At 44.6% G+C, this 72,089-nt stretch overlaps 1 long non-coding RNA gene across 1 annotated transcript; it reads left to right on the top strand.

Moving 5' to 3' along the window:
* The first annotated feature begins 48,546 nt into the window (after positions 1–48,546).
* LOC118595023 lies at positions 48,547–60,073 on the top strand. Its single transcript, XR_004946435.1, has 3 exons — positions 48,547–48,789; positions 57,820–57,924; positions 58,580–60,073. It is a non-coding gene; the product is annotated as an uncharacterized LOC118595023 (long non-coding RNA).
* Positions 60,074–72,089: the final 12,016 nt, after the last annotated feature.

The following is a 72,089-nucleotide window of genomic DNA, read 5'->3' as shown; positions in this document are numbered from 1 at the left end:
TCCGGTTTCTCCAAGGCACTTGTTACTTCACTTGGCATGCTTCTTGCCAAGGTGTTAAGGCATTTTTGAGAGTTGATTCTGTCCTTGAGATCATCTGACCTCTATGACCATTATTTCTACAGCAATTATGAGCGTGGCTAACCAGCGAAGAGACCCAAGGCTTTTAAGCTGGAAGCAAGTTTTCCCCACTCCCATCACACACACACACACACACACACACACACACACACACACACACACGAAGTTCCCCGTGGAAAGTTGAGAACCACTTAAGCCCAAATGCATAAGGCTAATTGTCACAAGCGTATGCATCAGGAACAGATGAATATGTTCACATCTTTCTAAAAGGTCAGCATTGACTGGAGAACGCAAATGTGTAAGATACAGCACTTGCATGGACAGCAGTTTGGCCGGTAATTTCACTTTGCTTGATAACCAGCCAAAGCAAACACAGGTGCCTTTATTTCCATCTTAATTACTAATGTGAACTCTCGGAGCCCGCCCCACACATCACAGAGGAAACGATTCTATGTACTTGTGTGTAGGTTGGTTGCAGAGGGTTGAGGAGGCTGCAGTGGGGTTTAAGGACTCTCAGAGAGGTCTGAGAAGCAGAACTTAAGATGGTGATGAGGATGAAGAACAAGATAACAAACCCGGAGGTCTAAGGGGATGCTGCTGCTGCTGGTGCTGCTGCTGGTGCTGGTGCTGCTGCTGCAGAATCAGGCTGCTGAATCAGAACTGAGTTGAGCCTCGGGATCAAATAGTGTGGCAGAAAGTGTAGTACCATGGAGGCTGCAGAGTGATGTAGACAAACAGACATTTGAACAGTCAAACAGGCAGAAGGTGGTGGGGATTCTAGGAGGCCACCTTAACAACAGGGAGGGTCAGGTTTCTGCCTGTCTCCATTGATGCCACACTCTGGATTGTCAAATGACATGTTTGTGTTGTCTCCTAGCTTTTGTGAGGTCCAAATAAGGGCACCACAGTCTCTCTTCAGTCTGGTGTGCCCGACAAGTCTTCAGACCCAACTTTCCTACTAGGATAATAAAATGCCATATGCTCTTATAGACTCAATACATAAAAATTTATAATGTGACCCTCTTTCTGCTCTTAGAAACAAGTTACATGCCAGTCTATGCCTCATAGGTAGTGTCAGACTGAGATGGTGGTGCTTACAGTGTCTATTAAACTACACTCATAAAATGGAGTCTATTGCAGATTGTAAAATACAGTGTCCCAGGGTAAGGCACATCCTGAAAAAAACAAAACAAAGCCATAAAATCACCGTGTTATACAACATGGACTAAGGGCCAGACATGGCTTGATCTCTATACTATTATCCATTAAAACCAGGATATCAGAATTCCTGGTTTCAAATAAATATTTAATTAAATAAAAATACTTATAGTTCATCAACGTGGGTTAAGGCACTTGCTGCCAAGCCTAACTACCTGAGTTTGAGCCCTAGGATTCATATGGTAGAAGGACAGAACTCAATCCTACAACTTGTCCTTTGACTTCAGTATGTACTCCGTGAATGTTTGCATACACACTCCCAATAAATAAATAAAATATAAAACTATACTTCCCAGCCTGAGCCCATCCTGTCCTCCTGCACAGACAGTGGAAATAGCACACATTACCCCCAATCCACTGTCCAGAGAGTACAGGTAACAAAGGCAGGCAGAAACCAATGCCGAGGACCTGGTGATTTGAATAGCTTTTCATATAATATAACGCCACTCACTCATTTTTGTAGAGGAATGAACTGATGCCTACAGAGTTGGTGATATTCACCCAGGTATACAACACGCTTTCCTCAGAGCCAACAAGTGTTTTGAGCAGATATTGTCTTAAGAGTGTTGTGTGGCTGTGTTTTTGTTTCACCAGAAAACTTACAAAATCGTTAAGGCCTAGGCAATCCACACATCATTGGGTCATTAGGACACACAATTGGATGCAGTTAGATAAGCAGAACACTTCGTCAAATTAACTTTTAATGAAATATCTATGTGTCTTTAAAGTTGAGAAAAGTCTTTTTTCAACAAGACCTTAAGAAAAATACGATATAACAAAGTTGACTGAAGTGATCAGATGACAGCGAAGAACGCCGTCCAGATGATTTAATTTGGAATCACCAGGGTGTTCTAGAGAGGTTTACGGGAAAGAAAGCATCATCACATGGCCGAGGGTCCTGTACTGAATGCACATTGGGAAAGAGAAACCAAACTGATCAAGCTGAGCATCCGCATTCATTGATTTCCGCTTCCTGACAGGGACACACTGTCACCAGCCACCCCTGGCTCCTACTACCACACCTTCCTGCTGTGACAGACTGCATCCTCAAACTGTGAGCCAAACCATCCCCCCCTTAGGAGACTGCTCTTGCTGAGTGTTCTGTTAGGGCGAGAAGGAAAGGAAGTAATAGGGTAAAGAGTAATTATTTGATGATTGAGATCAGCCTGAAGATTGTAATGGTTCATTTTAATTGCCAACTTGGCAGGATCTGGAATCGCTCAGAAAGGGAGTCTTAATGCGGGCTTATCTAGATTAGGTTGGACTGTGGGAATGTCCTTGAGGGATGTTTTTAAATTGAGATAACTGAGATTGGAAGGCCCATCCTGAAGGTGGGAGGCACCATTTCACATCCTGGGATCTGCACCGCATGAAAAAGGGAGAGGGAGCTACGTCAGTGCGCAATGCTCTCTGCACTGTTTCTGTTTGTTTGTTGCTTTGGGGGGGGGGTGTTTGTTTTTTGTTTGTTTGTTTGTTTGTTTTTGTTTTTTGCTGTGGACGAAAGTGACCCTCTGTTGTGGCATCCTTCATTGTGACTTCCCCACCATGACAGCTGTAACCTGGAACTTCGGGCCAGAATAAACCCTTTCTCCCTAAAGTTGCTTTTGTCAAAGTATTTTGTCTCAACTACTGGAAAGGAAACTAAAAGACCAAGTTTTTAATTGATTTTTATCACAATTATTTATTTCTATGTTTGTGTGCGAGCATATGCCAATATGTGTGGGTGTGTGCTCACAAGGGTAGAAGTCAGAGGACAAATTGTTAGAATGGGCATTCTCCTTTGACTCTGTGTGTCCTGGGGGTCAAAGCCAGGTGACCGGATTCAATGACAACTTCCTTTTAACCAGCTAAACCATCTTGATAGCTCGGGACCTAGGTTCTATGACCTAAATTCCTAGCTCATATATAAATTAATAGTTATTAATTTGTAAATTTTTTTAATTATTAATATTAATGAGACCTTACCTCTTCGGTCTCAGCTTGTTCATCCATAAAATAGTGTGGATTCAAGTGGTGACTATGGCTGATTTTGCCATTCTGTAAAACTTTATGGTTGCCCATTGTTATGGGCTGAACCATATCACCATCCCATCCCTTAAAATGTTGAAATCTTAACTTCAGGTATCTAAGAATGTGACAGGGTATGAAAGTTGATTGTCTGGAGTGGTAAGTAAGGTAGCATGAGGTACAGTGGACCCTAATCCAGGGTCACTGCTCTCCTTAGAAGAACAGAGTTGTATCCAGAAAGATTATAGGGCCACAGCAAAGAGGTCACTATCTACCATAGGGAAGAGAATTCTGCCGGCCCAGCCACACCTTGTGGCTACTATTGTGAAAAAGATAAACTGTTGTTGTATAAGCTCTCCCTTGGAAACCAAATGGCTACCACCACACTGTGAGAATGCTTAGCAGGCCTCCTCAACATCTTTGTTAAGTTAGTGCCATTACCACTACCATGCTGGATATTTAAGAAAATGAGGCTTAGCTACCAGAGTTCAAAATGTCACTGCTCAAAGATCCTAAAAATATACAAATAATATGTCTTTAGATGGTAAATGGATAATATCTGAAGCATAGCCTTTAATCCCCATTATTGCTTTATTGATAAGTGTAATATGAAAACAGTTCATATGAGGCTAGTCATATGCTTCTCAAATATCTCTCTTGAAACATTTAATCTACATATGTTCATATTTATTATAAATGCATCTGCATTAGAGAATTGGTGGGTGTGGTGGCACATGCCTGTATTCCCAGAATTTGGGAGGTGCAGACCAGCCTTGGCTACACAGTAAGTTCAAGGCTAGCTTGGGCTACACCAGACCCTGCCTCAAAAAATAAAGAAAAAAAAGAACAATAACAAAATATACTCAAATATGATCAGCTCTTTCCAAGAGGCTGTTATAAGACATAAAATGGCATAATCTGACATAAAACATAAAAGTAAAGACATTGCCAAGGACAGATTAAAATGTGTATGTGCCGGAAGTGCTCTTACAAAAAACCCAGGTTCATTTCCTAGCATCTGCAATGGCAACTCACAGCTGTCTGTAACTCCAGTTCCAGGGGATCTGACACCCTTTTCTGGCCTCCAAAGCCACTGCATACATGTACACATGCAGGCTAAACACTCATTATACACATAGAAATAAATAAATGTTAAAATTCATGTGTTAGTAATATTTTATAATGATTTTTCTATTTTATATAAGTGGTTTCATACTTAAATGGTATTATTGTATAATTTATCCAAGTTTATATTAAGGGCATTATATATACAATCACATTTATTTCACCAATAAATAAAATAAGTTACATTAAGACATTTTACTTCTATTTTTGTTTATATATAAAATATATTATTTTTATTTTCTCTTTTTTGAGTTTATTATGACTATCCAATATATAAATGTCAACAATGGAAAAATCTAGATATTTCAGCTTGTAACTGAATTTGTGCTGAGCTACACCATACCTAATACTAAAAGTTATTTCGGTACCAATATTTTAAAATATATCCAAAAGTCTAATACAATTCAATGCAAATTTTGCATATTTGAGTCTAAGTAAGACACAGAAGAAACCAACCAGACAAAAGACAATTTTTAGTTTAGCACGCTAAATGAGAAGATAATGAGGGTCTTTATTAGTTGATGCTAACAGGATGGTTTAACTTAAAGGGATGCTCTTCAAAAGATGGTCTGAAAAGCTGGGGATACTGCCCAAAGGAAAAGTGCTTGCCTAGAATTTTCAAGGCCATGAACCTGATACTCACCAGTGCAGTAACATATGAATGAATCAATGTTTGATTGTCATCTTAAATGAGCAGCTCTTAAGGATTAAAATTTGGCTAGATGTTCTTGGAAGAATGTATCTCTGAGCTCACATAGATGCATTTTTAGTTTTGAATGAACTCTGCTTTCAAAGCTCCACGGCTCATCTTTAATTTCTGTAATAAAGCTAACATACTTAAAAGGGTTGAAACGCTTTTGGAATGCACATAAAATGTCAGCTGTGAAACATACCCTTTATTTTCCAAATTGCCAATCTCACTGCACTTGAACAAAAATACATGCAAGAATTATTTTTCACAATACTTCAAAGTCGTTTGCAATTACTGTTTCACAAAAGGCCTCTGTTGGGGAAATCTGAAAACTACTAATCCATTTGTGGATGACAAAGCAATAGTTGCTAAATCGCTTAAGAAAAACCTTAAGAATTATCAACAAATGTACTGTAAAGTTTAATTTAATTACAGTAATGAAATTTAAAAAAATTCAAGCAATGAGCTATTACCTAAAACTAGACAGTATGCTAACTGCATATTTAGCTAGCAAACGCATGAGAAAATGAATATTAGTCATGTTTTGTCATTTTTTTTGAGATTTACTTATTTTTATTTCATGAGTGGGTGTTTTGCCCACATGTTTGTTTGTCTACTATATGCATGTAGTGCCTGTGGAGGCCAGAAGAAGGTCCATTTGGAACTGGAGTTACAGTGAGCCACCATGTGGGTGCTGGGGATTGAACCAAGGTCCTCTGGAAGAGCAGTTGGTGCTCTTAACTGCTGACCCATCCCTCTCAAGCACATGTTTTATCATGCTTTAAATGTTCAGTATTATACATAGATTGCCTAAAAGTGATGCAACTTTTAATATACATACATACATACATAATGTAGAATTACATTTGTTTAGCTGATAAAATGAAAATAAATTGCTTTCACTTCTATTTTACACATCTATGTGTTAAATATTTTGTTTTTCAAATGACAAAATGTGTAAAACTCTATAGTAGAAAATCTAGAGATTTCAGTTGATAGCTGAATTTGTGCTGAGTTACTGAATACTGGATATTAAGGGCTATTTCATGACCAATATTTTATAAGTACTCCCAAACTCTAACATCATTCAATGTAAATTTTGTACATTTGAGTCAGGTTAAGAAACAGAAGAAATCAGCCAGCTGGGAACAAATTTTAATGTGACATGAAAAATTATAAAGCAATGCTTATACTATGAAAGAAATCCGCTTTAAAGTGTTGATGTTATCATGTAATCACTGCAAAGTTAAGAATAAATAAGTGTTGCCGGGTGGTGGTGGCGGCGCACGCCTGTAATCCCAGCACTCAGGAGGCAGAAGCAGGCGGATCTTTGTGAGTTCGAGGCCAGCCTGGTCTACCAAGTGAGTCCCAGGAAAGGCGCAAAGCTATGCAGAGAAACCCTGTCTAGAAAAACCAAAAAAAAAAAAAAGAATAAATAAGTGAAGAATGTAATTTTTGGATATCATTCAAATCACCTTTGCCTGCTTTACTCAAACAAGGAACAGGAGTAAGTCTACCCTTTTGTTGTTTTACTGGGCAGGAGAGTCAGCTGTGGCTTCACCACACCTACACAGTCAAAGCCAGAGACAGGCACAGGTCTAAATGGCAATCCTACTACAGAGTGTCCTACTGGGTTAGAAGTGAGAGGTGAAAAGTCATCTTTGGAAGCACACTGTACCTATTCTTCTGGTTTCTAGAACATACTATTGCATATTGCATGAGGTTGATTTTCATTTATTTCTTCACCTGCAGGATGCCATGACTGGTCAATTGTGAGGATCTATTGGTGAAATTATTAAGGCCACTCCATGTAGTTAAAAGGGAAGTTTATTTTGTGGGGTAACTTACAAATGAAGGGATAGGTTGTAGGGTCTGGCAAAGGTATGGCACAGTCCAGAGGTGTTCTCTGGAGAACTCTGCTCGGTCTACCTCCATCGTCCAGGGTCCCAGAAGCAAGAGAGAGACCTCCTCTCGATCCTGGGTCTTTGGCTTCCTCCTCCACCCCACCTTGTGGGCGTGACCATTACCGAAGCCTCAATGAGGGTTGGAACTTCCAGGCCAATGCTGGGATGGCTACCCACTATATCTCCCCCTTTTGTCTAAATAACAAGGTTCTAACCTAATACAAGAGTATATACAAAGAGATGGTTATCAAATATTGTCCAGGAGTAATGAGGGATAATGACCTAGATAAGTTGGAATTACAGTAAGTGCAAACAATATCAAGCAAAAAACACATAATATAATCCAGGGAAGTCTAGGGCATGGGTAGGTGGCATGTTACAAAGATCATTCCAAAAGGTGTCCTATCCTAAAGAACCTGAGTCTAATACTTAATATATTCTATCTAAGATATTATATATGTATATATACTAAGTTGTAACTATAACTGCTAGTCTTCAACCTCATCAAAGACCTGAGAAGGAATATAATAATACCTGAGAAATGGGAGAAGGACGCAAGCAACTTTTGGGAGTCTTGCAAGAGTAGACAGAGACAGCTGGCAGCCTGGACAGTCACCTAATGTTTCTCAGCATCGTTAGTGCATTCAAATTGGCTACAGGCCTAGAGTATCTGACAGACCATTTTCAGAAGCAGGAATTCTGAAAGACAATCTTACCCTGTCTTGGCAAAGTATAGTGGTCGCTTTCCTTGTGTCCCGCTTGTCCAGAAAGGACAGCATTTGTACTGTCAGTAGTTGAGGCAAGGGCAGTTCTTTGCCCAGTAGGCCATTTTGTGCCAAGAAGACAAACTTCCAAATGGAAATGTCTTAGAAGCCCAACATCCTCTCGGGATCACATTGGTGCTGCCAGGAGCAATTGTGTCTCACGTCAACAGAATTCTAAGTTATTTAAATGCCATATTCTCTAGGTCCATGAAGTGTTTGAAGATTACCTGTCCATCTGACCTATGTATTTATAAATCTGGATAACCTAATTAACATAATTATAGAGATGACAAGCATAGGTGACAATAAATCTATAAGTCTTATCTACCTAAACAACCTAAGGACTAAGGCTTCCTATAAATAAGGCAAACAGTCTGTAAGCAAATGTACAGTAAAAGGACAATGACTTAAATTGTGACAATACACAAAATATCTTTAACAAAGGTAGGAATGTATAGTGCAATATGCAATATGATAATAATCCTAAATATATATCAGTATACAGAATATTTTGAACAGAAGTAGAACATACATACAGTATGACAGATATAAATTCACATTTGTATCAATATACAAATATTTCAAATAATAGTAAAAATATGTGTACAATATAACATAGTTCTGTATTTGTATCAATATACAAATTATCTTAAATAGGAATATAAAAAGTTTATATTTGTATCAACATATAAGAATCACAACAGTGCAAAGGCTGCTATATTACTAAATTTGTTTACTAATGTATATGATAGTCTACCATAATATCTTATACCTATCCATTCCATTTCTTCTTTTCCCTTTTTTTTTAGACATATTTTCTTTCCTTAAGGAGAGTACTGAGTTTAACAGTTTCTTCCACCCCCAAACCTAGAACCATTATCCATAACCCTGAGAAATATGAAACCTTAGGGATGAATTGGCTGCTGGAAAAGCATTAAAAGTATTCCCACCGGGCAGTGGTGGCGCGCCTCTAATCCCAGCACTCGGGAGGCAGAGCCAGGCGGATCTCTGTGAGTTCAAGGCCAGCCTAGGGTACAGAGCGAGATCCGGGACAGGAACCAAAACTACACGGAGAAACTCTGTCTTGGAAAAAAAAAAGTATTCCCATGTTTCTGTGATGGTCCTTCCATCCTTTACTGACTGTTTTTGTCCCTGGATTCCTTGAGTATGCGACATTAGGGCAGGTAAACGTACCAAATGAAAGATGTCTTTCCTTTAAATGAGTAAAATTCAATGATTTAAATATAATATTTATTTAAAAATTAACCTCCTGAAGTATTTACTTGTCATATCCCAATTTCACAATCTTCAATAATAATTATTTTTTGCGTAAGAAGCTAAGGTGTATACAAAACACATTCTTGTACCATTTCAGTTTCTTCTCCAGTCCTGGGAGGAAGGATGTATTATCATTCTCACACACAAGCAAATAGTGATGAACCAAAATGCAATGGCAGAATCTACATGCCAGGAAGATGTGACTATTCATAAAACTTAGGACTAGGAGGAGAGTCCATCTACTTGACCCATGTTCTTTATTTCACAGCCGAGAAAAGAGAGCTTCGCTTGAGGAGATGAAGGTGACCTGTTTAAGCTCATGTCCAGGGAAGCCTTCTCCAAACTAGCAGTTAACATTCTTTAACTTGGATGTACTGCCTATAAACATGATCTGGGGAGCAGATGTTCAGGTCTCCCCCAAAATGTATTAGTTTAATGTCATTTGGATGGGGTTTAAGAATCTGCAGTTTAAAAACACCTTCACCGACTTGCAGCTTCTGATCACAGTTGGGGAAAAGGCAATCTCTTCTCCTATGTGGAAGAAATTGGTGCTGATGACTGAAGCCATACCATTAGGAACAAAGGAAGGAGTGGGTAGAGACTCGGCAAGGCTTTAAAGAAAAAGGAAATGCCTGTCTGTTGTATGGTGACTCTCTGCAGAACCCCCAGGAGCCACTGCATGTGACTCTGCTTGTGACCCAGAGCTGAAAAAAAAGGTTGATGGGCCAAGTTCAAAGCATTGCCTTCCCTTTCAGGAGGCTGCAAAAATACGTGGGCATTTGTTGAGAGGTTTTTTTTTTTTTTTTTTGGAGTGACCCATGTCTGTTGTTGCAGAATGAAACATTGTTCCCCAGAAAGCCTCCTATTTATTGTGCCTTGATACTAAAACATGTAGCAGGGATAGAATGGGGAAAAAAGCTTCAAAGTGATTCATTTTTCCTTTGCAAAGACAAAAAGAAATGTTCCTTTAGAATTGCTGGAGTTCAGAAGCCCTTGGGGTGGCATATGGACTCTGAAAGTCATCTGGTGGAAACATTTTCTTGATTGTAATGTTCTATCTAAATAATTTAGTTTGTATTGTTTTTCCTTTCTGTGTCTAAGTCTCTGCAGAACAAGCAGGTTCACTAGGAGCCATGGGAGGCATGATTCCTGGGCCAAGTATACCATATGCTGTGGGGTAATGCCCGTGTACATTGATTTAATAAAACACTGATTGGCCAGTGGCCAGGCAGGAAGTATAGGTGGGGCAAGCAGAGAGGAGAATTCTGGGAAGAGGAGGGCTGAGTCAGGAGTCACCAGCCAGACACAAAGGAAGCAAGATGTCAAGACAGAACTGAGAAAAGGTACCAAGCCATGTGCCTAAACATAGACAAGAATTATGGGTTAAATTAAGTGTAAGAGCTAGTCAGTAGTAAGCCTGAGCTAATGGCCAAGCAGTTATAATTAATATAAGCCTCTGTGTGTTTACTTGGAATCAAGCGGCTGCAGGACGTGGGAGGGACCGCAGGGCCAGGCAGAATCAAAGAAATCTTCTGACTACAACCATATTTGCATTTGTGAATACATTCATGGGTCTATCTTAGTGGGTTGAATTTCTCCTTGTTTGGGGCTAGTGGTGCTTCTGCTGACATATAGATGTGATGATGGAAACAAAGGGTTTAGTAAAAGGTTACTGAGCCCAAGGCTCTCGACATCATTCCTGACTCTCACTGTGCACACCCAAACCATCAGCTACACCTACAGCTCTCCCTGAATTTCTGACTCTCTGTTCCTCCTGCTCACATCACCGACACCTGACCAAAGACCCTCATTTCTCACCCGGACAATTGCAGTGGCATTTTAACTGGCCTCCCTGATCGATAGTTTGGCGTTGCTTTGTCTCTGCCAAAACTTGTTTTAAAATTTGATTTGCAGTGGAATGCTCCGGAGAGGTGATGGGAGCTTGTATTAATTGTGAATAGAACAGAGTTGAGGCACGTGCATAAGCTGGATCCAACCAGACCCTTACCATGACTCTGAGAAAGCGCTGTTATTTTCTTCAGCAATTTACTCAGTGGTTATTTCTCAAACCATGGCGAATCCTGAGGATTTGGTGGGATATTTTGAGGCCCTATGTGGTGCTGAATATAAAAAACATCCGCTTCTTTGGTGGATCCAAGAATCCAGAGGGCTAGAGACTAACCATAGAGCTAGAGACTCCCCCGCTTCTACTGCTGAAGAGGCTTTCCTTTTTGGGACATTGAAGGGGTGGGGTCAATGGTGTGAGCCGTGAATTCATGCAGCTGCTTACAACTTTTTTGATAAATGAAGAGGTGCATATGAATGCAGAAAAGTGATACCTGTGATGTTCACCATCACTAGAGAATAAGAGCTTTAACATCATAGTGTTTGAGCTCTTAGCTCCTGAGAAGGAACATCTTAGTTAGGACCATTTAAACTAGAAGATAAATAGAGTCCTATTACTGACGATATCACCAAGTACGCGTAGGAGCTAGATACGTTACATGCATTAGGTCTATCCCTTACAAAAGAGCTTTTTGTAGCTAGTTTTCTCTTCAAGCCCTCTCATGTTACCTAATCATTGCCTCTAGGGGATCAGAAGCAAGTAATAGTCTCCTTGATTCTGCAGACGAGGAGGGGTGAGGATGGTTAGCTCATCAGAAGCAAGCAATAGTCTCCTTGATTCTGCAGAAGAGGAGGGGATGGGGATGGTTAGCTCTTGTAATTGTCCCTTCATTTGTTCAACAAAATCATGCTGCATTTCCTGAGTCACAGCCCACCCCCTCCACTCAAGGCACTCTGTAGCCAGAAAGGGTGTATTCATACAGTCAGAAAGAAGAGACTCCCTACCCCTGGAAAGACCACCTGTCTCCTACCAGTTGTGTTCCTTGATTCATGCAAGAATTAGTTATTTCTTTGTATTTAGTACCATGTAAGGCTTTGGGGTATCCCACAAAACAGTTAGATTTTATTCATGTGAGAAGAGGGAATCTCAATTGAAAACATTTTTCCCTGCCAGATTTGCCTGTGATCAAGCCTGTGGGACATTTTCTTGATTAATGGTTGATGTGAGAGGGCCCAGCTCACTATGGGACATGTCACCCTTCGGCAGGTTGTATAGGAAAGCAGGCTAAATGAGCCACAGGGATCAGGCCAGTAAGCAGTATTTCCCCATGGCCTGTGTTTCAGCTCCTGCCTCCAGGTCCTATTCTGCTGAGTTTCTGCCCTGACTTCCCTCAGTGATGGACTGTTACCTGAAATAAGCCCTTTCCTCCTGAAGTTGCTTTTGGTCATGATGTTTTGTCAGAACAATAAAAACCCTAAGAAAGATGCCTCCTAAGGATTCATGAGTTATAAGTAGTTACAGCGTAACAGAATTAAGACAGGTAGATCTTTAGAAATGGGGATCTAGGGGAAGGAATTGTATCCCCATTGCCTAAAAGGATTAATTCATGTAATTCTTCAAGGACAGATTTAGTCTTCAGAGAGTGGGTTGTTATAAACTGAGGCCACCTTGTCCCTTTGGTCCTTTCTGCCCTTTCTTTCTGCTCATGTGCTTTGTTGTAAGAGCTAGGAATTCATGTTTGGAGGCTAGTGCCTAGCTTTTTGTAAACTGTAGCTACCAGAGTTATTATTAAATAAATTTCTTTGGTTTATAAACTAACAAGCTTCAGCCATTTTCTTATTTGCAAGATAAAACAGGCTGAATTAGAACTGCATCTAAGTATTTGTTGAGTTAAGCCAGAGCGTGGCTGTTTCTACCCTCTGCATTTCTGTCTGCAGAATCGTCCTTTGAAGGAGTTTATCCCCTGATTCCAGATTTATTGACAGTTAGCCTTGTTTGTTCTTTAAATAGAGAGAAAGAAAAGGCATGGAGTTGGGGAGGTAGGGAGGTGGGTGTTAGGTCCAAAGGCAACTCCAACTGCCCAAACCCCAAAATACAGTCCAGTGAGCTCAAACTGGACTATTGGAGAATTTCTGTGAGTTAGCTAAAAGCCAGAATTCCTCAGGAACTTGTGAAACTAGTTCCCATCTACCAAAAGAAGTCACTTCCCTTCTTTTTGGCAGAAGGGACCTATGGCTACCTGTGGTGCCTATTAGCATATCAAAGCTCATGGTGGCCTAAAGGCCCCCCATCAGAATCATAAATTCCTGTTACACATTTCACAGGCCACACTAGCATCCTAGACCCTCTCACCTCCTCCCCTACTCTAAACTCCCTCCAGCTCAGGGGCTTCCCTCACCCAGCTGTTCATTCTCTCTATATCCCTGCTAGTCTTGCTATGTTCACTCTGTGCTCTGCTCCTGCTTCGCTCCCTGCGTTCTCCATTTTCTGTCTCCTGCTATTCCCCCCTCTCTTGCAGATAACACTGCCGGCCAGGTCCAGTCTGCCGGCCATGTTCAGTCTGCTCCTTTCTCTCTCTGCTCTGGACTCTTCCAGATACCTCTGGCTGTTCTCCCTCTCACAGCTATAAGAAAAAACCTCCCCCTTTACCATACCATGTGGCAGTCATGTCATTGATGAGTTTATGCAGTGGTGAGGGTCTGGAATTAGGGAGGGAAAATGTGTGATCATATTGTATTGTAGAAAAAAAAAGATTTTTTTCTTTTAATAATAATAAAGAAGATTAGGGCTGATGGCCAGGTCAGACACTTCCCCACAAGACTGCAAAGGAGAGAAGGGAGAATTAATTCCTAGGCTGGGAGTTCTGTTTTGATGAACAGGGTCAGACAGGGCACAGCCAAAAACGAATCACTAATAACTTGTTTTCCTCCCACTTATGGCATGTAGTCCTGTGGGCAAGGAGTATGACCAGGGAAGATTGGCAGCCATGAGTTTTCGGGAAAAGAGGCTAGTGAAGCCTTCAGACACACTTGAGAATGCCCATGCAACATGAGGTTCACAGTCCACTAGAGCTTTGGTAGGTACAGTCAGGGAGGGTCCACTTTAGAGGTCTCAGTGAGTGCAGGAACAGCAGGAAAAAGACAAGGGGGAGATATATTGCTGGAAAAACTTTTACACTCATCCCCAAAACATACGGAAGAAACTGTTCTGGGAAACGTAAGAAATCTGCTTTATTGCTCCTGGCTTGGTATTATTATTATTAACTATTTTGCTTTGCTTTGGTATGGAGGTGATAGAGGAGGGGTACCATACTCTCTCCAATCCTGGTGTTTCTAGAAAGCCTTTCTATGGTCCCAGTGGCACAGAAGCAGAATCAGGTTAAGTCCGGGTCAAGAGAGCCTTTTGCTCCTGTTCCCTTGGGTTGCGGGAACACACAGACCCTGTGGACTTGTTACCAGAGTTGTCAGAGTTAAAGTCTAGACCTTTACAGCCCTAACGAGCTAGGCTCAGCCACCCATTCTCAATAGGCCAATTAAAGAGAAAAATGATGGTAAAAAGCAGATAAATGGAATTTATTTAATGACCACATTAGGGAAAGGAACAAATAAAAAGGATCCAATAGCATCCGGAGTGTGTCTTTGGGGTCTAACGTGAGTTTTAGGTTTAAACAGAAAACAAGAGGAAATGCATAACTAAGCAGGCCTGGTCCAAGTGTGGTCTGGCCTATCACTGACTAGTCATTGTCTGGGCTCCAGGCTCTGTCACACTGGGGTCTGACAAGTTGTTGGACTGTGGTAAGTCTCATCCTATTGCAAACTTCTCCTCTCCAAAGCACCAGATTCACAGCCTTTCCACTCCCTAGCAGAAGATTCCTGGGGAAATTCCAGTTCCTTGGTGTCCACTGTCTGAATAATCTCATAGCCGAGCAGGGGCACAGTGTCTCTTTTTAGAGTATCTTTGTTCCTGTCAGCTAATTGCAGGTTTCTTAAGAGGAAGAAATGAGCTCTGCTGATATCTGGGATGGATGGGAATAACACTGGACCGTGCTGTTGGGCCTCACCAGGCTGTGCTGTTCCAGTTGGGAATAGGCATGTCCAACAGCAGAGGACCAGAGGGCCATGTCTCTGGGCATAGATCTATCATTGTGTAGGAGAGCGGTGTCTCATAAGGCCTTCTGATCCACCATCCTAATTATAGCTGTGAGCTTGTTCTCTGAAAATTACCAAGAGAAGCGTCTTTAAAAATGAACACACACACACACACACACACACACACACACACACACACACACACATCTTTTTGCCAGTTCTTTGGTGTGGTACCAAAAGCCTTCTTTTGGCTGCTGGTACTGGTGAGAATTCCTCCTTGAAAAAAGAGATAATCAGAAGCCTCCACTTCAGATTTCTTATTTTGATCTCTTTAACATGTTGTGGGAAAATAGTCATTTGAGGAGCAATATGTTTCACAACTTTTTGCTGAGTATTTCATAGTATCTCAACTGCAATAATATGTTGGAGTAATTTGCCTGTATTCAGCCTTGTCTGAGCATACAACTTACCCTGACTTTTTAAACTTGCACTCCATTGGTTTTTAACTACTAATTAAACTGAGTAACTGCCGTGACAAGTCCAACTAGAATAAACCGGATTAAAGGCTACATACCTGTGTACCTGTGAAGAGGGGCTGGGGACTGAACCCAGGACCTCTTGCATGTACCTGTGAAGAGGGGCTGGGGACTGAACCCAGGACCTCTTGCATGCTAAACCAGTGCTCTTCCACTGAGCCACATGGCGGGGGTGCTCTAACAAATATCTGCTTTTCTGGGGGATGTAGAGCATGAGCAAAGCAGAGAGCAGAGGACACTTAGCTCACTCCAAGCATCCACTGCTGTGCTCCCTGCAGGTGAGGGAACGGATGAATGAGAACTATTTGTGGGTTTCTGTCTTATTATCAGCTTCACTAGATTAAGATAATGCTCAATGTACCTACCAGGAGGTGTCATCCAATAAACTCCTTGAAACTGGAAATACCACAAGCCAGTATTTCAAGGAATTCATCCAACCTACCAATCGCCCCAGCTTTGCAGAGCCTCAGGCGGCAGCGCCTCAGTTGTTTTCTCTCATAACCATGTGGTGGAAGGGCGCTGTGGCTCACTGCCGCTACTCTGCACCAAGGAAGGACTGCAGCACAGACCGCTAGCTTGTGGAAAGATCTAAATTTGAATTGAACTACAGTGTGGCTTCCACTCTTGTGCCATCACACATCTGAAGAACCATAAAATGGAACCATCCTAAGTGTGTGTGGGGTGGGGGGGGGCAAGGTCTCCCTGGTTTTGCTCCTTCCTGATAGGGGTTATCCCCAACATTGGCAGGAGCTCTGTTTCCCACACTGTGTTTGGGGCTTCAGTGGGGACCTGGCTTTAGATGTGATGTCGTGGTAGATGAAAGAAGTGGGTGAGTGGAGCTACACAGTAGCTTCTGGATTCTGCTGAAAATTGGCCCAGGCCACTCAGCTTCACATTTTCTTGACCACAGGGGATTATACAACTAGGCCTTTCATCAGGCTGGGGAAAACAACTTCACAGAGGGCCCTACAACACTTTGATAAGCTTGACTTCAATGGGAGAGTAAGTAATTCTCTTGCGAGGGGACGGCTACTTGGCATGGGATGTTCTCTCTAATCTAAGTCAGTTAACTGACCCTGGTGACTTGTGTTCCACTGAACGGCGAGGATGCAGTCTTACAAGTGCTGTGTTTGATGATTTGGACTTTGCACAAGCATTTTGGCATTATACAAACTAAGACAGCGGTGACATCACTCAGCGATGGAAACATTGAGAGCACCATTGAATATGCAGCCCAGTTGATCTAAACATCCTTGTGTGGCATATGACTGCGCTCGGTATGACCTGATACCTGTCAACAAGCCAAATGATATCACAGCATGGTTTGTGATTTAAAGGAGTATTTGTCCCGAGATTCCTATGGCTCAGCATTTCTCTGATTCCAGCCATCACTGCTAGAAATCTGAAATGGTAAACTTCATTTTCTACAGACCCTCCAAAACTGAAGCTGGACCTAGTACAGAGCATTTCCTCAATGAAAGTTTGACTGACTGAACAAATGTGCTCCTCTTCATCCTCAGTGCAGGTCCAGCTACAAATAGAAACTGCCAAGTTCTCACTAGAATGAGAGACTGTTAGAGGAAGTGACAGTAAAATGCTGAGGCTCAGGTCACAGGCGACATGTTTTGAAAAAACACAGCTGGGTCTGAAGGTCAGGTGCACAGCGCAACTTGTACCCCTCCAGCTAGGAAGCGGGAGGAAGTCCAGCATGCTAGAGAACATGGGAAGCCGAGGCAACCACTCCATTCTAGAAAAGACAACCTTGGCAGACAGAACAGAACAGAGGAGTGCAGGGTAAACCTTCAGTGGACAGAAGGTAGCTGGTGTGGCTTCTGGGGTCTGGATGATGCTCAGAGCCTGGGAACAAAGCTTGAGGGCTGAGGACATGAAGTAAGGCAGCTGATCTGCAAAGTTTGCTTCTCACTGAGTCTGGGAAAATAAGTCTGAACTGTAAACAAGGAACTGAGCAAATGCTTCTGAGCCACCTCTGCGCTGGACTCTCTGGGACATAGGTGCACTTGGAGCCCTCATGCAAATCACCGCTTCCTTCCTCTTGTGACAAGAGTCTTTTTGTTTTGTTTTGTTTTTTAACTTAACTTTCAAAACAAATCACAGGATTACTATTTTTTTTAAAAAAAAAAAAAAAGGAAAGAAAAACAGAAACAGAAACCAAGGAGCCGCCTAGGGGCTCTAGCTCCAGGCCGAAACACAGTGACAGCTCCATGTTGTGCCGTGTGGCTGGCAGGGGCAGGTCTCAACTAGGAGGGGTGAGTACAGGATGGTGATATGAGAGAGAGAGAGAGAGAGAGAGAGAGAGAGAGAGAGAGAGAGAGAGAGAGACAGAGAGAGAGACAGAGAGACAGAGAGACAGAGAGACAGAGACAGAGAGACAGAGAGAGACAAAGACGGGGGGGGGGCATGAGGGGGGAGTAGAATAAGTCACGTGCATGGGAGAGAGGCAGATTTGAAGAGGTGAAGGTGGTCAGGAAGGAATGGGCTGATGCATTTGTCCTACTACCACCCAGGGCCAAATGTCTGGGTCTGGGCTCCTGCCAAGGGCCATCACTTGATTTGTGACTCTGATGAAGGCAGAGAGCATAGGACTGTACAGAGTCGGCCCCACCCCTCGCCTAATGAAGTACTCAGGAGAGAGGGCCCTAAACCTCATCTGGGCAGCACAATAGAGCTGACCCTGTTCTTAGGGGCACAGGTGAGCTGGCCTGAGGGTGTGAGAATGGGAGAGCAGGTCAAGCTCCTCTTGTCTGCCATGTAGTAGCATGGATGAGGGAAAGATGCCCTCCTTTCCTCACCCCTTGACTCCTGCAGCAGGTGGGAGACCCAACCCCTCACCAGCTGCAGCACTTGGGAATGGGCCCTCAGCCTTTCCTGGGCAGCACAGTAGAGTTGCCCCTGTAGACAGGGGCTCAGATGAGCCCTCCCTGAGGGTGCGAGAGGGGCATAGCTAGAACTGCCTCCTTCATCGGCCATGTGGTGGTGGGGATGAGGAAAAGATGCCCCCCTCCAGCCCCTATCAACTCCAGCTGGCAGAGAGTTGACCTGTTTACCAGCTGTAACACTTGGGAAAGTGGGCCCTGTACCCCAACTGGGCAGCACAGCTGAGCTGACCCTGTTGAGAGGGCACAGGGGAGCCAACCCTGAGACCGTGAGCATGGGAGACCTAGTCCCACCCCTCATCTTCCATACGGGAAGAGACTCGCCCTCTCCCCTCACATTAAAGCCTCAGGCAGATGAAAGAGCTGGCTCTGGGGCCATAAGAGTCGAGAGTTGCTTCTGCCTCCCACGGGATACAATACTCGGGAGAGCAGGCCCTGCACCTCACCTGGGTAGCACAATAGAGCCAACCCTGTTGGCAGAGGTGTGGGTGAGCCAGCCCCGATGTTCTGAGCATGGGAGAGCTGATCCCATTACTCATCTGTCATGTGGTAGCATGGCCGGGGAGAGATGCCCCTCAATCAATGCCTGAGGCAGGTGGGAGAGCTGGTCCTGAGGTCGAAAGAGAAAGAGAGCTGCCCCTGCCCCTCATCAGCTGCAGCCCTTGGGAGAGTGACCCCTACAACTTGCCTGGATAACACAATAGAGCTGCCCCTGAAGATATAGGTATGGGAGAAGGGACCCTGACCTTTGCTCATTGCTGCAAAAGGTGAACTAGCCAGGGAAATTCTGGAAAACTCACCCTGGTGAAGAATGGAGAGCTGGCTAGCTGACCAATCCTGCAACCACCCAGACCCTGAACCAGGGTTATGTGCTGGCACAAGGGTTGCAGGGGTGTGGGGCATGGTGTGTGTGTGTGTGGGGGGGGTCCTTCTAGCTGACCCAGGGCTACAGAATCTTCACAACACAGGGCAACAACAGGATGTCCAGGAAGAGCTCCAGTGAGGTCCCACTGTTGATGGTGTAGCAGAGAACAGGGGCCTCGAACCAGACCAATGATTCTTTGTGACAAATACCTGCATATAAAAGGGTATGGGTAGAGGGTTGGGTTTTGTTTTTTTTTTTTTTTCATGATTCACTGTGTCACACTGCAGCTTCCATGATGAGATTTTTCCCTTTCTCACTCCTTTCTTTTCCTTTTTCTTCTCAAATTTTATTTTGTTTTATTATGGGGGGAGATGGGTGGGATCTGGAGGTATGATGTGAAAGACACAGAATAAAAAGAAAGTTAAAAAAACAAAAAAAAAAAAACAAAACAAAAAAAGACAAGGGCTGGAGAGGTGATTCACTGAGTGTAGCAGGAATCTTAAAAGTTCTCATTAATAAAATCAAACCTGAACCGGGTATTGGGGTGAAAGCTGGAAGATTAGAGAGACAGAACAAGCCACAGCTTCCTCACCTCACCAGTTCCTCAGCTGATCCTGTTTCCTCTGACTGGAAGTTTCTGAGTCCTCATCCAAATGAATCTCAGCTGAACTGCTCCAAAGCCTAAAAGCTTAACCAGCCAAATGCTTCTAGTTTCTGGTCCTCATGCCTTATGTACCTTTCTGTTTTCTACCATCACTCCCTGAGATTAAAGGCTCTCTTCGTGGGATTAAAGGCATATGTCACCACGCTTGGCTGTTTCCAATGTGGCCTTGAACTCACAGAGATCCAGAGGGATTTCTGCCTCTGGAATGCTAGGATTAAAGGTGTGAGTGCCACCATTTTCTAGCCTCTGTATCTAGTTAGTGGCTGTTCTGTGCCCTGACCCCAGATAAGTTTATTAGGGTGCACAATATGTTGGGGAACACAATACCACCACAAGTGAGTGTCACAGTTAGGGTTTCTATTGCTGATAAAACACTTGTGAGGAGCAAGCAGTTGATTTCACTTATAACTCTCAGGTCACAGGCCATCACTGAGGGGAGTCAGGGCAGAAACTGATGCAGAGGCCTTGGAGGAAGGCTGCTTACCACACTGCTCCTATGGCTTTTTCAGCCTGCTTTCTGATATGCCCCAGGACCGATTGCCCAGGGTGGCTCATAGTGAGCTGGGTCACCCACCAATCATTAATCAAGAAATGTCACACAGGCCAATATGAAAGGGGCATTTTCTCAGTTTCCTCTTCTCAAAGGACTCTACCTTAGGTCAAGTTGACAAAAAAAAAAAAAAAAAAAACCACCAAAACCAAAAAACAGTAACAACAACAAAACAACTAACCAAGACGGGGGTAAGAGTGTTTGCTATGTAAGCATGAGGACCTGAGTTTGGATCCCAGAACCCATAGAAAAAGCCACATGTAAACTTGACAAATGTCTATGACCCCACTGTTGTGGTGGGTCGGAGACAGGAGGATCACTGGAGCCCCATGGCTGGCAACCTAATTCCTGCCCCAGAGGAAGAAGATGGAGAGTGATAGAGCAGGGTACCAATGTCCTCTGGCCTCTGTGAGTGCACACAGATGCAGGCATCTGTGCACATATGCACGTGCATGTATACCACATACACCACACACATACATAACCCCCAGTGTGTGCATACAGACACACATGAAAGAGAGGAGGAGGAGGAAAGAAGGAAGGAAGGGAGGGAAGAAGGGAGGGAGGGAGGGAGGGAGGGAGGGAAGGAAGCCAAGACAGTAGAAGTACCAGCATAGTGACATGATCAGTGAGAACTGATCACCTCTCCCACTCTGCAGCCCACCCTCCCAATCTCACAGTAAACAGTCTCTAGGGAGGCCAGCCAAAGAGCCTCTTCCTGATGGGTTCGCTACGCTCTGGCACTTTTCCCCCCCCATAGTATGGGGTATTAGCTGCTATTGCTATAACAAAACACCACAACCAAGGCAACTTAAAGAAAGGAGGGTCTAGTGGGACTTGGGGATCCAGAGGGCTAAGAACCGGCCACAGCAGGGAAGCATGTTAGCCAGGGGCAGGCATGGCAGTGGGAGCAGCAGCCGAGGGCTCCTGGCATGACCCACAAGCAGGAAGCAAAGACAGTAAATTGGGAATGATGCAGGGCTTTGAAACATCAAAGCCCAGCCCCGCCCCCCGCCCCTCTGCCCCCCGCCACTTCCCCCAGAAAGACCACGCTCCTTAACCCACTCAGGGACAGCACCTAGCGGGTAAGTATTCATGTGTCTGAGAGTATAGAGGACATTCTCACTGAAAGATCCGCATAGGGGGAGGGGCGCTATACTCGGGTGTGGAAAGTGTCTTTAATTTGTAATTGTCTTCTCTACAAGGTGATGCAAAGCATCTACCTACTCCTGCTGTTCATTCTATCTGCCACACACTTGACCCCCTTAGAAATTCACCCTTCCTATTAGCCTCAGTCCCACCAGCTGTCAAATGGTGCCTGATACAGTTGTTGTGGGAATTAAATTAATATTTACAGGTCTTATGGTCCAGAATTGTACAAACACAAGAGGAAAAACAAAGCATATTGCCCCTGACTATCCACCAGCTATGAAAGAAACCAAATACTAATCATCTCTGCTTCCTTCCCGCTGAGAGACTGTTGAGCCCTCAGCAAGAGCCCGAAGAATCAGTTCTTACCCATCAGGATTTAGTCACCAGGCTTCCTCTCAAATGACCTTACCTAATCCTGTCACCTCCCAAAGCCTCCCCACTTCAGAGGCCAGAGTCAATTACGTTTCTACCCACTTAACACCTTGCAGGGGAAATCAGTCTCAATCCAAGAAGGCTCATGGCATATTGAAACCGGAGTAGGAAGTGGGGACTGTGAGCTTAGGAGGTGCTAGCTGGGAGGGACCTGTAAAGTGATAACATTGGAGGTTAGATAGTAGATAGGTTGAATCTGCAATGTGCCCTGCTTCCCAAGGCTATGCATCAAAAGTTGGGTTTCTAGCCTGTGGTATGTATGGTTAGGATGTGGTAAGACATTTAAGATGGGGGTCCAAGGGGAAGGAAGTTAGGTCACTGGGGTGTGCCCTTGCAGAGGATACTGGGACCTTGTGCTCCCTTTTCTCCCTTTCTCTTCCATGCCATGTGGTAAGCAGCTTTCTTCTATGTGTTCCTTCCATGTTATGTTAGCCTGTCGTAAACCTAAAGCAATAAAGCTGAGTGATCATAGGCTGGGCCATCTGAAACTGTGAGCCCAAACCAGCGTTGCTTCTGTGTGGGTTGATTTATCTTGGATCTCTGTGGCAGGACTGACGGCCACAGGGTCTGATCCCCGAGGGGAGAGAGCCAATGGTGTCTGCCCTTGCTCCTCTTCCCTTTCCAACTGGAAGCTGCTTCCACAGCCTTGCCCATTCTCATTGCCTGTCCTCCTGCTTCCAACAGAGATGACTGCGATACAACTAAGCAAGCACTCGGGCTTTTGCCCATTTGGGTGCTTTTATGTAACAAAGACCAGGCTATTTTCCCATGAATTCTGTAAGGAAAACAATTTCGGGGCAATCCCTTTTTGTTCTCTCTTCCTAGAAATGTGGCGCAGGACCAACAATATAAAGTGCTAAGCTATAAGTAAGCTGTAAGTGAACTTAAACCTCCACCCCCAACCCTGGGCTAGTCTTGCCTGTTCATCCTCCAGAAGAGAGCAGGACTCAGAGTCTGCACCCCCACTGAGCCCTGGCTCCATCACTCACCAGCTGGACAGCCCTGGCTAATGTGCGTGCATTAGGATTTTATTCCTTCGTGTATTAAGTAGCTGTAGCAGATGGTGGCTTTGTGCCTCACAATACACTTAGCTCGGGGACGCGAAGTTAAATAAAACCATCAGCTGTCAGAGTCGCAGCCTGTCTTCTCCAAATGAGGTCAGCGGCCTCCGTCACAAGTGCCCTTTATAAGGAGCGGATAGGATCATGGATGTTTTCATCCGGCGTGTAGCACTCATGTGGAAGAACTCTCGGAGAGTCCCAACAAGATCTCAAGGTGGGATGCACTTCAAAAGAGGGAAGGGAACTCAACTGTGGGGCGGGTGGGACCAGGCATATGTGAAATGGCCATATTCTGGTAGCAAACATTAGTAGAGTCATCAATGGATAATCATCACAATGGCTGATAACTACTGGTAGCCAGCTGCATATTCTTTTGATTTCTCCATAATTGGCCAAGGATGCTGTTCTTTGTGGCCACCTATTTCCCACTCACTTAAGCCCAGAGTCACAAGGAACCACTACACTTACAGACGATTTTGCCTAGACCCATTTCTTCCCCAGTTTCAAAGACATTGACTTTTAGACACATGATCTTGGAAGAGACTTGAGCATAAGATCTGATGCCAATCAAAAAATACGGCATAGCAGTGTGCCAACAGCATAAACCAGCCATGCATTGCATCAGCGGTGTCCTTCAAATGTCTTCAAATGTGTTAGACCCAGCAGAAGAGTCTCAAACTCTCCTACACCTCAGGATGCCTCATGCCCATCTAAGGGCTAGGGGAAGATGCAGAGTATAGCCCACTGTTCCAACACCCTAGTACAGATCTCCTGGATAGATAGTTTTCTATGTATGCTTCCATTTTAACAAACTGTATCCATTTGAACACGTTTCAAGTTTAAGCTTATTTCAGTAAGAGAAAATGAGTCTCAGAGAGGCTAAGCAGTTTGTCCAGAGAACCTTAGCAGCGGAAGTCAGAGACTGGAATGTGGTTTGGTTGCTTCAGCTCTTTGCCCACTGCCCTGATTTCGGCCAGGCAGATGCTGGAGTGTTAAATCACCAAGAGAAACAACCTGGAAGTGAAGTTCCTGCCAGGACAGGCAGGTCCAGCCCTGTGACAGCAAGTGGCATGGTCTGTAAACTATTCTTCTCTGAGGGACGATGGAGGGAATCCAGAAGTTGGTGGTGGATCTACAGAGCTCACAGGGCGGACACTAGCACTCCATCCAACACAGCCTACTCCCACCTCCTTGGCACGTGTGCCAGCTGTCTTAGGAACAAACAACCCGAGAACCCCCACCCACTCCCTCTCTCACACATCCTTCAGGCCAAACAGCTGTGTTTCCTCTTTAGAAAATAAGGGGGCATTAATTTTCACCAGCGTTTCCCTCCCTGAGAGCTACCCCCAAAGGACACCAATTCCTTCTTCCTTTCGGGAAGCCTGGTTCCACCAGGTTCAAGACTGAGGTTCAAGCTGCATGTGACCGTTTGGTAGACGATTTGGAAAAAACATCTCATCCAGAAACAAATTATATGGAAGTGCATATGTTGTTGGAAACATTGCAGTGTTTTTAAGTAGAGAAAATTCCAGAAATCCATTCTATTTTTTCCTTCTTATCTGATAACTGTTGTTTTCTACAGGATATAAGGCAACCTCCTTGGAGGTATACATATGAATTACGTCAAAGCATGACACGGACACACACCAGCGTCTGTGAACTTGTCCCTGGCATTGGAGTGCTTCTAAGTGTGGTGGGAGGTACAGTAGAATGTGAGGTTGTTTCTGTGGATTTTCCATGTATATGGGGGGTGTGTGTGTGTGTGCGTGTGTGTGTGTGTGTGTGTGTGTGTGTGTGTGTGTGTGTGTGTGACAGAGACAGAGACAGAGAGACAGAGAGAGAGAGACAGAGAGAGAGACAGAGAGAGACAGAGAGAAACAGAGAGACAGAGAGACATGGATGGACAGACAGACAGAGACACAGAGAGAATAGCCATTCCTATCTGACCAAGAATGACTGTAGCTCTGAGAAGCAGCCATGCCTGAACTGGAGCCTGAGGAAAAATGTGCAAGGACATACGAAAGTGTTTTGAGCTAAGGAAGATGGCCTGGGGACTGAGGTATAACCAAGGACTGCAGTGTTCAAGGGTGAGTCTATATGAACTAATCTGGAATGAGCCCTGACTGGAACCCACACTTCTGTTCATGACCCCATAGGTTGAGTATGGGAAACCATTGAGCATCATGCCAGTCTGGAGCTTTTCAGCATTGCCAGCAAAGCTTCATGCTCTATCTGATACAGTGAATTTTCATTTACCCACCCGGTTCGAGATGCAGGGCCTGTCTCTCAGCTTCCAGCTCCTGCAGAGTCTCCCTAGGCAGCATGACTGGGGACCTGCCTATTTCTGGGCTACAGCAGCTGCATAGACACAGGCTTACTTCATCTGGTTACGGATATAACATCAAGCCTACTTCTCAGACAGTGGAGGACACACAGAGGTGAGGAGAATGGTACCTATGGTCGCACAGCTGCAGAGGTAGACCATCCAGGGTGGTGCTATGACATGCTCTCTGCCTTCTCACCAATGTTAGATGAGCTAGTAGATGCCTTCCCAGCACCTGGGGTGCCCAGACCTTCAGTACTCATTATTGTCACTATCCCATGGCCAAAGTGAACCCCAGAGATGCATCATAGGTGGGTTGTTTTTTAATGTAACTAAGTATCCCCTCTGTTGTTGAAATATGATGTGTGTGAGAAGCCTTAATTTAATGGTTACCCTTTCCAGTCTTGTGTACACTGTTTTGACATTTCTTCACAGTGTATCTCATTTGCTAGAGTTTAGGAGAGTGGAGAGGGACCAGGCTCTGAGTCTCTGAGAGATAAGCCCCAAGACACTGTATAAGGTAAAAGCAAATAGCAGAATGACCCACTCTGCTTCCTCCACTTCTGAGTGGCTGTGCTCATGAGCTTCGCACATAGTAGTGAAAGAAGGGGGACTTGAGTCCCAGGATGTCAGTGACCACAAGCTTGAGACGCAGGCCAGTTGGGGCAATGTTGCTGAAGCTGACGTCCTGATGGAACTGTGCATAGTAGCAGCTGAATGGGTTGCAAACATGGAAGTAGGGCATCGTTCTTAGTAAGTTTGCATCCCAGGGCCAGAAAGCAGCACAGTGATGTGCCCCAGTGAATATAATCACTGCTAACAGCTCTTGGTTTCTGATGAGTGTATCTCTTCAAAAAAAAAAAAAAAAAAAAACGCTTAGGAGAAACAACAAAGGAATTTACGAAGAGGCACAAAGAACTGCTCTCCCCAGCCCCTCAGAGGTCTGCCCCAGTTGCAGGAATTCAAAGACTGTAGCCCAGACACCCTCAAAGTAATTACTGTATGACATGTTAGCCCAAGACTTCCTTGATTGGGCTCTGCAGAGGTGTTACCAAGGGCTCTCCTGGCTTTTACCTTCATGAAGGACAGAATTCAGTAAAGAGATAAGAGTTAAACAGAAATTAATTTAGCAAAGAAAAGTAAGTTACCAAAGGAAACTGTGAACTGTCCAAAGAGAAACAACAGTCCAAAGAGCTCCATGATGTGGATTTTAAAGAGGTTTATGAATATTTATGAGATGGGGCATGTTAATGGAGAAAGGTGAGCCTTTCTCCTTCCCAACTTGCAGTTTACCAGATCTCCATTTGAGGATTTTTCTTGCCCTGTTCCTCTAGAATAGCCCACAATGTAGGGCATCAGAGTGATATTATAATGAAGCTAGGGTCTCCTCGGGATGCTGACCCCCCCTTCATTTGTGTGTATGTATGGAAAAATATCATGAGGTCTTAGTTTTTGTTGTAGCAGGAGAAACCTATCATCAGTCTGAAGGATATTAAACTAGAAACGGGTCTTCTGAGTATCAGGAAACAGCTACCAAGACACAGCTGCAGCGGTTTAGTTACTCCACATCTAACTTCTCTTTGAGACTGAGAAAGACCCTATGATTGACCTCATGGCTAGGCCGCTTGTCAGGAGAATTGGTTGCTTTAAAAACATTGAAGTCTGGGGCCAGGGCTTTACAGTAGGTTGTCAGGTTTTACAAACAGGAACTTAAACTATCTTCTAGGAATTCCTTCTTCTGGGTCCACCCCTCTTGTCTATCTTCTAACAGACAGACATGGAGGAAGGAAGGATGGGTCATCTCTGTCCACATGATACCACACTTGGGCCTGATCTTAACAGCAGAAAAACTCACGAGAGAGGTTTTAACGCCTCTTTCTCATCCACACAAACATGGACTGACAATGTGAAGCTGTTCAAAGTTACAAAAAGGGGGTTGTTGGGGTTGCTAAGGACATGGTTCAGTGGTAGAGAACTTTCCTAGTTTGTACTAGGCTTAAGATTGAAGCCAGCATAACAATGAATGAGTGAATGACTTGGGACAGCTAGGGAGAGCTGAGGAGGTACAGGAGCAGTCCCATTGACTTCAAAAGTGTCATTGTCACACTGCACTGAGGACGGCCCCAGGATGGATGCCCCCATACACCATGGGGATTTGTCTGATTGGTCCACGCCATTTTCTTTTGATCACAGGTGTGCACTCTGCCATTCCACATCAGTGACCAAGCAGATCCCTTCTGGGAGAGGGACTTGAGGACTGTAACAAAGGACTGAGTATCAGGGCCGGCTTAGTGGCATGACACTGAGGGGATCCTTTTTCTTCAGGGGGAAATTGCCTTCTTTGCCATTCATAAAGATGCCATTCATAAAAGTGTATGTGGCTGAAAAGGTGTGGATGTGGATTTGAGATGGGAGGTTGGAAGTAAGGGTGGGAAATCATTCAGGAGCCCATGGCAGTAGAGCCAAAAGGGGGCCAGGGAGCCAATACACTTTGGTGCTTGTCCTCTGAGTGAATTATGACTCCTAAAAACACTCCAGGGAGACTAGCCAAACATCTCTGTCCATTTGTCAGTGCTGTAGTTTGGATTTTGACTGTACCCTCCACCACCTTAAAGCTACGTATTAAAGGCTTAGTTGCCAGGGTAGACTTACTGAGAGGCAGTGGATATTGGGACCTAGTGAGATATCCTTAGGTCACTGGAGGCATGCCCTTGAAGACAATCATGCTTTCTGTTCTTAGTTTTTCTCTCTGGTTTTCTCTGCTACAGTCTCCTGCCATTGAGTGCTGCCTGGCCACGGGCTCAAAGGAACCTCTAAAACCATGGGCCAAAATGAAGGTGATGTATCCAGTATTTGTTATGAGAATGCATCTAACGCAGTTCAAAATAGGTCTGGAGCAAATTACAGAAAACCCTCAAGTACTGTGGGCTGAAGGAAAAAGGGAGGCGTCTACTTTGAACATCTGCAGGGCCAGCACACTGTGAGTCTTGAAGGCACAGGCTCTTTGTTCCATTCCAGGGAGTTCAGGTTGGTAGTTGTGAAGTAGATGTATCAGAAAGGGGTGGGGGCATGAGAAAGTGACCAAGGCAGGCACTTTCTGTCTTCCGCTGAAAGACATTGGCTAGAACTCAGCCCAGCACTCCCACCTACCTACCACGGAGGCTGCAAACACAGCCTTGACTTACACTGCCTGAAGTATCCAGAGCCTTGGAGGAAGAGGGAGGGCAGCTGGGAGGAAATCGCCAGCAACCTCCACCACAGCTGCATTCAAGAAGCTGGTTCTCTCCACAAGTCCTGTCCACAAACAGGGCTCCTGAGGTTCCTGCCTCCCCCAGAATTGTCTTCTGAAAGCACATGACTCATGCTTCTCTCCTATGAGACCTGCTGAGCACAATACTCCCTTGGCTATGCTTCCCCTAGCCTTGGCATAGGAACACACAGCTTCCTTTCCAGAAGAGGCAAGCCAAGTCTGCCAGTCAGTCCCCTTCTGAAGCCCACTGGCATCATCCTGAGAACCAGAAGGGGACTCTGTCGACAGGGAGAAAGGGCCGGCTTTTGCCCAGAGTCAGAAGTGGTTGTGTTTGCAGCAGAATGAATTCAAGGTCTAACCTCCCCCAATATCCACCACTCCCAGTAATGCTACCCTGGCAACCAAACTCCTAACAGAGCTTTGAGGTGGAAGTGTGCAGTAAAATCCAAACTACAGCACTGATTAATGAAAGGTACAGTTTGGCTGCTTCCTCAGAAGCTGCAGAAAACAGAATGTGTAGCCAGATAGAGGAGCTACAACTTGGACCACGTCTGCTGTCAGGAAGGCCACAGCCAGTGAGGATAATGCCCACTCAGTGTTGCTGTGATGATGCCATCCTCTAGTCTCTCCAGATGTTTTCACTGAGAGCCAACAAGAGCCCTTATACACAGGACAAGGAATTTAAGAGAAAAATATCATAAATGTTTTACATGATTTGAAGATGTTTTCGACCTGGGGTGGTGATGTCTGCTACCCTGGCCCCTGGAGAATGTGAATGCTCACAATCAGATCTCCCTCTGTCAGACAGGGAGGATTATTCAGCTCCAGTTTTCACATCTCTACTCCCAGTGTGTGTGTGTGTGTGTGTGTGTGTGTGTGTGTGTGTGTGTGTGTGTGTGTGTGACTGGTCAGCTCATGGAAGGAAGTTCATGGCTGCTGCTCTGTCTAGGGAAGAAAGCCAGAGCAAACCACAGGTATTGTTCTGTGGCCTCTGAAGTCTCAGATACCAAGGCTAAGGGCCCCTGAGCTTACATGAAAGCCACCCCACACTAAGGGGAAAATAATACATATCCCTTGTACTTTGAGAATTGTTCCCTGGAGTTCTGAAAACTGCATCTTATGTTACAATGTAATTTAACATTGTGTTTCAGCAATGCAATAAACTTTTTAAAGTCACCCCTCCAAAGGAGGGTGATGACATGTTCTTGGATATATCAAAGTTACTGTTTGTAAAATTAACATGTGAGAAAACATCAGGTAAATGTGATGCCTCATACCTCAGACTGCACCCCATCTTCACTTCAGGCCGTCCTGTGCAGCTAGTGGCTTGAGTGACTGAAAGAAAGCCAGTGGGCAAAGAAAATTATGGGAGTTGTGGCATGCATGCAACTTCCCAGTGGGAGGGAAGGGATGCGGCTGGCTTGTCAGAGTCACACTGCATCTCCTCTGGGAGCCTGTCCAGCATATCCTGCCTCCCCTGGCCTTCATATCCTACATGTCTTCTCTTCCAGAAGACTTCACCCTAGAGATGTTAACGGCTGGCTTTATTGTGAAGAATGATCTGAACTCTGTTGTTTAATTCAATGATCAGTCCATACACTAAATGCTAGTGAACTTCTCAGCTGTACCATGAGCCATGAATGCTGCCGGGATGCTAAGTACCTGTCCCCATTGGGAACTCCTGATTGAAGACTGTGGGAAAGATGTTCTGGAATCATCTTGGGCTCTTCAAGAGACATAGCAAGAAGGTGAGGTAAGTAAGATGCTGTTATCCCAACCTGGCCTCCTGCTAAGAGCAACCTCAGAACCACACACGGTGCAAGAAGTCCTCCTTTACTTTATTTTGTTATTTTATTTTACTGGAGTAGGCCTGTGCTAGTGAATTCATATTGCCCAGGTGGAAGGCTGGGGAGGACAGCGACATGTTCCCAGGCAGGTTAGGTATGTGGATTAGCTCCATCAACTCAAACCACACATCCCAGATCAATTTGGTTTCGGGAGCCAGCCTAGCTTATCTCTTCCTGTAGGTTCAGTGAACACGGACGCGTGGGTCCTTCAATGAACCAGCTTCTAAGCAACGATCTGGGCTATAAAAATAAGCAAGCCGTGTTTCTTGCTTTAGAGGAGTTTGTACAGTAAAGGTATAAGTACATTTAATGTCACAGAAAGTGAAGAAGTCTCTATTCACAATTCTTGTGGGGTTTTATCGAGACAAGGTCTTGTTATGTTCCCCGGGCCAACCTTGAACTTGTGATCTTCCTCCCTCAGCCTCCCAAGTGCTGAGATTACAGGCTGCACCACCATGCCCAGCTGTTCCTATTTTGGATGTGCCAAAATAATGCCCCATTAGATTATTCCTTGATTTTTTTTCTATAGCTCAATTTAATTTGTATTTTATTGGTGCATATTAATAACACTAAACGAAGGCTCTCATCATGTTCATTATGGCATTTCCACAATTTAGTCATTTCCCTCTCTCTTGTCCCACTCCCTTTCCACTTTTATCCCTAATAGCAACCCTTTTATTTCAGTGTTTACAGACACACACACACACACACACACACACACACACACACACACAATACACGAGAGAGAGAGAGAGAGAGAGAGAGAGAGAGAGAGAGAGAGAGAGAGAATCTGACCCCTGACTTTGTGAAACTGATGATTCCAGGTCCTACCTATTTTCCTGCTAACGACACAACTGTAGTATTCTCTATGTCTGAACAAAGCTCTGTAGTGTGGACTACATTGTCTCCATCTATTCATCTATTAATGGCCACCTAGGCTGACTGCATGGCTTGGGTACTGGCACCACAATTGCCCTGGATGGGCAGGTGGTAATGCTGACTTGGATTTCTTCAGGCAGGTACCCAGGAGTGCTATAGCTGGAGCATATTTTAATTCTATTTTTCATTTTTTGAAGAATTCCCATACTGATGTGCATAGCTAAGTCTCCATTTTCCCAAAGAAGTAGACCACCAACCTGAATGAACTGTTATTCTCCCTTTTCTCATGGGTACATGTAGTTGGAGAGTGCCAACAATTGGGCATGGAGCCACCTGTGCCCACCTGTATTCAGAGAGATCTGCTGAGCTAACCATTGCCCAGTTGGTTTCCCACAGTGGTCTAGAAGGGTCACTAATACCTGTCCATAGGTCCACTCTCAAGGTCCCTTAGGGCTAGTGGGTTATTTCTATCTTTTTTTTCTGCCATTGTGAGACGCCTGAGTGTGTTACTCTGTTGCTCCCACCCCTTGCTGGATATATGCAAATCCAGTAAGTAGTCCAAGGCTGTGCCTACTTATATTTTTAACTGAAATCACTGGCATCTTTCCATCAATGGCAATGCGGCCTCATTGTGGCGACTGGCACATCACATCACAGTGAAATTTCAGAAAGCATCCAGAACCTTCCCAGAGGGAAAAAGCAGAATATGCGTCTCACACAAAAGCTCAGAGAACAGAATGTCATCTGGCTTTTTAATTGCTACCCCATGAAGCAGTATTTTCAAAATCGAGGCAAGATGACTTCCAACCTGGGATTCTGTACCCAGCTGACCTCTGCATATAACACTGGACATACAAAGAGGACAGCCTTGCATCTTATAGCAGGGAGGTAGAAGACATGAGATTGCTGTTCAGTGTGGGAAGGAGAGAGACAAAGGATGCTCATAGGACTGTAGGGAAAAAGCCTTAGGGAAAAGCTGAGCTGCAGCATGCAGAATTGCAAGGCTAGAGCACACAGTGAAGCTCCAGGAGAAAAGGACCCCCAAACCAGTCACGGTGACACACATAACATCAGACACGGCAGAGCTGACCTGCCTTGGGCACATCTGTTCTGAAACTCTCTCCATTAATTCTGCTCTCATTGCTGTTCCTGCAAGAGCTACAGGAATGCTGTGGAGTGCCAGCCTTTTTCTGTGATTGAGACCCCTAAAGCTCATGCATGCTTTGCAGCACTCCCAAACTCAGCCTCTAAATCTGTGGGTTGAGACCCCTGGGGTCAAATGACCCTTTCATAGGTGTCCCTTAAGATCACCAGAAAACATATATTTACATTAAAATTCATAACAGTAGCAAAATTACAGTTATGAAGTAGCAATGAAAATAATTTTATGGTTGGGGGTCACTACAACATAAGCAACTGTATTAAAGGGTTGCAGCATTAGGAACATTGAGAACCACGGCTCTAAATAGTTTTTCCAACAGTCTTAGTTGACCCTCACCTTATCTCAAGGCTCTTTGAAAGCCCTTTCCAGTCTGGTGTACCAAGAGCTCCGGGAGGTCTCTCATCTAATTGACATTGAGTGTGGCTTGGAATGTTGAGGCCACCAGTGTTGCTGTGGCTCCTGTCAAGGAAAGAACGGGCCTCACCTCAACATGGGGTCTTTTATTCTTCTATGACCCTACAGGGAAGTCCATCAACTATGATGGCTATGACAACTCATCGATTCCACAGATGTAAGTATGGTGTCACCTGGTCACTTTCAACATTTATGGCCAAAGGAGTTTTACAGTCTGGGCATCCCTGGGAAGCAGCATGACTGAGTCAGAGTAGCTGGGCAGGAGTGAGATTATAACCTGTGCTGGAGCTAGAGAAGCCTTGGGATGGCTGGTTCCAGAACAGGAAGTTGAGGCCTACAGCAAGACCTCAGGAAACCCCCTGAGCTCAGGCATTTCCACAAGGGACAAGCACAGTGTTGGTAGAGGTGCACAGCTGAGGGACAGACCCTCACTTGCTGTGTCCAGGACCAACCCACGATAGCAGAGGAGGCAGTAGGCCACCATCATCTCCATCTGTGGGCTCCAGTCTCTCAGCCCTTCCCCAGATCTTCTGAATTAAAATGTGTTCTTTCATGGAGTCTCGAGGGAGCCCCCGCCCTCTCTTTAGACAGTCATTTAAAGAGTGAAGAACAGGCTGTCATCCTGCCACTAATGGTGAGGAGCCCAAGACCCTTCAACTGTCGGTCTGTGTCTTATCTCCTTCTTGGTAATAATTCCAGTGCCTTCAAGACTTCCATGAAAAGTGAGATAACGTGTGTGGACTATTTCATAAATAGCAAAGCGTCCTGCAGTGATGCTGGCTTCTTCTTAGTGGGCTTTGCATCATTTGTGGCTTGGGCTCTTTGGTGGCACAGGAAAAGTCAAGGCAGAGGCAGATGGGCATGTCCACAGGGCTTCTAGGTGCCAAGGGCTCAGAGCACTCAGCTCAGACTTCTTTGGTTTACACACCTCACCTTCTCCACCTCCGAGAAAACCTCTTGTACCACTGTGAGATACTGAGTGCACAAGCCACACCCAATCGTGCTGTTTGGAGCTGGGGCCTTTGGGAGGTCAAAACAAAATATTAAGGCACCGAGCCAACAGGACTGTGGCTTTATAGGAAGAGGGAGAGCAACTGAACCATGTCACTCAGGCTTACCACGTGACAACCTGCACTGCCAAGTTCCCACCAGTGAGAGAGACTTCACCAGTTGCAGCCTCTGGATCTTGAACTTCTCAACCAAGAAAGCACATTTTCTTCAAAAGTTATCCAATCTGTGATGGTCAGTTGTAGCAACAGAAAAATGACTCAAAGCCGGGCAGTGGTAGCACATGCCTTTAATCCCAGCACTCCAGAGGTGGAGGCAGGCAGATCTCTGTGAGTTCGAGGCCAGCCTGGGCTACAGAGTGAGATCCAGGAAAGATGCAAAGCTACACAGAGAAACCCTGTCTCGGAAAATAAAAAAGAAAGAAAGAAAGGAAGGAAGGAAGGAAGGAAGGAAGGAAGGAAGAAAGGAAGAAAGAAAGAAAGAAAGAAAGAAAGAAAGAAAGAAAGAAAGAAAAAAAGAAAGATGATTCAAAAGACTTCCTGCCCAGCCTCTCTTGTGCCATCTGTGTTGAAGCAGGCTGATCCCATCTTGCTACTCAAACAGGGAGCCCGCTCCTAGTGGAGCCCAGATGCAATACTGGTTTCTGTTGTGCTGGTCATTGAATTCATGTTTTCATGGTTGTAGTTGCTAGCTCCTGGGTAAAGACTACCATCTCATCCTTTACAAAGTTGGTGAGAAAAACATGGTTGCCAGCCTGTGTTTAAAACAATCTGGTGGATCTCTGTGAGTTCCAGACCAGCCAGGTGACATCATGAGACCCTGGCTCAAACAAAAGCAAGGTAAAGTCGAGGGCCAGCACCTGAGAGTAGTGTCCTCACACTACTCACAAACAGTGTGGCACATGAATGAACACGTACCCAACACACATCAGAGTTCAAAATGAAAATGAAATCTAGGGTTGTGCTAATATATAATAAATGAGGCACAAGCCAGGCTCTGGGTTCAAGCCCGAGAAACTAAAAAGGAAAAAAAAAAAAAGAGCTGAAGAGGTGACTCAGCCTTTAAAAGACTAGGCTCACAACCAAAACAATCTCCATGCAAACTTTGCATTTGAAAGTGGCTGGTTGGGAAATTTACCTTTGGAGAGCAGGTATCCTCAACTGTAAGTGAGCTTCTGACCTTCTCCGTAAGACAAGTCAAACTCAGAAGAATTTGAGAGTGTCAAGGCAGCAGCTCGCTGGAAAGCGCACGTTGTCATAAGCTCTTCAAACAGGTTAACACAAAACCAGGGAAACAATCAAGCCAACCCTGGCTTGTATTTTTAGAAAGTGCCCGAGTTGAACTCACTTTTAAGAGAATATATAAAAGAAAGAATCTAAACCTTGGGAACTGACAGTGCTGAGTTATTTACCACTTTTTACTGTTCAATTTCCGCCCATGGAAGCAGGAAGGGAGCTGTAAAGGGCCTGTCCATTGAAAAGAGACCAAAGTAAGAATGCAAATAAATACTGGAACCACTGGCTATGGTAACGGGTGAGCTCAGAGCCTTGCACATCCTCTCTAGGGAAAGGAATGTTTTCTGCTAATTCTTGATGTCAATCGATGGCATTTTTACCCCAAATGTAGATCTTAATGAAAAATAAAAATTTCCATGAAGAAAATATTTTTGTGCTGGGTGCCAGTTCCAGGGTCTCAGGAACTTAAAAAGGCAAGACATGTTTTTCTTCTGGTCAAACTTAACTGATAGTCTTAAATCATCATAATTAAATTTTTGGTAGTAACAGCATGTTCTTTGCTTCCATTTTCCAACATTTGGGGTTCCGTGAAACAGGATGTGTTGTAGAAGGACATGGCTGAGATGTTTCCTATGGGCACATACTAAGATGCCCAGCGGCCATTGGGCTTCTTTTCTGGGTCCTTTGTGAATCAGGAGTGACATTAGTAGAAAGCTTTGTGGAAAGGAAGTGTCCTTGGCAGTCGACTCAACTCAGGGACAGTGTACAGGCCTGTCACATCAGGCCAAGCATGCACCTCACCGTTGGTGACAGAAGGTCCCATCTGGCTCTCCACTTCAAAGCTTTTTGCCTTCCTGAACATGCTTCCGAGTCGTATTTTCCAGGGCTGCCGACCATGCAGTCCCCCAAGAGCATGAAAGGTCAACCTTTCATCCAGGCCCGAAAGGAATACACTTGGAACCTTTCCTTTTGTGTTTGCCTTTGGGGAAGTCATAAAAACAGCTTTGATAATTAGTAAACAGCCAACATTTCCCCAACACTCATAAAACATGAAGGCAGAGGGGAAACCCAGCTTGCCTTTCAAGTCTCTGGGAGACTCAAGTTCCAGGGTCCCAGGCTGCCAGGTCTGTCTGTGGGCAGTGTCTGCCTCACACTTGAAGGAGGGTGGGCGGGTTCAAGTTTCTCTCCTGGCTATGGCATGTAAATTCATTAACAGTAAGAACTGGCCTGATTCACAACAAAGATGAGGGTCAAGTGCTGGGTGGGTATAGATTAATTTGTCATGAGTTGTAAGAAGTTACTTTTTGATATATTTTTCTGCCTTTCTGGTAAGGTCACTATGTGTATATAAAAGAATTTCTAATCTGTTTGGATTATTACTTTTTTTTTTAAATCTCAATTGGTGGCCAGGGAATATAGTTCCATGGCATATTTGCCTAGTTCATACAAGGTCCTGGATTCCACTCCCTAACATTACGAAACAAAACAAACAAGACCACCCAAACCAGAAATAACGACTGTTAGCTGCCAAATTTAGCTCTCTAAATCTGTAAAATGTAGTTGCTGAGTGCAGCATCACAAGGATTGGCAAACCGACCTACCTGTGTGTCATACAACCCAATGGTCAAAGCGGAGGCCAGGTACAAAGCCACCACAGCTACCTTTGAGTTAGCGTGGCTGGACCTTGGCTTGCTTGAACTGCAGCTGAACTCTATGGGCCCATAAATATCCTTTATCTCGAAACAGTAACAATTTCTGGAAGTCTTTGACTGGAAACACAAGACGAATACAATGATGTAAAACAAGGATTGCCACTTTGCAGGTGGTAACATCTTGCCTACTGTGCACAAGCCCCAGCACAGAGAGAAATGAAAAGAGGCAGCATCTTCAATTATGGGCTCCACAGGTGTGCACACAGAAAAATAAAAGCTGTATTGTTAACTAAGACGATGTCTAATCAAACTTGCTCATTGAAGATTCGGAATCCAGCAGGCTTAGCTGGAAAGCAGAGGAATGTACTGAAACCTCAGATCCCACCCCAGGCATGGCTGCTGAGGACCCAGGGTCCTAGAGACCAGCCACTATGAGCTTGTCTACCAGCCACCAAGGCACAGATGCACTGATACCGTTGTCTTCTGTCCTAGGACACTTGATCAGAATTTAAAGCCCAGGCTCGGTCTGATAGGGTTTGATATAGCTCCCAGGAGGGTAGGGTGAGTGTCTGCCATTTCCAACTTCTGGGTGGGGAACTCACATACTAGGGATTCCCAGAGCACTGAAAAGAACTGGAATGGGGTGGTGGTGGAGTTGGGGGTGGGCAGGGAAGAGGACAGGAGAGCTAGACACCGGGCATAGACTATAGTCTATAGCTGTTCTGCCCCTGGTATTGGCATCAACTTAATAGAAAAGAGTAACCTACTTTCTGAAAGGCAGACTAAGCCACCAGACTTCCTTCAATGCTCTGGATTCACTCTGCAGTTAGTCTTCCTCAACTAAAACGTCCCTGAACACTGCCATCTATGGTGATTAGATGCCTTGGTCAGCTCAGCTATGAAGTCTTGGGTGCCCTCTCTCTGTGTGCAGCTGACACTTAGGTTTTTCCATAGAAAGCTTTGCTTGCATTAGCTTTGAATCCCTCTTCATTTAAAAACAGATACAACTGCAAAGGTTGGAGAAAATGAAACCCATGTCTCAGATTGTCAGAGCTTTGATGACTTTTCTTACAACTCCTTTTTGAAGGGAATCTTTGGCCTATGCTTTTTGTCTGTGATCTTTCTACACTAAGTGATGTTTACTGAGGAACAATGCATGTTGTGTGTGGATGCATACTGTGATCATCATAGGAGCTCAGTGGGATGTGTTATGGTCTACATATGGTGAGTGTGTCCCAGGAGGCAGGGCCAGCCAAGTGCTAGAGGCTGGGTCTTCAGTGTGGTGGTGGCCAAGTGGTAAGAACTTGGTAGGGGTCCATGAAGAAGAGGCTAGGCCATTGGGGGTGCCACCCTAACATGAGTCTCACAGGACCCTATAAAAGGCCCTTGTGGGTCTTGCTCTGGTTTCCTGACTCATTCAGTGGGCTCTTCCTCCTTGCCCATTCCTGACCTTGTAATGTCCTTAGCCATGAAGCAATGTAGTTAGACAAACCCTGCAAATGCCAGAGAACCTGCTATTTGTCCTTTACATCTCCAGAACAATCCACATAATCCTTTTTTAAAAAAGAGGGAACCAGCCGGGGCGGTGGTGGTGGCACATGCCTTTAATCCCAGCACTCAGGAGGCAGAGGCAGGAGGGATCTCTGTGAGTTCAAGGCCAGCCTGGTCTACAGAGTGAATTCCAGGACAGGCTCCCAAAGCTACACAGAGAAACCCTGTCTTGAAAAAAAAAAAAAAAAAAGGAGGGAACCATGAAATGACTTAGCAGGGTAACAGCACTTGCCCCTAGATGAGGCAAGCCTGACAATCCAAGTTCAATCCCCAGAATCCACACTAAGGGGGACAAGAATCAATTCCACAAAGTTGTTCTCTGATTCCCACAGATCCACTGTTGCATGAGCACCCACACATACATAACACACACACACACACACACACACACACACACACATACACACACACACACACTACAAATACAAATAAATAAGGATTTAAAAGGGATCCAGCCGTGGGCATTTTGTTACAGTGATGGCAATTGATGGTGGATGGTGGAAGCTGTAATCCATATTTTACAGGGGAGAGGAAAGAACTAGGAATGGCATGTAATTAAGTAAAGCCAGTTCCCAAATCTCGGACCCTGTCTTTTGAAATCCATGTTGTCTAGCAGCCATTTCCCTAGACGATGCCTTCACTGTAGGCAGCCTTTGCCTATATGCTGCCCATCTTCTACTGTGGGACAGGACTAAGTAAGCATTCTCTGCTCATGACTGCTTTTCATTAAGACATTTGGAGGTGGTTATGTAAGTATATAAAATAGTATATAAATATTTATATATGTAAGTATATAAAATATATCAAATAAAAAGTTCACTGATAAATCATAAAGAATTTAATTTTTTGGTATACTTATCTTCTTATTATTTTTAAAAACAGGCAAATTTACATACTAATGAGATATATATACTTGTGTGTTCTTACACAAAAAAATTAAACTTTGGCTAAATATTTGATACCATCATAGCATTGAACATCTTCAGTGTTGTTCTGCATTGAACAATATTTGATTTTATAATCATGAATTCTGATGCTTTACAATAAATGCACCATACAAAAAGGCAAAAGTATGTTTAGGGGTATTTTAGAAATTGCTAGAAACTCTGTCCTAAACCCAAGTCAAAATTCATTTAATGATTTTCAATGAAACTCAAGGCAGCAACTCAAGCAGCAATTTTAAAATCAAACAGTAGAACACAATCCAATCTAAAAATAGACTAATTTGATGCTTACATGCCGAGGAATGATGGTGGGAAAATATTAAAAGTCTTTGTTTTCCATAATTAAACCATTATGTTTCTATAAGAACAGAACACTGTGTGTGCACAGTAAAGGCACTTTAATTCAGATCATACAATAGTCTTGAATTGGAGCCAATGTGTTTCAGGCAGTCATCTTGATGCTGGGTGGCATGACAGCATGTGTCCTTGTGTGTCCAGACCCGGGAGACAGTGGGGTGGCATGATGTCACCCTGTCAAGCGCTCCCAGCAACTCTCCTCACTCATTGCTCACTTGACCTTGAATGAATTTTTGCTCATTTTGTAGTCAGAAACTTTTTAGTGTTGTCGAATTTTCCATTTCCGACCTCCATATTCGGTTAGGTTTGAGGCCCACTCTCCAGTGGGCCATAGGGGAAGTCCCTTATCCCCTGTGAATCTCATGTCTCAGATGTCTACAGTGGAGACAATAATGACCGCCTTCTAGCTTTGCCGTACAGGTTAAACAAGGTGTTGGCGGGCCCTCATCTGGCACTCTTCATCTGACATTGTCTGGTTGCTCCAACCATCAGAAGGAATGTTGAAAGTGACTTGGGAGTGGCACTTTTACCTGTTCATGCCTCTCAGGAAGCTGGAAATTTAGCCCGAGAGCCATGTGTCCTTCACCACTCCACAAAACATAGAATATAAGGGCTGCAAAACTCAACCCATGAATGGCAGAAAGGAGACCTTGGCATTGCCAAGACTTCAGTAACAGCAAAGAATCCTGTAAGAAAACAAAGAAATGAGGTTCTCTTAGGAGTAAAATGTCATTCTAGCTGTTTCTCTAGGGATAAGCAATCCATTTCCAGATTGATATAATGAAAGTGTGGAAAAAATTCAATTCCCATATCAACAAATTTACATTTGACTGGCTTCGGGTGTTACCCTCAAGACGAGGTCAACCCTTCTATGTCAATAGCATTCCTGGGCTTCAAATAATCCTTGACTATATGGAGTTTCAACAGGAAGATCTGGGAAATGTGGACAGATTCTCATCTGGTATAAGACTTGATCTTTCGAAACTCGAGAGCACTCTGAGATGCCAACTGCTAATAAAGATCTCTGCTGCAGAAATATTGCTTACTGTATGTGGAACACAGGATGGGGAATTATGTCTTCTGATTATTGGATTTTTTTTTACTGCTATGAAGAAGGAGCAATATGCTGTTGGTGGTTTTCTAGGCAAGCTAAGGGACCCAAGAGGGACTTCTGGAAGATCCCCTGAGGCTCCTAGGCATCTAGTGATCCCAGATTATTTTCATCTGGCTAGAAACATATACAGCTTCAGACTTAAGTGTTTTTTGAGGGAAGAAAAAAAATATTCAAGTATCTTTATCCCTGACCACTTAGGGCTCTAAAGCCCCTACTGAATAGCGAGGCCTATCAGGCAAATCTGCCCTGAAAGAAAATGGGAAATCAGAGCAGCTGTGACATGTGGCACACTATGTTTTTCCCAAGGTGTTTTATGCACCAGTTGTACTAAGGAAGCTATCCACCTCCATGGTTTATGGAGCACAGCTGTTCCCAGGATTGGAGGTGAGATCCAGTGCTTGGGTCACTGTCCAAGCAGGGTGTATGTGAAATGTGATCCACCCAGTGGCCTACTATTAAGCTGGGACAGACTAGGACAAGGATATGATATTGTCTTTGAGCTCACTGCATAACTTATTTAGACCCTATTGTCAGGAGCCAGTTTGACATGGTAGCAGATACTTCTCTTTATGAGTTTTCATGACTCTGCTCAAGAGCCTGCTAGCTGCTGCAAGAAGGCTTCCTGCCTCCAGCCTCCAAGCAGGCTTATTCAGACACAGGAGAACCTTGTCAGAAGAGGAGTAAAGGAGGAATCCACGAGGACGAACCCAGATTAGACTACTAGCAATAACGGTGAGGGTACCTGAACTGGCTTACATTGGTAATCAGATTGATGAATACCCTAACTGTCATCATAGAGCCTTCATCCAGTAACTGATGGAAGCAGATGCAGAGATCCACAGCCAAGAACGATGCTAAGCTCCAGGAATCCAGTCAAAGAGAGGGAAGAAGGATTCTATGAACAAGGGGGGTCAAAATCATGATGGGGAAATCTACAGAGACAACTGAACCAAGCTCATAGGAACTCACGAACTTTAGACCAACAGCTGTGGAACCTGCATGGGACCGGACTAGACCCTCTACATACAGGAGACAAGTGTGTAGCTGGGTCTGTTTGAGGGGCCTCTGGCAGTATGATCAGGAACTATCCCTGGTGCATGAACTGGCTTTCTGGATCCTATTACCTATGGTTGGACATGTTGCTCACCCTTGATGCAGTGGGGATGGGTTTGGTTCTGCCTCAACTGAAGGTACCAGACTTAGCTGTCCCCCTCCCCATGGGAGAACTTACCCTTTAGGAAGAGGGGATGAGGGGTGGGAGGGGGGAGGGGGGAGAGGTGGAGGGAGTAGGGGGAGGGACGAGAGGGGGATGTGTGGTTGGTATGTAAAATGAATTTTTAAAAAAGAAGAGGGAAACAAAAGGGAGGCCCGGCTTTCTGAGCCCCCTGGGTTTCTGCTTGCCCTGGATCTGCTGCTGTAAGCTATGTGTTGCTGGAATGTTTTAGATATTCCAAAATACTACCTGGGGAAATGACTAGAGGGGCCCAGTGAAGGTGTACCACCTTCTTGCTACTATTAGTAAAACAAACAAACAAACAAAAATCTTTTCCAAGTGAGATTATAGGAAGAGTAAATACTTTAGAGGTTACCAAACTTAATTTAAATTCTAGAAAGACTCAGTCTTACAACTTGCTAATAAGGAAGAACACTGTCTCTATGTAAAGATGCTGGAAGTACCACTCAGTGAAAGGTTCACACCACATTGACCCCTTCAGTGTTAGAGAGTCTTAGGTTTTACCAAAGATGGCCCCTCTGAAACCCCATGATACGGTCTAGTCTCCACAGCCACCACCAAGGGGAACTACTGAAGTCCCCAGAGGAGCTGAGTGGCTTCTCATAGTCACAGGATAAGTTAGGACAGAATATGGTGGATGGGAGAAGCTTAATCTCTCAGCCCTCCCTCTGCCCACTCAGTCTTCCTCCAACCTTGAGTGTTTTGATAAAATGATTACATTCAATCTGCTTATCTCAGCTCTAGGGACCTGGAAGCCAAGCAGTGGCCAAACCTGAGTTTGGATGCGTGGGAAAACTAGGGATGTGAAGGGCCCTCTCAAAGGTAATTGATGCATCTTTACATCTTTAATCTCCCTACACATTGTCTGCAAAGAGTAATGCTTGCTAAGGTTGAACTCCACCTTGAAGTTTGTTCATTTTTAAGTCTGCCTTTAATTTGCCCTTGCTGTGGATATCAGGTGCACAGGTGTGTTAAACACACTCCTCCGGTTCTTAGAACCGTATCATTGTGATCTCTGTGAGATGTTCTGATTATGCTTACCTTGGTGTTTGTTTACTCGTTGACCTTTGAACTGAAACTTGCCCGGCACTGGCATCTTCCCTTTGTGTTAACTATAAGATGCAAGTGTCTTGCTGTTATGCACGTCATGGGGATTGGACTTAGCACTCTATGTAGGACCTCCTCAAGTCTAACTTGTAAATCTGATTCGACAGTGCATAAGTTTAGTAATCCAGACCTCACCCATGCCATATATTATGAGCACAGGCCTTTTGCAGCCTCTAAACTACAGATCAGTATTCTGGTGGGTGGGGGTCAAGGGCAAATGCCTGGCCTGAGAGGACCATGGTTCTTAGGACATATACAGCATTTCTCACATTCATGATGAGAGAAAAACAAAATTTGGCTTACAAGTTCAAAGATACAGGGTTTTAATCTCATGCTAAATTATGTATCAATTTTAAATAATTCATGAATTAATTTAGAAAATACTTGTTTTTGCCAAATTCTACACCTTCTCTGTCTCTGGGTGTGTAATAAAAATCAGTATTAAAAGTGATGAATGAAGATAACTGGGCACAAAAACATTTTACTGGTGGTAGTGTAAATCAGCACAATGTTTGGAGGGCAACATGCAACCACATTTCAATAATCTTTAGGATATCGACACAAGGATCTTGCTCTTGAGAATTTGTTCAGGGAAAACACACACACACACACACACACACACACACACACACACACACACACACACGAAAAATCCCAAATACGAGGTGGGTCAAATGCACTGCTGCATTCATTGCAGAAACCTTTATCCCAGTTGGCTAAAAGAGGAAGGTGTGAAACCCTCAGGGCGTGGGTTTCCTTCACTTCAGTACATTGTCAACCACAACAATCAATGCCCTTGAGTTCCTTGACTTGAATTTATGTACAAAATTCAGTCAATTGCGACCCGATCCTAGAAACATAAATCTGTGGTCCTTCACTATTAGCAATTTGGCTATAAATCCCACCCCCCTAAAGCTCATGCATTGGAGAATTGGTCCCATGTTCAGAGATGGTGCTCTTGTGGAGTGATTTGGTCATGAGAGCTCTCCTCTCATTGGGAAATTAATCCATCAACGGCTTTGTAATTTGCTGGCCTTAGGAGGTGGTAGACATTTTCTGAGATGGGAAAGCAGTTCCTTGGGGAGGATTTCGGGGTGTTAGATTTTGTCTCAGGCTTTATCATCTTCTCTCTCAGCTTCCTGGAAGAGCAGCTTTGTATCACTACATAGTGTTTACCATGATGATCATGCCTTACCTCAGGCCTAAAGTAACTGGGCAGTGAAACCACAGATGGAAACTTCTGGAACCATGGGCAAAAATAAAGATTAATTCCTCCAAGCATTTTTTTATAAATTTTTCAAGTACTTATCACAGTTACAGAAGTCTAAGAAACAAATTAACCTTGACTTCAGTTGCTTACAGTCTAAGAGCAGAAGGCTAATAACACGAAAATTATTATTTTTTCTTCAAAATAGGGTTTATTTTTGTAACCCTGGCTGTCATTTTACTCACTCTCTAGGCCAGGCTGGCCTTGAACTCACAGAGATCCACTTGCTTCTGCCTCACAAGTGCTGGGATTAAAGATGTGTGCCACCAACACCCAGCATGAAAATCTATTTTAAAAAGCAGACTGACAGTTGGGCGGTGGTGGTGCATGCTTTTAATCCCAGCACTAGGGAGGCAGAGGCAGACGGAACTCTGTGAGTTCGAGGTTAGCCCTGTCTACAGAGTGAGTTCCAGGACAGCCAGGACTATTTCACTGAGACACTTTGTTTTGGGGAAGAAAAAAAAAAAAAGCAGACTGACATGAGGCACTGAATCAAAAGCTACAGAAATGGACACTCTCTAAGGGCATTAATGTTTTCTATGGAAAACAAAGACTACTTGAATAATCAGTACTTTAGCAGGAAGATAGCCTCAAGCACATATGGCTAGCACTCACCAGCCCTTGTATGTTCACATACCTCTTCCAGTCTCCTTTGCACTTCGTGTGGCCATTTGACTAAACACAGCCTATGGTATATGAATAGCTGGGTGAAGTATGACTCGCCCATGGTTTTGGATTGTATAGTGGGGAACAAAATGATCCAAGATTGCAGAGGACACAGGATGAACATAGATCTCTGAGTCACTATGTGGATGACAGACTTCCTGGTAGAGCTGCTGGGCCCCATCAGACTGTCTGAGGACCACATTGCTGTTGAGCCTCTGCAACACATGGGTTGTTACAATAGCATTCATTAACCTTCCAAATCATGATGTATTCTTTAAGACGCATTTGTAGTTTTCCTGTTTTGTCCACATTTGGTTTTTATGAAGGATTGAACCATGTGTCTCTTTAAAAGTCATCAGTCATATTTCCCAATCACAATTATTGTGTCTACAATGGAAAGAAAAATCCTCGGAGTCTCTAAAACTAAGAAAACAAAACACGAGACATGTTCTGCCAACTCGATGCTGCCGACGAAAGTCCCCGGTCCAGATGATCTCCCAGTTTGGGTTTTCGTTTCTCCCTTGTGTTGTTCTCTTTGCCTGAAATGCCTCTAGCCCTCTTCTGTGCCTGGCACAGTCCCACTGATGCTTCATGGTCCAACTCAAATGTCAGCCCTTCTTTGAAGCATTTCTTTAGCCTGCCTCGGGCAGAATTAATCTTTCCTTTTCTCTGTCCTAACAGACCTCTTAGCTGGCAGATCCTGTGTCTTCTTTCCAGTATACATCCTACTCAGCTTCCATAGCGCTTGCTGATTTTGAAACTTCCCTCTTTACTTAAAACAAACTTGCTCTCTGCTGGCCTTTCTCAGTACATGCCTTAGGAAACTCTTTGTGGGGGTCAGCGTGTCTGTACCACGCTATTGTCTTGCCTCTAGTTGGCGCTAGTTGGCGCCAGTTTCATGACTTGCTAAAAAGGAACACCTCATCCTTCCTCTTGGTTCTATAAACAGGAGCAGGCAACTTCAGACGTTCTTATCTCTAGTACATGCTCTGTCCTAGAAATCTCTACCGGCATAACTCCAGACACTGCCCAGGACAGACTTATTTCCTCCTTCTCATACACGCTTTGCCTCTGGATCCTTGCTTTCAATTCTAACATTCCCAATGCATGGCTACCCAAGCCTGGAGGTGCCTGAGCCTGTCCTTGCTCTTTCTTCTTCATTTCCCACAAACCACTTCCCCCTGATTCTTAGCATATGGTCACAGACAGAACTCGGGGACATACTTCTATGCTCAAAATCAGACTCAGCCACTGGTTGGTCATGTGACTTGCATAAAGTTACTGAACTCTCTGACCTGCTAATTTCTGATCTGCAATATGGAAACAAAAAACAAAAAACCAGACAGCTCTTAGAGGTGTTATAAGCATTAAATGGGAAAAAAAAAACTTAAAAACAAACAAACAAACAAACACCTAGTTTGGATAAACCAGATACAAATTTTAATACACACACACACACACACACACACACACACACACACACACTTCCCCACATTCCCATTGCCTTGGCTCAGGGATTCACTGTCTCTCACCTGGGTTAATGCAGTGACCCTAGAACAAATCTCTGCCTCTGTTCTCTTCTCTGCCCCTTCTCACAAAGAAGTTTTTCTTTCTTTTCTCTTTTTTTTTCTTTCTTCAAAGAGCTTCATGCTTCGTCTTTCTCACATACAAATCAGTCGCGTTGCGCCCCAGCTTCCAAGTTTTGCTGAACTGTCAAAGATAAAGGTGCTCATCACCTACCCTGTTATCTCATTTTCCCAACGACGTCATGTCTGTTCTGGTCAGAGCCCTTTTGATGGCATGGTACAGATGCTCTCTGCAACTGGTGTAAGCAAAAGGGAAGGCTCACGCAAGATGCCAGGAACTCTTGGAGAGCCTTGACATTGGACCGCATCCAAGCCTAAGTCAATTGCAAAGCCTCATCCCCCTGAGCCTGGGCCAAAATTATAGAATGCTAGTGAAATGTAGTAAAACAACCTTTCCGAGGCCAGTGAGAGAGCTCAGAAGGTAAAAGAAGTTGCTGCCAAATCTGATGACCTGAATACAGTCTCTGGAACCCACATGGTGGAAGGAGAGAACTGACTCCTGCGAACTGTGCTCTGATTGCCACACAGAGACAGTGGCACCTTCACACACACACACACACACACACACACACACACACACACACACGATTAAATGAAACAATTACCCTTTTGGTCTCTCTGCATGTTTGAAATTAAAAGAGAAATCTCCCAGGGGTCGAAAGGCACAAGTTCAGGACAGTTACTGAGAGGTGGAGAAGTCTTTTGTCTCTCATGCCAGAACTTGGGAAGCTGAGGCAGAAAGGTTGCCCAGGAGTTCAAGGCCAGTTTGGGTTACATAATTAGTTCCAGGTCAGACCAGGCTACAAAATAAGACCCCATCTGAACTGTCTCAAAAGGTGAGTGAGAAGAGAAGAAAGATGAACTCATGAGGAGTTTTACTAGATTCCCTTCAAGGTCAGAGCTTAGTTAGGGCTCTGAAGTCAGAAAGGAGGGAGTAGAGTTAGGAAGGAGAGGCTACCCCAAGGGACCTGTCTACTTGCCCCTCGATACCTGCTTAAAGAGCTCAGAACACAATGACCTAAATTCCAACCATTCACCTGATGAGATCTTAGGAAACAGAAAAGCAGCCCACAATTATGGCATGAATACCTGCACACAGAGCCCATGCCCAAGAGCCAGGAACACCCAGTGGGGACAGGCAAAGTCAATCACAGGGCATTTTATAGATATGGCTGCATCCTAAGCATGCGCCGTCCATCTTACCTTCAGCTGTGCCTATAAAGTATATGCCACATAAATTGTTGTAAAACCCAAGTCCCATCCTCAAGATATCTCATTTTATATATGTATATTCCAAAATTCGAAAAACCATGGGCTCCAAAACCCATCTGGTCCCCAGCACTTCTGATAAAGGGTACACACTGGAGTAAATATTTCTAAGCCTTTGGCTGCAATGGTAATCCCTTGGTCCCCTGCTCTCCCTACTTGCAAAGCACAAAACAAACAAACAAAAACAAAGGGTTCTCCTCAGAAAGCAGGCTCACCCTGGGCTTTGAAGTTTTAATCTAAGCACTCTCCAGGGATCAGTGACACAGGCCGAGAAAGGCCAGCTCTGTCTCTGGGGCCCTGGCTTAGACTATACAGTTTTTGTCTCTGATCTGTCCTGAAGGCTTGTTCCATTGTCTTGGAGCAGGGCCACCCTCGCACAGGAAGCGGTGTGTATCACTGCTCACTGCAGGCAGAAACGTTGCAAAGGCCTTCCTATGACTGATAAACGGTGTTTGGTTTGGATCAAGAGGAAAAATAAGGCGCTCGGGATAACAGGGGCCGGTGGGAAAACATTCGGAACTCCAGAATGAGAGCAAAAGAAGAGAGGCTTTGAAGGCTCCACTCAGTGGTAACCAGCTAGGAACAATGGAGGCAGCTCAGAAGGTGCTTCCTTCCACCCAGCTGCAGTCAAAGCCACCGGTGAGGCCAGAGGGCTGCCAGGAACTGTGTTATGGCTGAGGAGAACAAACAGGCTCGGTCAAGGAAGCCAAGCCCCCTTCAAAGAACGACCCCCTCCTACCCCCCATGACTTCAGCGGTGTTTGCTGACAAGGTAAGGTGTCCCCTAGAGGGGAGTGACATGAGGCCACTGTAGGAAGAAGAAGGCTAGGTCAAGACAGCTGAAACCTCTGTCCCTGCTAAACAGAGCATGCACCTCATTTGTTTTCTTTGAACATCCCCGACTTTTGTCTTACTGAGTGAGGGGGAAGCAGTGGGGTGTAAGGAGGGATTGAGACTGAAGAAAAGGCTAAGGAGGTGAAAACTTTGGCAGGGAACTTTCTTTTGGGGGGAGAGGTGGCGGCTGTTGGGGGGGGCTTAATTCACTTGGAGGCGTGAACTGTAAGTTGTCACCTCTGTCTGTCCAAGAAGCATTGCTGCATGCCTCAGTAAAATATGCATTTTCCATCCCCACACAGAGAAAGATGGGCTGTTTTTCATGGGCTACTGATTTTAGAAGTAGGTGGGTGTGGGGTGAGAGCTGAAGTCTCTGTGGCCTACCCTAGCTGAGTTACTCTTTAAATAAATTGTTTCTAAGGAACTTCCCATGCCAGGAGCCCAGGCCTTTGACCAAAGTGCCAACTTGGCATGAAGAAAGGAAAATAATTTCTTCCCTTATCTCTACCCCCAGAGCTCTGTAACTGTAGTGATAGCCAGCTGATTTATTAATAATTGAATATAGGACTTATTGAGGACTCTTGTGCTGTGCTTCTGGTGGCAGACTCATTCGGAAAGAATAGAATTACAGAGATGTTGCTCAGCAGGATCCAGTGGGAAGGTAAACCAAGTAGAGCTTTTTTCCCCTGAGGTCTAGACTCATGGAGGATAATGAAGCCACACTGCACAGAGCAGAGGCAGAAAAACTCTGGACCATTCAGTTTGGTGACAGAAGGAGTGATTACTGAAGGCATAAGAAAGGAACAGACCAGTGTAGGCACCCGGTCCAGGGTCCACAGCTGCGACTCCACAACTGGGAAGTCAGTTGGTTAGGCCAGCACCTTGCATGCACACCAGGCCTCTGGGGCTGTAGTAGTTGGGACAGGTCTGTTGTATTAATGCATAACTGCATTAACAAAGAGAGTTATCTGCAGGGGGTATAATCTGAGACGCCCCCCCCCCCAACCCAAGATGCCTAAAGCCACAGATGGAATTGAGTTGTGTTAAAATGGTGCATTTCCTGTACACATATACTTATGCTAGAGTTTACCCGTACTAATAAAGTAGTCAATCAAAGCAACATGCTATATTAGAAACCATGTGAACTTGCCCTTCCCTGTGTCATATTGTACTGTGGACGTTAGCAAACTCGGCACCGGATGTTTCCTGATGAGGTGAGGAATTTTCAGAGGAAGCATTTTATGGTTTCTTTTGGCATCCCAAGTTGCTGGCATCACCATCACACAGTTTGAAGGAAACTATTAAGAAAAGTAAGGGGGTGTCTCTGAAGTGAAGTGGGGTCCCCGAAGATAAGTCTGCTGATGCTGTGATGTAATTAATATTTGAAAACCATCTGACAATGGCAGGTGGTGGCCTCAGGGAATCTGATGGTGGTTATGATTTGAGTGTGAAATACAACCCCCACCCCCCACTGCCAATGTGCACTCATGAGCACACACACATACACACACACACACACACACACACGCACACGCACACGCACACACGCACACACGCACGCGCGTACTTACACACGCTTTCTTACACGTTTTGAATATTTGGCTACCAGCTGGTGGCACTGTTTTGAGAGATTGTTAAAGCTTTGGGATAAGGCCTCTTGGGGTAGGGTCTTTTGGGATCATACCCACATGTTCCCATTCACTACTTTCTAAATGTTAAGGAGCTTCCATGGCATGCTTTCATTTCCATGCCTTACTTGTCACAATGGACTAAACTTCTGGACCTCTGCATCCAAATCATTGCTCCCTGGACCTGCTTTGTCAGGTATTTCATGAGAGCAACAAAAAAGATAACCAACCTAAAGGCCAGAAGAACAGATCACCTGCAGGGTAAGCTGGACCAAGAGCGTGTGATATGTCTCCATGGCACACACAGTGGAGACCTTCTTAGGGGCGCACCAGTTAAGACAAACAGTGTATTTCCGGAATCTACCAGTGAGAATTTTGAATACTGATGGACCACTAGTGACTGAAGCCTAAAGGAAGTCAACTTTTGAGTATGGGGATTTCTGTGTACCCCAAACCCTGGAGACTTAATACAACATACAAAGGGAGCTGTGAGGCTGGAAATTGAACAGCTGAAGCTGACAGTTCTCTTCTACGTGGTAGCCTGAGGACCAGGCTGTTGGATCTTGTACCTTCCAGAACACAGGACCTCCGGGACCACTATGGAGTAGGAAAGAGTTTGGATTAGTTGTTCCCACCGTAGCAGTCATTAGCAGCATAAAGCTAATTTAGTTTAATTTTAATTAATTAATTTAATTAATTTATTTAAATTAAGTAAAAGAAAAGATTTGGGTCCTCCCTCACATAAGGACAGTGCCTTTCATGCTGGGAAGTACAGAAAGGGGGCATTTTCACCACTACAGTATGTTCTAGAGGCCAGAGCTGGTCTAGAGCACAGCTTCTTAATGTCCAGGCTATCATCCCATATGGAGTCATGGAGCTGAATGCGGGTGTCTAAAAAAATTTGGCATCACTAGCAGGTTTCTGCATGCCAATGATCGAAGAGTAATTCAGCATCAAATGCATAATGAATCCAAGGTGTTTCCGGCAGTGCTCGCCCATGATGCACTGCGCAACTTCACTACTGCCTTAATTTATGAGTTTATGATGTGTTATTGTTGTCCTTGGAAGACATGGACAAATGCCTCCAGATAGGGCACCAAGAACAGACCAAAGAATCTAGTGCCTGCAGCTCTAGTTTGGTGAGCATTGAGTTTACCTGGGGATGCTGACAGTAGCTCAGCTGGGGATTACTAAAAGGAGCATGGACAACTTATGGGCTGCTAAAGTCTCCTCTACCAGCAAGCACTGACCATTTGTGTATCCTTAGGGAGGGGTGGGGCCTGGTACAGCCAGTACATGTGTGCCACTAATACACTACCTTGACGCCTTGTGAACCCCTTATAGGCTGCCTCGAGAACCCCACTGCCTTGTGAGCCCTCTTTACCTCCATGAAGGGATGTTATTAAGCTCACATAGGTGAAAATCTCATGAGGGGAAATCAAAGCTGCTTAGCTTTCCAGATTACAACAGCCATGTGATGTCTATGAGACACATTTGAAAGGATGCTAGACTCTTTTGATAGGCCGTGGTACCTTTAAGAAGTGAGGCCCTGACTGGAGAAAGCTGTCACTGAGCCAAGGCTTTGAGGGTTTATTTCCCTGGCTGCGTCCACTCACTTTCTGCCACTTGCACCCACTACCAAGGGGCCACCCTTCGAAGTCTTCCCTGCCATGACAGACTGAAATCCCCTGGGATCACAAGCCATGCTATATCCTTCCTCCATTAAGTGGCTTCTGCAGAGCATTTTGTCAGAGCAAAGGTAACACAACCAACACACCAGGCCAGGCACACAATGTTTGACCACCAAGTTCAAGGACAGAGAACCTCTAAGGGTGGGAGGGAAGCATTGTAGTGACAAAGGAAAGGAAATCGTGTTTATTACACTGGGTTGCACACATGTGGAGCGAATTATGCTAAGATGTCAAGGGACGTTATAAATAGATTCAAAATGGATTCAGATAAATTCATGCATAATAGGCATCATTATTAACAGACTCTTAAAGGGAAGTGGAGAATATTCTATAGGAACTGCCAGTTCTTTGAGATCAATGTCATAAGCACCCAAATCAGAGACAGACCAATATGAGAGATCACTCACTAACTTTATATGACATTTATTAGGTTCTTATCCTCTTATTTTGGTGGCAAGAGCTTTGGGATTTGTCTACTTTGAAAGTATTGGTTGAATTTAGAGTTGACAAAGGACTGGTGGATCGCATGGTTTATCAATTCTAAGTCATTTGTCGATACTGACAACCTTCTCCATTCCCTTTCAGTTAAATTAATGCTGGCATTTATTTGGCCCCCAGAGCAGTACAAATGGACTCGATATGTTGCCAATTAGATGTATATTACTACCAGCCATCAGAAACTTATCTTGCCCTGGAGATAGGAATGAGCCTCTATTTCAAACCACACTCAAGAAAAAAAGACAAGAGAGGAAGTAGATGGGGCCAGCTGTTCCCAGATGTGAGAATCCACTTGACTACAGACAGAAAGTGTCACTGGGAAGGGCCTTAAGGATGGGCTATGATTCATCCATCCCTTTAGCCTGAAGAACAGGTAAGGAAGTCCTAGGAGGAGAGGGGATAGCATTTGAGTCTAAAAGGGCCACTTCCTGACTCTCATTGAAAATACTTCTATGCTTTTCTGATTAGGCTAAATCTAGGATAAAGAATATTACTTTAATATTTGAAATTGATGCTAACAAACTCCAGGTTGTCCTGGGAATGCTGACTTTGAATGCAAAGCTAGAGGGTTAGCAATAATTTTTTAAAAGTTTGTAGATGCACAATAAGCTGCGAAGTCATTCTGCCTCTGCATTTATAGTCAAAGTTGAGTCACCTTGCTTTGTAGAATGAAGTCAGGACCAGAAAGATTGCTCTGCCCTTGGATGAAGATGCTTGTCGCCAAGCCTGAAGATATGAGTTCAATCCCTGGGTCCCACATGGTAGAAAAGTGATTCTCAAAGTTGTGTTATCCTTCAGCCTCCACACATATGTTGTGACATATGCATGCCTCCCCAATAAGTTTAAGTTAAGAAATAATAAAATGGAGTTGATTATCCAAAACAAAACAGTCTGAAAGCCAGTGTATTACACAAAATGGAATAACTAGGGGTGGCCACAGTTTGAGTTCCACAGGAGGCCCAGGCCTGGGGAAGAGGGTTTTAGACCTTCTCCCATTTGGCCAAATGGTAAATAAATCCATCTTTCTTTACCAATGTCTGGATTCAACATCCAGAATCCTCACCATCACACCATGGAACTCACCTTACCAATCTCTGTTTCCTGGTAACTTAGGAGCATGTGGAAACTGAGGTGTCAGAATTTATGGAACTAAATGCCTGGTGACTTGTTTTTCCTGTTTTTAAAGGATGAGGCTATCTTAACCCCAACAGGTATATAATAATAGATATAAACCAATAGAGAAAAAAGATCCCTGAAATAAATCTACATGTTGCTGTGGGATGTTCTGTATGTCAAATGTGTTGCTCTGATTGGTTAGTAAATAAAACACTGATTGTCCAGTAGCTAGGCAGGAAGTATAGGTGGGACAAGCAGAGAGGAATATTCTGGGAAGTGGAAGGCTGAGGCAGAGAGACACTGCCAGCTGCCACAATGACAAGCGAGATGTAAGGTACTGGTAAGCCATGAGCCACCTGGCAACTTATAGACTAGTAGAACTGGGATAATTTAAGATAGAAGAAGTAGATAACAAGAAACCTGCCATGGCCATACAGTTTATAAGTAATATAAGCATCAAAGTGATTAAGTGGGCATATAAGTGGGCAGTGGGATTGTGGGGGCTTGCGGGAGATGAAGAGAAAAACTCCAGCTACAACATGTCTACAGTTAATTGATCTTCAACAAGAGCGATGGGAACACATGGGGAGAATGGATCACTTTCACCAGTGATGACTCCAGAAAGCCTGCTGAGTGAGCTGAGCCGGATACAGGAAAAGAAACACCATATGATCTCACTTGTATGCAGAATCTAATGAAGTCAAACTCAGAAGCAGAGTTTAAAATGGTGATCGTCCAGGGATGCGGAAGTCCTGGCTAAAGGTACCAAGTTTCACTTTGGCAGGATGCATACTTTCTGGAGAACAACTCAGTAACTATAGCGGGAATCCTGAGCAGGTGCTTGACAGCCGCTGAGTTCATCTTTAATGTTCTCACCACTAAAAAAAAATGCAATTGTAACACATAGGGTGATGGGCATGCTAATTAGCTAGACTGTTAACATTTTCATGCCTATTTGTATATTAAAATTTTACTTTTTGTGTCTTAAATATATATAATTTTGTCATGTGTAACAAATGGGGGTAAAAACTCACAATTCAACCTGACCTCTTCAATAACAGCACATCAGACTTTTTAATTTTTTTCTCCATACGTGTATGAATTTTACTCCATAAACAAAGCCTTTCGATATTCAGTAAATCCAAACTCATGGTGGGCCCTCCTGAACTGGTCCCCGAGGGTAGGCTCTTTGGCCCTGTTTTTTTTTTTTTTTTTTTTTTTTTTTTTGTTGTTGTTGTTGTTGTTTTTACACTTGTGTGTGCTCCAGGCTCAATGTCATGGGGCCACCTGGGGGCAGCTCTGAGGTATTCATGGAGGCTGACCCCCAATTCTCCCTGGCCATGCTCCAGTGCCCCACAAGGTTACCGATCCTCAGGATTGGCCAACCCAGCAGATTAGTTACCCTACAGTCCCTGCATCTGAAAGCTGCCTCTTTCCCATTAATTGATCCTTTTAAGGAGTAAATGTAAATGAGACAAGTCCTCCTGTGATACAAGTTACTCTGATCACGATAATTCTGAACTGAATATACCTGTCTGGCTGCTTCCATTCAAGTCTCAGCACAGGATGTTGTGGAAAGAATGGCCTCCACCTCCCCAGAAGACTTCAGGGGGTCTTGTGCCAGGCCACATCTAATGCTGGTTGCTGCATGGGGGAGCTGGGGACCATATCTCTTCACATGAGCAGTTGACTTCTCTCTAGAAAGACATGTTAGTTTCAAATCTACTGGTGTGTGACTTGAGTGACATCTCTTTTCACTTCCACCACCACCCCCATAACATCTGTAGGGGGGCACATTGAAGATGCCACATGCTCTGTGTCTTCCTCAACAATCCCAGGACAGACTGTGGCTGGCTTCCTAGGTGGTTTCTGTACCCTAGATCTTCCCAGCAAGCTCACAGAGAAAAACAAAAGACTTCCTCAAGGCTTATGATGCAACAGAATGAAGGTGGTGAGGGCGGGCCTGGCGGTGGCGCTCCTCTGCACCCTCAGTGGGAGTGACAGGGCAGTGCAGTTAAAATCTGTCCTCTGGTCTGTCTGGTTGCCTGAGGTTTTCCTTTCATTTTTATCCCAAAATGATTGCTGTGTGTGCTGAGGTTTCATGGTGAAAATATAATGAGAACCTTCATGAGGTTGGAACGAGAGCCAGGAAAGAGCATTGCTGGTTTTTTTTTTTTTTTTTCCCTGGGAAAGGGAGACCGTGGAGGCAGGAAATGAATCTGGCACCTCTGAGACCTTTGAGTCTTTGGATCTTAGTTTTACAACTCTTTCTCAGTGTGCCTTGTCTCATAATCACAGAGAAAGGGTAGACGCACTGAGAAAAGGTCCCATGGAGTAATTGCTTCAAATGAAAGCCTTATCATCTTGTAAGTGGTACCAGGGGAGGAAGAGGAAGGTCAGGGTGAGGCCAACAGGGGGAACCTCAGTTTCTCTAGCAGCCATCAAAAGAAAACCAGAGAAGTGTCAAATTGGTGCACTGTGGGTACCCAAAGAACTAGGTAAAATTAAATCACTGTTTGGGATTTGGGATTTGAACAATTAGCTTGTCTGGTACTCTCCCCACAAGTTATTTTTCTCTTTGGCCTCTGTAAAGATGTGCACAGGCTCACACACCCACACTCACACTCTCCTCCTAATATACATACATACATGCACCCGCACTTGCAAATTTCCAATTATTTCCTCCTGTCTTAGTTAGGGCTTCTGGGCTGTGATAAACACCATCACCAAAAGCAACTCGGAGAGGAAAGGGTTTCTTTCAGTTGACACTTAGATCCCATTCTATCTCCGAGGGCAGTCGGGACAGGATCTCAAAGTAGGAACTTGGAGATGGAAGCAGAAGCAGAAGCCATGAAGGAAGGCTTGCTCAGCTTGCTTTCTGACACATCTCAGGATCACTTGTCTAGGAACGACACCACCACAGCGAGCTGGACTCACCCACATCAATCATTAACCAAGAAAATGCCCTGCAGGCTGGTCCATAGGCCAATCCGATGGAAGCATTCTCTCAATTGAGGTTCATCTTTCCAGATAACTCCAGCTTGTGTTAAACTGACAAGAAAATAACAAGGATGTTCCCCTCCTGCTTGTTTATTGTTCTCAGATACCAACTTCATTTCATGTATTCCCCGTTTTTTGTTTGTATGTTTGTTTAGAACATCCCATTAGAAACTCTGTTCTTCCTTTATTGGTGGGTTTTATCAACAGAGAAACTGCCTGCCTGAGATGGCTTTGGCTGTATTTGGGGTACTGGGATTCTTGCTACACTTCATAGCTGTCACAAAACAGACAATGTCCCTGCACTCAGATTTCCTCAGTCTCTCCATATGTGTTTTTGACTTGCTTCCATGCCGTCCATGAAAAAGAGCAATTTCTCCTAGAGAATGAGAAGAGACTGCCCTCCCTGGACTGATATGCAAACTTAGAGACAGCAAGTTATCCTTTTGTTTATCTTAGTGTTATTTTCCTGGTTTTTTTTTCTAAGTCATAAAAGTAGCCTGAAACAAAATTTTGGAGCCCTTAAAATAATGGAAAAAGAATATGAAAGTATCTATATTTTTTGAAGTCCTCATTGACACCCATTTGGCCCGGACACCCATCAAAGGGATTACCAGCTGGGAAGGCCATTACTCATCTTTGATGTCAAAGAACAGTCTTTATCTGGGTGGCCCAAAAGGGACAAAAGCAGACCTGTACAGTGATGAGGTCCCCGCTGTCAACTGTCTGGAAGGGATAACCCCATTGTTGTCGTAGGGTCAGGGGTCTTCAGCTTCTCTACCTACTGATACCTTCTCCAGGCAATGCTGTGACCAAGTCAGGTGGTGAACAGCAGCTGTGGCAACAAGGCCTCAGAAGGAAGTCATCTCTGCTGAGAGGACAGCTCCTTCCTACTCTGGAAGTCCCAACACCCCTTTTCTCTCCTGTTCCCTGTAAGAATCCCACAAGCTGGAGCCAATTGGCACTCTCTGCTCAATGGAGAATGAGAAAAATGAATTTCCCCCCTCAGAAGCAATAAATATATTTTACCACTTCCAGCCTATGGATCACATAGACCACATCTTCCGGTGTCCTCGCATCCAAGACAAATTCAGCCCTCCAGCCGCTATGGTTGTTGGAAGATGGATCAGAGATGCCGCCAAGGTTTGTGCACTTTGCTAAAGTTCAGAAAGGCACTTCTCAGCTGGAGACACTGGTTTTGAATTAATGTAGTAGAGTGCCATAATTTTGTTTCTTGAAATACTTGTGTAATTACATAATATGCATTATTGGCATTTAGAATATACATTAGTCCCTGAGAATCCAGTGTCTGGCACTAGCGGAACTGGAGTTGAGTAGAATGAAAGTGGTCAGGTATAGATAAGAAACCATGGGTAAAGGACAGTCAGCGTTCATGGGGCAAAAGAGGAGGAGAGGAAATGTGGGGGAGGAAGCCTTTCCATCTACTTTTTTACATTTGACCTTTGAATCATGTGGCTGTACTATCCCTTCCAAAATTAAATTTTTAAGTGAAAACTCTGAGTTAATCTCTCTCTCTCTCTCTCTCTCTCTCTCTCTCTCTCTCTCTCTGTCTCTCATTGAGTCTATATATGTAAACTGCTAAGTTTTCCCAAAAGTTCAGAACATAATAACCAGTGACCACCCTAAATTTGAAAGCAGACATTTTCCTTTGTTGGGGGTTCATATGCTCTAACTCACGAACAAAGAAAATCAGCGATGAAAACAGAATTAGGAATCATGGGGAGTTTTAGAGTCAAAGGTGCTCACAAAGCAGCTCTCCTGTTCATTTCTCTTTCAGATAAGAAAGTTCCAGTTCAGACATCGCTGAGCTTTCCCAAGTCACCCTGTTCAAGGCAGAAGCATCCCTGGAACACCACGTGCCTGGCCCGAGGTCATTACTGTTTGGTCCTTGCTGCTCTGGCAGCATTACACATTGTCCCACTCTAAGGCTAGCCTCAAATGCGTGCAACTCTAAATCAGAGATCCTCTAGGGACAGCCGAGGCAAGGAACCGAAATTGTCTTACCCACAAGATGTAAAGAGACTTTTGATAAAAGTGAATCTTAATATAGTATGTTGGAAAGGGACCATCTGTTCCCAATCTTCAGAAGAGAGGGGATGGGAATTTATGTTACAATGTGAAGCATGAGATAAAGAGAGGAAATTCCTAATTTGTCTGGTTATAGACCAATATACCATCAAAGCAGACTGCTGTGGCTGTCTCTGGGCATGTAAAGAGACACTGCCATTCTTCTCTAGTAATTCACCCCAAACCATGTTTTAGTGAACAGATCCCTGCAATTTGGGGAGATCTTCAACTAAGGCACCAGTATCTCTCTGCTCTCTCCACGCTGCCTCTGTGGGCTGGGCTTATTTTTCCTACTCCTTGAAAGACAGCAGGGCCCTTACCCCACCATGTTCCCCAGGTGGTTGGAGCATCAAGCTCAGCCCAGTGCAGGTGTTGAGAAAGGCAGGGTCTACAACCACAATGCTTGTGTCTGTCCTCAGTCTGTGCTGCCACACTGGAGACATGAAACATGTAGAACATGAGCATCTGCCTGACCAGCAGGGCACAGTGCAGTGGTTGGCAGATGGTTAGCTTTTAAGAAACATGTCCTGTGGTTGATCAAAATGTTTCATATCTCCCCCAGGGCACACATTGATGCAGGTGTTACAATACCTTGTCATAAGAAAAAACCCCTGTTAACTGACATGGAGGAAGTGGGTGGCAGTGACACTAGACCAGGTCTCCCAGGGCCTCCCACATGTCCTCCCTTTGGCTCTTCTTCCAGTTAAAATCGAAGGCCTTGAGAACCCGGGACAGATGATGGTACTGTAAGAGGGAAAGAACTCAGGGTTGATCTGTTACTCAGAGAGTAGCCTCACTGACAAGCAACACACACCAGGATGTCCACACAGGAGGCAAGTAAGCTACACTCTGAGCCATTAGCGCTCAGTTCTGCAGGTCTTCAGAAACATTTAAAAATGGAAACATTAGGGACAATGCCTGGGTGTTGTCCTCTTTACAGGAGCATAAACTGACCTTTTTTTTTCCTATGCCCCATGGTGGACACTGAAACCACTGCCATTTTCCATATGATGTCAGTCCTGGTGAGGTTAGCATGAGATTGCCCTTGCAGTTCATAAAGGCTCGCCTATGAATGAATGCTTGTTGAATAAATTAGTGACCTTCACACTATGACCCTTATTGACATTGAAAGTTGTAATTAATTATCTTCTGAATAATCTACCTTGCTTACTATATATTAAATATGCATTAAAATTGAGGCAGATATTTCTTTCCCTATGTATCATTTCTTATAAAACTTTTTGGCCAAGGATATTATTATTTAACTAGCATGAAACTCTCTCTCTCTCTCTCTCTCTCTCTCTCTCTCTCTCTCTCTCTCTGTGTCTGTGTGTGTGTGTGTGTGTGTGTGTGTGTGTGTGTATTTGTGCACACACACTGATACATGATTGGCATATTTAGCTGAGAAGATCCCTTTCTTAGTGGTCAAATTTCTGATCCTTTGCCTTCCCACCACCTCTCAAGTAGTGGGTGTGGATGGGAGAGTAACTTGTTTTGGACATGGTTGCTTCAGCTTCGTGACCTCGCAGTCATATGGCAGCCTGGTGGGAAACCCACACTTAGTCACTCTCTTTGATGCTCAAGCCGCTCACAAATCATGGGCCTTTTTTCAGTTTTGGCTTTAAGGCAGCTTCCCTGAATGTCCAACATATGAATCGCATGCTGGGTAGTCATAATGGTTGGGCAATCGCTGGCCTAATCCCTTGAGGCTCCTCTTTTTCACGAAGGCTCCATTTCCTGAAGAAAGTCACATTTAAGTTCCTGTAGCACATATTTCTTTAAGACAAGGTTAAAGACATCCTTTCCTCAACACCCTCTCCTAATGATGAATAAGTAAATAATTGTATTGAAATGGATGGTAAGTGGATGGATGGAAAGAAAGTATAAATATGGATGTATAGGTGGATGGTGGATGGGTGGTCAGTGGGTGGGTAGGTGTTGAATAAATGGATGGGTAAATGTATAGAGACACGATGGGGGTGGGCCACATATCCTTTAGCATTAGGCAAGTGCTCCCATTGGTTCTGACTAGCTCTGTGACTGATCTCATTGTGGGTAGACGAATGCTATGTGAAGAGATGGATAGACAAATGGTTGGTACATGGGAGGATGGAGAGATGGATGGAATCAAAATAATGGTTGTTGGTGGATGGATGACTATATAGTTGAATTCTGGTCTCTTTTAGCTTTTATATTTATTAATCCAAAAAGATTTCAGGATCCTTATGGGTCTTGTCTTAGTTAATTTACTATGCTGTGAAAAGACATCATGACCAAAGCAACTTATAGAAAGAAGATTTTATTGGGGGTGTGCTTACAGTTTCAGAGAGTTAGTCCATGGCCATCACAGTAGGAAACAGAACAGCAAGAAGGCAGGCATGGTGCTGGAGCAGTAGCTGAGAACTTACATGTTGAGATAACAACCACTTAGTAGAAAGGGATAAGAGAGCTAACTGGGAATAGAGTGGGTGTTTAAAACCTCTAAGCCCACCCCCAGTGACACACCTCCTCCAACAAGTCCATACTTCCCAATCCTTCCAAAACAATTCCACCAGCTGGGAACAAAGCATTTAACTATATTAGCCTATGGGAGCCATTCTTGGTCAAATCACCTCAGGCCTCTAGCAGTTATGTCTCAGAAGCTCAGAATTTAGAAAGGCTCCCCTGCCAACATTCCAAGATCCATATTGAGAGAGTTCAATTATCTAGGCAAGAGCTAAAACCATTTAGATCATTTCTCATAAATATGGAACTATTAGAAAAAAATTAAACTATGGAAGATCTTATGCAACCATTTGTCTTCTCCATTTAGAAAAAAAAAAGTTTCTACTTTGAAATCTAGTTTGGGTTTTATAACCATGTTGAGTTTGAGCTGATGTTTTCACAGAAAGCACAGTTTTTCTTGATTATTTTCACTGTTTCATATCATAGGCATTTTGTTGGCCTTTCTATCATATAAACATTGTCTGCTTAACACCCTTTGTGACTGGCCTGTGATTGGTTTAGAGAGCATGTGCCTGTACTAAGCAAGCAGCAGCTGAGGTTGAAATGATATTTGGTCATGCAGGCAGCAAACCCCGCCAGTTGGCAAGGACCTCTCTGCAATAAAATACTAATATTAAAAAAAAAAAAAAACAGCCTTTTTATCATCTGAGGTATTTGTAGGAGATTCTCTGAATAACGTTCTTCACTCCCTTATTCATTCATGTGTTGTGTGGAATACATTGGATTCCATCTTCTCACAGCCCTGTGGGGAGACGTTGTGGTGGCTTCCCTCCAGCAAGCCTTGGCAGGCTCCAGCTACACACTGCTACTCGATTAAGGATTTGGCGTGGAAGCTAAGGTAAGCCTTTTTATGGCTTGATCCAAAACGGGATTCCTAATGAATGACATACTTCCCAAAGAATGTTTCCAGAGTAGCTGTTAAGGCATTTTGGGGGGTAGAAATTTCACATTTTGCCTACTTGCTTTATTCTGTAGATTTACAGAGTACTAAGTACTCCAGGGCTTCCTGACCTGAGACTTCAGCCTCCTCGATGGGAGGGTGGTGAGGAGCACCATGGTTCCCTGACAGCTAGGGAGAAGTGTTAAGGTCATTGAAGCATCTGAAACAGACTAGAGGATAAGAAATGGGAAGGAGCAGAAAATATATTATCTGCTTTGTCTTTCTCTTCCTTCATCATCCCACTTGGATTTTAGAATCTTCTAGAATGATGAGAGATAGACTATAAGGAAACTGTTCCCAACAGCTCTGGTATGGCTTTAAGAAAAACCAAAGACCCTTTAGAGAAGTGGAGAGATTATAGTTGTCTGTCAGGATATGGTAATTTGGGGGACTTGGCCATTCCAACTGGTTATGGTCTTTCAATGGACTGAGTCAGGCTCACTCCTTATAGGATTCCTTCTTGGAGGGGAGGAAACCAGCCTAGCTTTTCTGAGGAAACCAGCCTAGCTTTTCTGGGAAGTCACTTCTGGCAGAGCAAGAAATACGGGCTTCCATTCTTGGCAGGAAAGTCAAATCAACTGCTGCAATTTTTGTTCCAAATCTACCTTCCTGTCCATTGTCCAGAATATCCCCCCAGCTCAACAAGATCCCAGCTTCCAGCCTCAGGGCATTAGTGATACAGGGGAGTCATCTTTAGGGTTGAGGATTAATTCCCCTTCTGCAAATGAAGTTTTGGTGGGGACATCTGGGAAGAGCAGGGTGCCCCCCGGCATTCCAGAGGAGCTACAAAGAATACAAGAAATTCTAATATATATTAGTCAGATTTATGTGTCTATAATGAGATGTCTAAAGCTATTGAGCATGGCACTGGAAAAGGTCCTCTGGCTGTACTCACATGGTAGTGGAGGTGTGCATGTCTGGAAGAGCTTTGTGATGTCTACTGTTGACTGTCAACTTCACTGAATTGAGAGATGCTAAAATAGATAAGTAAAGCATATCATTTATGGAGATGATTAGACCATGAGGGCTCTGGCCTAATCAATTGCTTAATCTATTGATAGATTTAAAATCCAAATAGACTATTGGTAGGTGATGGCACTGTGAGGGTGGGGCCTACTTGAAGGGCCCTTGGCATGTGTTCTTAGGAATTAGACCTTGTGTTTGGACCCTTCTTGTTATTTCTCTATACTTTTTATGTCTGCAAGGAGGTAATGAACTCACCACAGCCTCTATATACCATGATGTTCTGCTCTACCATGGCTTAGAAACAATGGAGCAGCTGACCATGGACTGAAACCTCTTTCATCATGAACCTCCTTTGAGTTGTTTATCTTGGGCATTTGTCACAACCATGAAAGGCCCAGCTAATGCTGCCTTGCATCACCAAGCAGAGGTTGGAAAAAAAGGGAGGTGTAGTGAGGAAGGGAGGGAGAAGAGAGAATGAGAGAGAGAGAGAGAGAGAGAGAGAGAGAGAGAGAAATAGACAGACAGATAGACAGACTAGGGTCCCATAATACTTAAAGGCCCCCTACAAGGCCCCACCTCTCATCATCTTCCATCAGTACCATCATCATGGAGGCAAAGACTAATTATAATAAACCATTGGGAAGGCCACACCCAAACCACAGCAGTAGAGCTCTGCAAAGCCTCTCAGCCTTCAAGCCCCCAGGTCAGCAACATCCTAAGCACTTTCATCTGCAAATAGAAGGAGACATCCCCCCAAAGGCCCTGGTACCCCAAGGTTTCCCAAAGACCTTACCACACATGAGCCTGACACAGGCAGGGGCCACCAAAAAGACTTTTGGCTGCTGTCAGGGTGACTGTTGGCCTCCTTTGCATCTAAAATGAGCACTGCTTGAAATATCTTGGTGTTTTTTTTCTTTAATTCTTAAACATATTTTAAGACTTTTTAAATTATGTGTTCATATCTCTGTACTGGTATGTGCACAAGAATATAGGCACTGAAGGAAGTCAGAGGCATTGGATCCCCCGTGGAGATGGAGTGACAGGAGATTGTGAGCTTCCCAACATGAGTGCTGGACTCTGAGCCTCTGCACAAGCAGTGTGTGCTCTCAGTCCCTGAACCATCTTTCAGCCCCTGGAAACCACTACACTAAGGTCCTTTGCATGTATGTCATGGTTGTTGGCTTGATGTTCTTGTGGGACTGCTCACAGTGGGAGTAGAGGCATCTCTGACTCTTTTGCCTGCTCTTGGGACCCTTTTCCTCTTACCAAATTCCCTTGTCCAGCCATAATATGAGAGTTTGTGCCCAGTCTCATTGTATCTTATACTGTGTTCAGGTGATATCCCTGGGAGGCCTGATCTTTTCTGAGGGGAACCAGAGGAGGAGTGGATCTGGATGAGAGAGGAGGTGAGGAGGCAGAGGGAGGAGGGGAAATGAAACTGCTGTGGGGATGAATTGCATGAGAAAAGAATAAATAAATAAGTAAATAGATAAATAGTGTGAAAGTGTGAGACTTCAGGATGCAGATTCTAACTCTACAGAGCTTCATTGAGAGATGTAAACTGTGTCTGGTCAATTTTGGTGTATGATATTTTTCCAAATATTTTTATAATAAAGTTAAATAAAAAATTGTGTGTATATACATGTATGTCTATATATGGGTATATGCATGTGAGTGTGGGTGCTCTTAAAGGCCAGAAAACTATGTTTTGATCCCCTGGAGCTGGAATCACCGGAAGCTTTGAGCTACTAGACATGGATGCTAAGAAACAAACTCAGGTCCTCTGCAAGAGCAGTATGTGCTCTTAACCTTTGAGCCATCTCTCCAGTCCTCTTAAACTTATTTTTTCCTCTCTTATTCCATCTTCCTTAATTCTACTTATAAACACACCAGTGAAGGTGTGGTGAGAGATGGGAAATTCATTTCCCAAATGTATTTGTGAAGTTCTTGAACAATAGACTTTCCCATTGTTAGAAACACACGAGGAATATTTGTGTTGTGCAAAGGAACATACAAGCAAAGTGAAAGCAGCTTAGAAAGCAATTCTTTTTTGGGGGAAAATAGTGTGCCAGAACCCAGCCAGACTAGCTAATGCAGCTTATGTCTTTTATCCCTGACATAGGTGGTAATTGTATCTCATCCAATTGCTGGGAGTTCAACTTCACCATCAAACACCACCAGCAAATTTGGGACAAGGGGAAGTTCCAGGAAATATGAGTGCTTGCTGGCTAACTAGCCACCATAGACAAAACCCAGTATTTAACATGATGCTTCACAGGGTTTGGGTGGCCATAATCTGTGCACTTACACAACTCCCTTTTCAGAGCCACACCAGGCTGAGACTCACAGTCCAGCAATCCAGGCTGTGTGGTCAACGGTCTCTTTCTTGTAGCAGGGCATGTTGGCATTAACCAACTCGGTATGTAGAAAAGGAAATGGCTTCCTACTCATGGGAAGGGCTCCGTGGCCACTGTGCTGTGTCTGGCTGTATGTCTCCCTCCCGCTTCCTGCCTCAACTTCCCATATGTGTTAGTCCATGCAGTCCCAAAACTGTGGACTTCGGGGTCACACTGGCTCTACTCCTCCACTATTCTCTTCCTCAATTCCATGAGCCTTGGCTTACTCAGACATAGTGAGTGCTAAGAAACCTTAGCCATTGTTGATTTGTGATATGTTCCTGCAGATTCAGAACCAAATGAGCCACGGGGATTCCAACCGAGATCAAAATGTCAGAGGACTGTGAAGCCAGTGTGAAGATCAAGTCAAAATTCTCAGTTATGTTTTCTTATGCTGAGACTTGGGGGCACACGAGGTGAATTAAGGCTGCCCAGCAGGCAGCTTCCCACCCGCCTCGTGGTGAACAGTGATGCACCCTGCATGCCACCAAAGTGTCCAGTGTCTACGAGCTTGATACAGAACACAGTGATCTCTAGAAATAGTCCTTTTCCGGGTTTGTTTTCCCACTTGGAAGCATGGGAGGACTAAAGATCGGAAAGATTTAGGTGAATGAGAAAGATGTAGACAGACAGAGAGAACGGAAAAAGGTCCAACCCTGGGCCGTGCCTAGAATCATCACTGAATGCTGCTCTTTGTCCTGCTGATGGGCAGGGATGGGAAGACAGACTGCTGTCCTGTTCCTGTGGTCCCTGATACTATCATCCCTCTTCCTGTTATCAGGGTCACTGTCACTGCTGCCTCCTTTGTCAAATGGAGCCACACAGAGACTCTTAAAGAAGACAGTCCCTCCCTCTCTTCACAAAGGTCACTCAGGGGCGAGTGCTCAGGAGCTGCGGCAGCAACAGGACATAGGGTTCCTTTGCCTGCAGCTCGATATTCCTCAGGCTTTCCAATATCTCTCTCAGCTTTGGGTTGATACACCAGCAACTCTCACAAGTCTAACCCATGCAGAGAGGGATCATGGGGAGGGACAATGGACCTTGCAGGGTCAGACATCCTCAATGAACAAGTCTGTGTTATGTGGCCTGAGCTCAAGTTGAGTCACATGGGTGAAGGGGTGGAAGGCCAGCCCAGGAGTCAACGTGGAGCACACTGTCCTCGAACTTTCTCTTAACCACTAGGGTTGAGTGGGGATGCTAACGGGCTCAGAGTGAAAGACATAAGAATGTGGGTTAGCTAGTGTCTCCTTCCTGGGGCCACTGCCTTCTGCCTTGAGTCCTCCTAAGAGGCTGCTAATCATGTATCTATCAAAGTTGTGTAGATCTCATGCCCTAGAGCATGGGAGGGGGGGAACCAGGGACCACCACAACTTATCCCATCTTGAGGCTTGATGCTGCCTACCTACCAGGCCCTTTCCAGCCCCAGTCTTCCTTATTTAGCATTGTTGAGCTCCCCAGAGCCTGCTCTGCAGAACTTGCTCCTTTTACTTTGCTAATTTCCCCTTTTATAACAAAAGTCTCTTTGGCATTTTCACTAAGATACCAGGAAGATGTTCTTAGTACTTCCTCTTGCTCTGAAAAAGATCTAAGTAAAAATTCATCCTATGAAGCTAAAAGGTGTGACTAGGGGTGTGAGAGAAACAGGGGCCATTTCAAGGGACTTTCCATCAGGAAAAGGCCAGTGTAGTGAGGAAGTTTTGGAAACCTGGGCAGAGGAAATGTGAATTTTCAAACACATACACCAAACAACAAAAGAGAACATTGTTATTATTAAAATGTGGGTACTGAACTCTGGGACGAGGGTGGGGTGGGGTTCTAGATGAGGGAGGAACCTGGACTTTCTCTCTCCTTGGTGCTCTAGCTGGGATACTCTGCTGGCAGCTCTGGACCCTTGCATCATTGGGTCCTGGGGCTATGTCCCCTTAGCCCCTCCATCCCCAGCCCCTTTTACCCTTTTCTCCTTCATAGCACAATCTGTGGGATGAGCCACCTCGGCAACCTGGTTAAGTGAACCATAGGTGTCGGTGGCCAGGGCACAGGCTTGCAAGGGCAGGCTTCAGCCAGAGTATAGCGAGGCCAGTGAGACAGAGCCAAAGGACCTGCCAGTCACAAACAGACTGAGTTCAGGGAGCCCCTGAACCACTTTGTGCAAAGCCAGCCTCTTTAGATCTGTGACCCCAGCCTGGAGGACTTTCTCAGGACCTTTCTACAACGTTCTGCAGTACTTTAGGAGGAAAACAAGAAAGCTAATTAACTTTGTTTTTGGTTTTGGTTTTTGGAGCTGAGGATTGAAGCCAGGACTTTGCACTTGCTAGGCAAGCACTCTTACCACTGAGCTAAATCCCCAACCCCGGCTAATTAACTTTGAACGTTGATGCCACCGTGTCTTCAGTTGGCCAGCTGCCTTGTCCTGTTGGCCCGGCTGAACTGGAGACTCCAGCAGGGGAGGAGTTCTAGACTTTCTGTCAGTCAGCCTGCCCTTCTTCTTCTTTTTTTTTTTTTTTTTTTTTTTTTGGTGGGTGGGGGGGTGTTCGAGACAGGGTTTCTCTGTGTAGCTTTGCGCCTTTCCGGGAACTCGCTTGATAGACCAGGCAGGCCTCGAACTCACAAAGATCCGCCTGGCTCTGCCTCCCGAGTGCTGGGATTAAATGCGTGCGCCATCACCACCCAGCCAGCCTGCCTTTCTTATAGACTGAAAAACCACAGCCAGGCTGCCTTCCAGAGGCAAAATATTGCCCCAGGGACTCCCCAGGGTGATCTCTGGATCTTGCCTCCCACTGCAAACCTTTCTAGATTGTGTCCCTTTCATTCTGCCCGTGTTGTTTACATGGCCATCATGGTGCCTTTTGGGTGAATCTCTTCCTGTAGTGTGGACCGCACTCACCCTCGAGGTCACCCATGTTCTCTGAGTTCATGATGAGAGTTGATGGGAGGGTCCTAAGGTCTGCAGAAACCACACCCTCTTCTCTTCTTGGAAAACCTTCTCCCCCAGCCCTTAAATGTGTCCTGTGATGGTGCCCAGATGCTCCGGGAAGCCGCCCAGATGAGCCCTGGAGGCCAAGCAGCGAACTGTGCTGGCTGAGCCGGCAAAACGAGACCCAGCAGCCCAGCACGGAGCTGTCTTTGCAGAATTGCCCAGAGCCCAGAGTGAGTTTCTGGAATTTGGACACATGACACAGCACCAGGGAGCTGATTGGAAGGGGTGTTCGTGTGGTTCCCCGGAAAATATGCATAGGAAAACAGTGTTTGGAAGATCCCCTGAGGGGTAAACAAGCCAGAAGAAATTAAACCCATGAATCCAGGGGTGCTTCCCCGGGAGAAAAAAAAAAGAGCTGGGTGTGCATCCGATTCTACAACATTTTCCTAATCTGTACTTAACAATATACTGGCCAGAGGTTGGGCAGGTCTATATACTGACCAACAGCAAGGTCCAGACAGTATTTTACATGGACTTTATTCTTTCCAAATAGTCTTATTTTTAATGTCATATTTTTATTAATTCTTCAGGAATTTCATACATGCATACAGTGTAGTTTGATCTCCTTTCTCTTCCCTCTGATTCCTCCTAGATACACCTCTCCCTACTTCATATGCCTTGTTCTTTTATTTTTAATAACCTGCTGAATCCCATGTGTGCTGCTTATATATTCACAGGTATGGATGGGGTCATCCACTGTAGCATAGCCAACCCACCACAGCACCATACCCTTACTGACTCTTTCCTCCATAAGCCATCAGCTTTCAATAGCTCCTCAGTTAGAGGCTGGAGCTGGCCATGTCCTCTCCACTCTGTGCTGGAATGGTGACTGGCTTGATCTGGTGCAGATCTTCTCCAGCAATCGGAGCTGCTCCAGAAGATCCTTTTTTGCCCCACTCCTCCCTGGCCTCTGACTTTTACCACCGTCTGCCTCCACTTCTGCTGTGGTCCCCAAGCCTTAGTGGAGAGGGTAGCATAGGTGTCCCTGCACAGATCAGAGGCCAGAGGCCTTGAACTAGACCAATGACTCACTGTAACGAGCGTTTGGGGGTGGGGCTCACCGGACAAAAGAGTATACTGTGTGATGCATTGCAGCACCCAATGACGCTAGGGTGAATAAAGAGGGGTTGGAGAGGCAGGGAAGAAAGATGGAGTGAGGTGGTTTGTTCATTTGTCTGTTTTGTTTTCAATTAATTTGAGGGTCTTTTGGGGGTGATGCTGCAGGATAAGAGGTGGATATGGAGGGATTGGGGCGTATGATGTGAACTTCCCAAAGAACTGATAAACAATTATCAATTGAAAAAAATTTAGATCAAATAAATAAATAAATAAAATTGCCGAAAGAAGCAAGAAGTAAGTAAACAAATAAATAGATCGGTAGATAGGCAAACGTAAGGTTCCACAGTCTCCCCAACCAGACCCTCCAGCTGGGGACCGACCGTTCCAATGTCCAAACCCGTGGGAGACCTCTTACATCTAAACTCTGATAGAAGCCAGCATCTTCCATCCTGCTGCGATGTTACTAGAGCCCTGTTTGTGACTCACGCTGGTACATTTAAGATCATGTCATCCTGCCTTGCTGTCAGGGTTGGGGCTGGGGCTTGAGGGGTGTGGACGAGCTAGGTCTCCATCCCAGGTTCTTTCCCACTGCCCACATCTTGTATTCAACTGTCTCCTGTTGCTACAGCTGGGAGCTGCCCCACTCTGTGTCTTCCCTCTTGTGACTCCACCTTCTCAGACTGCGAGCCAGGAATAAAACTGCCCTTCTCAAAGTGGCTGTTGTCCGGTAGGCAATCAGTCCCTGTAGCACGAATCTTAAAGGGTCTTATTAATAAAAACAAACCCAGAGCCAGGTATTAGGGTGCATGCTGAAAGATCAGAGAAACAGAACCAGCCACAGCTAATCTCACCTCACCAATTCCTCAGCTGATCTCGTTTCCTCAAACTGGAAGCTTCTGTGTTCCCATCTGGAATGGATCTCAGCTGAACTGCTGCTCAAAATCCTAAAAGCTTAACAGACTCTAGTTCCTGGTTTTCACACCTTATATACCTTTCGGATTCCTGCCATCACTTCCTGGGATTAAAGGCGGGTGTCACCATGCCTGGCTGTTTCCAGTGTGAGTTTAAACTCACAGAGATCCAGATGGATCTCTGCCTCCAGAATGCTAGGATTAAAGATGTGTGTGCCACCATTTTATGGCCTCTATGTCTATTTAGTGGCTGTTCTGTCCTTTGACCCCAGATAAGTTTATTAGGATGCACAGTATATTGGGGGACACAACATCACAAGTCCCAATAACCAGAAAAGTAACTAGTACAGTTTCAAATGGAGATTATAAAAAGTCAAGCTACGTTTTTTCCCTGGAGGAGAATAGAACCCAGGTTGCTGACCCCAAGCTTATGTGTTCTTCCTCAAGCTGGGTGGCCACCACCATCCATCTAACTCCAGGCTTCCAAGTCAGAGAGGGAGGTAATTTGAGCAAGGAGGGCTTTCTAGGATACCCTAAAAGGTTTCTTCTAGAGAATTATCTCTTTTAGAGAATTATCTCTTCTAGAGAATTACCTCTTCTAGAGAATTATCTCTTCTAGAGAATTATCTGCATGTTGTAATTTTACTTCTACAAACATCCTATTTAATTCTTCTTCTTCTTCTTCTTCTTCTTCTTCTTCTTCTTCTTCTTCTTCTTCTCCTCCTCCTCCTCCTCCTTCTCCTCCTCCTCCTCCTTCTCCTCCTCCTCCTCCTTCTCCTTCTTCTTCTTCCCCCTCTCTCTTTCTTTCTCTTTTCATTTGTTTTTTTGAGACAGGGTTTCTCTCTGTAGCTTTGGTGCCTGTCCTCAATCTCACTCTGTAGCCCAGGCTGGCCTCGAACTCACAGAGATCCACCTGGCTCTGCCTCTCAAGTGCTGAGATTAAACGTATGTGCACCATTGCCCGGCTACAACCATTCTATTTTGACCAAAGTTATCCCATGGGATTCTGGGAGATACATTTCTCCCAAGTAAACCACTTGCCCAGAAAAGACTCTAGAGGTTCTCTTACTAAGAAGAGAAAAGGAGAGTGGACCCTGGAAGAATGACAGGAAGTTCCTGCCATTCTCTGTTACTTCACATAAGTTGAAATGATGAAGTCAAATTAGTCCAGCTTCTTTGCATGAAAATGGGGATTGGCTCCTCCCTGGAAACACTTGCTGCCAGGGTTTCTCAGGCAGGCTTCAAATGCACTGACTGCTGAACTAGCTCTCCATGGCTCCAGCAGCCAGAGAATGAAGCTCTGTTGTGGTCTCATTTGGCTTTCCAGTTAACTGAGCCACTGCTGCTGGAGCTGAGATGATAGTACCCATGATCACTGGCCACTGGAGTGGAAAAGCTTTCTACCTAGATTTTTTTTCAAATTATGGGGAACAAATGTGTACTGATTTCTTTATGTGGACTGATTA

This window comes from Onychomys torridus, chromosome 13, assembly GCF_903995425.1.
Source record: "Onychomys torridus chromosome 13, mOncTor1.1, whole genome shotgun sequence".
Lineage (NCBI taxonomy): Eukaryota > Metazoa > Chordata > Mammalia > Rodentia > Cricetidae > Onychomys > Onychomys torridus.
This window is presented reverse-complemented; position numbering and strand designations above follow the sequence as displayed.